The sequence below is a fragment of the Artemia sp. Qi Xiang Cuo genome, chromosome 12, assembly GCF_049724085.1.
Source record: "Artemia sp. Qi Xiang Cuo chromosome 12, ASM4972408v1, whole genome shotgun sequence".
NCBI classification, from domain to species: domain Eukaryota; kingdom Metazoa; phylum Arthropoda; class Branchiopoda; order Anostraca; family Artemiidae; genus Artemia; species Artemia sp. Qi Xiang Cuo.
The window spans coordinates 34,310,478-34,382,566 of record NC_142805.1 but is presented as its reverse complement, the minus strand read 5'-3'; the positions used below and the strand labels follow the sequence as shown (position 1 = coordinate 34,382,566).

The 72,089-nt window shown below is 37.7% G+C and overlaps 1 long non-coding RNA gene across 1 annotated transcript; it reads right to left on the bottom strand.

Moving 5' to 3' along the window:
* Window positions 1-13,653: 13,653 nt before the first annotated feature.
* Window positions 13,654-70,777, bottom strand: LOC148946052 (uncharacterized). Its single transcript, XR_016142595.1, has 3 exons — window positions 70,702-70,777; window positions 30,525-30,583; window positions 13,654-13,853 (listed from the first exon to the last, which is right to left on the bottom strand). It is a non-coding gene; the product is annotated as an uncharacterized LOC148946052 (long non-coding RNA).
* Between the last annotated feature and the right edge of the window lie 1,312 nt (window positions 70,778-72,089).

Sequence of the window (72,089 nt, the reverse complement as noted above, 5' to 3'; positions counted from 1 at the left end):
TTTAGTGTTCAACATGTTAATTCGACTTGGGTTGTTTGTAATTTCAAGCTTCTTTTTTTCTTTTCCTTATCAAGAAAGCTCCCCTTCTATATCCGTCAATTATTTGAAAAAAACTACGTTTTCTAAAGAGTTAAAGAGGCTGAGTTACAAGGTCGAACCTTAAAACGTACAGGGATTAGGAGGCACAGTTGGGGGGCTGCCGTCCCCCAAACCCCCCGCTTTCGCAGCCTTTAAATAAATAAAAAAAAAATTTAAACTGAAAGTAAGGAGCGACATTAAATCTTAAAACGAACAGAAATTATTCCGTATATGAAAGAGGCTGTGCCCTCCTCAACGCCTCGCTCTTTACGCTAAAGTTTGACTTTCTCACAACTCTTTTTTTAAACAATAAAAACTTTAGCGTAAAGAGCGAGGCGTTGAGGAGGGCACAGCCTCTTTCATATACGGAATAATTTCTGTTCGTTTTAAGATTTAATGTCGCTCCTTACTTTCAGTTTAATTTTTTTTTTTTATTTAAAGGCTGCGAAAGCGGGGTTTGGGGGCGGCAGCCCCCAACTGTGCCTCCTAATCCCTGTACGTTTTAAGGTTCGACCTTGTAACTCAGCCTCTTTAACTCTTTAGAAAACGTAGTTTTTTTCAAATAATTTCTGCACGTTTTTGTACAGTTTATTACTTATTATTGCTTGACTAACTGTTAGCTGATCGTGTCAGGAGTTAAAGTTGGGGGCTGCCGCCCCCCAAACCCCCGCTCTTGAACATTCTTGTGTTAAGGCTTTTAATTCCTGAATACTCAAATCACGTCGTACAGGGTGCCTCCTAATCCCTGTACGTTTTAAGGTTCGAACTTGTGACTCAGCCTCTTTAACAGCCCCCCCAACTGTGCCTCCTAATCCCTGTACGTTTTAAGGGTTGACCTTGTAACTCAGCCTCTTTAACTCTTTAGAAAACGTAGTTTTTTTCAAATAATTTAGGCATGAAGAGAAGACTTCCAAAATGTGGTGCACAATCAGTTTCAAGTGCAACCCGCAAGATGTCCCTTATGTGGGTGTGTCTTACCAATCGGTAAAACTAGGAAAGGAATGTGGAAACAGTGATGTTAGCCGGCTTGCATTTACGATTATATTTAGCGTAATTGCAACCCGTTGCCACTTCCCCGCCACGTTGAGGCGCCACTGTTTGTACTCTGTTGTGTGTTTGGACCGTTTTTTGGCTTACTGCTCTTTCTGGGTTGAGTCTGTTTTTTAAATATGGAAGATATGACCGACGACAGACAACAGAATACGGGGAAGAAATGGTAGTCTCCCTGCCTAACCGCGGCAGATCATGGACGATTGTTTTTGTTGTCTTTAGAGAAACAAATGTGGGCAATTGTTTTCAGAAAAACAGATTGTTTTACAAGTTTGTTGCTTTTAGAAACCATTAGAGCCTGAAACGAGACTAAAAGTGTTGTTAATTACTGAACTATAATTTTTTGAGTACCATGAATGATATACCTGAAAAGTCTATTTCTGAAGCATTTTTGATGACTCGAACTTCAGAGTCGTTTCAATTTAACCAATCGCCTTACTGGGTTATGCGGTACACATAGTAGTGGCCTTGATTTCCAAAGCTGGAGCCGGTATGAATAGCAACGGCGATTGCACGATAATGTATTGACGACATTGTACCGAGGTTGTAGATGTTGTCATGCGTGAGGTCCACGTCTTCTGTTCGATGCAGAATAATTTTTCCGGATCAAAGTCAACAACGCGGCGCGTGATCTTGTGTCTGAGTGTTCGCCTGTCCAAATTTAGAGCTAAAAATTCGGGAGTTTCAGTGACAAATGTTCTCAGTTTGGTGACGTGATCGTTGGGACATGTTTTACCAGGCTATTTCGGGATTAGAACCGAATCGAAAGATATATCGCTGTTGTCAATAACTTCGTTGATTGCGGGCTCGTTTGGATTGAGCACACCTGGGATTGGGAAGGGACAGTTGGGAGTGCCTTCGAGATGTACTGAGGTTCTTGACCAGTGACATGTGCTACATACACTGAATCGATGGATTTTGTATTGGTAGAGAGATCGTAAGGCACTCACGTCATTGGCTCAATTTTCTGCGTCGAGCTGTTGGAATAGGTGAAACCAAAATTCGCACAATGATTGCTGATCTCTGCTTTGGTACTTGTACTGCGGCGGTAGGAGTTTACGAACAGCGTCCATTGTTTCGTACGTTTTCAGTGAACTGGTTGCCAAGCGTTTCATTTCTTCTGCAAGGGGACCATGCATTAAAGAGAGTACGTCAAAAAGATTGCGTTGCATGGCAAAAAGGCACTGCATTACTGCATTTGCATAAAACACTGAGCCGTCTGTGTTTCTGAGGCCTCGTCGACCTGGGCCTATGCCACTGCGATATTCTTGATTGACAGCTGTTTCAATACGCGTTTTTGGGGGGGGGGGGGTATCAAGCTTTTGACTTTTTCAGTGTTTATTCTCTTGGTGTTGGCTTTTTTCTTACTGTCAGCGTTTGTGGGTTCCGCTTTCACACAATAAGCTGAGCCAGACCTTCGATTATCTTTGAGTGCAGATGATTTGGACTTTTTAGGTGGTTTATCTGTGCCAATAGTTGTGGTCGTATCCCGTTTTAATGGATGCTTTTTCGCCTAGGGAACTTTGGAAACTTTGAAGGGCTTAACGATTGTGAATTGAGGAAGATGGGAACGGTATTTTTGTCGAAGTCTATTGTACTCGACTAGAGCTTCTGTGTCTGCACAAATTTTGGTTTTGTCAAGATCGATCAGTTGAAGACCTTCGCTCCCTAACCGCGGCAGATCATGGACGATTGTTTTTGTTGTCTTTAGAAAAACAAATGTGGGCAATTGTTTTCAGAAAAACAGATTGTTTTACAAGTTTGTTGCTTTTGGAGACCATTAGAGCCTGAAACGAGTTCGGACAACGTTAAAGGGGGGCTGTGGTGGGAGGGTCCAAACTTTCAGCCCAGTTTACCCCATGAAGATAAAGTCGGAGGAAGATGAAATTTCGCAAGTTTCTTAGTTTGAGCTTGGGCTACAAAATGCGATTACCGCCGTCTCTCTGCGACCTCTAGGACCTGAAATCGTTTAACATTGTGGTAGGTCGCCTCTTTATAGAGGCACAAGTGTGCCTCCTTGATTATTGCTTGACTAACTGTTAGCTGATCGTGTCAGGAGTTGAAGTTGGGGGGCTGCCGCCCCCCAAACCCCCGCTCTTGAACATTCTTGTGTTAGGGCTTTTAATTCCTGAATACTCAAATCACGTCGTACAGGGTGCCTCCTAATCCCTGTACGTTTTAAGGTTCGAACTTGTGACTCAGCCTCTTTAACAGCCCCCCAACTGTGCCTCCTAATCCCTGTACGTTTTAAGGGTTGACCTTGTAACTCAGCCTCTTTAACTCTTTAGAAAACGTAGTTTTTTTTCAAATAATACACATAAACAGGTTAGACATGCTTTGTTATGAAAATTGACGCGCAGATATTTTCATAACAAAGCATGTCTAACCTGTTTATGTGTATTATTTGAAAAAAAACTAAGGTTTCTCGTAAATGTAAATTCGGGGGATAATTTTTTCGGTCTGAAAATATCAAAAGGCCCTAACAGGTCGAATTCTGCTTCGAATGAGTCCTCATTCAACCGGATCCGTTGCCAACTGTGGCCTGTAGGCGTGGCTAAGAAAAAAAAAGAAATGATGAATTTTAAGTGGCTATATTTGGTTTTTTGAAAACAGGGAAAGAGTGATCGGATTGAGCTGAAATTTCGAGGATAAGCTCCCGGGCCCTAGGAAAGCTTAACCTCTAAATTTCACATCAATCGGACAACGTTAAAGGGGGGCTGTGGTGGGAGGGTCCAAACTTCCGGCCCAGTTTACCCCATGAAGATAGTCGGAGGAGGATGAAATTTTGCAAGTTTCTTAGTTTGAGCTTGGGCTACAAAATGCGATTACCGCCGTCTCTCTGCGACCTCTAGGACCTAAAATCGCTTAACATTGTGATGGGTTGCCTCTTTATAGAGGCACAAGTGTGCCTCCTTGATTACTTATTATTGCTTGACTAACTGTTAGATGATTGTATATTATTCTTTTCTTTCTCGACAGGGTGTTTTAAGGGTCGACCTTGTAACTCAGCCTCTTTAACTCTTTAGAAAACATAATTTTTTCAAATAATTTAAAAAAGAAACTGAATTTTTTTTTTTAATTTAAATTCAGTATATAAAAAATTTGATCTAACGGTGAATCGAACTCGGGTTTACCGCCTGACTGCCAGAAGTCTCACCGCTCGCTAAAGAGACATAATTTAAATTGTTTTTTAGTGAGGTGATGAATCTTTTTGACGCAAGCAAAACTTGATATTTGGTTTTTGGAAAACAGATTGAGCTGAAATGAGTGATCAGATTGAGCTGAAATTTCGAGGATAAGCTCCCAGGCCCCAGGAAAGCTTATCCTCTAAATTTCAGCCCGATCAGACAACGTTAAAGGGGGGTTGTGGTGGGAAAAATTAACATGGGCTAATATAGGAAAACAAGGTTTTTCGTAAATGTAAATTCGGGGGATAATTTTTTCGGTCTGAAAATATCAAAAGGCCGTTACAGGTCGAATTCTGCTTCAACTGAGTCCTCATTCAACCGGATCCGTTGCCAACTGTGGCCTGTAGGCGTGGCTAAGAAAAAAAAAGACATGATGAATTTTAAGTGGCTATATTTGGTTTTTTGAAAACAGGGAAGAAGTGATCGGATTGAGCTGAAATTTCGAGGATAAGCTTCCAGACCCTAGGAAAGCTCAACCTCTAAATTTCAGCCCAATCGGACCACGTGAAAGGGGGGCTGTGGTGGGAGGGTCCAAACTTCCGGCCCAGTTTACCCCATGAAGATAAAGTCGGAGGAGGATGAAATTTTGCAAGTTTCTTAGTTTGAGCTTGGGCTACAAAATGCGATTACCGCCGTCTCTCTGCGACCTCTAGGACCTGAAATCGCTTAACATTGTGGTGGGTCGCCTCTTTATAGAGGCACAAGTGTGCCTCCTTGATGAAGTTAAGGTAATGTCTTCATTCAGTTTTGTGGTAATTACCTATTTTGCTCAGCAATTTTTCTTTCTTTTCCGATGTATCTAAATTAAGCTTTGGATTTGTTTGGACAAAAGGGAATATTTCAGAATTACGACCATGCTCGTACGCCAAATTTTAGCTTGGATGATGTAAACGTTTAGGAGCAAGATAAAACTTAAAAAACATACAACCAATAACGAGGAAAATATTGAATATGGCGGTCGGCATTTTCGCATCTGATAAAATTCGTCCCCAGATAATTCCCCCGATGAAAAATTCCCCCTCACATAAAATTGAGCAGTCACAGAGAAAGTGTAAAATAGGTACATCAAGAGGCTGATTGGTTTCCAATCACTTTCAACTTATAAAAAGGGACTAGAACTTAAACTTCCGATCAAATGAGCATCCTCCCTTTCTATGACCACGAAGGGGATGTTGGGGATAAGGAAGGGGCAGCCCCCTCCTATATGGAATAAATCAATATATTAGTATCAATATAAATTTTTACCTCCATACACACATCCCACCTCGCCCCTTCCTTAGAATTAGAACTAATAAAACTCATATTTTTTAAAATTCACATAAAATTCCAATTCTTTTGATGTATCTATTGGTATCGAAATCCCGTTTTTTAGAGTTTCGGTTACTGTCAAGCCGGGTCGCTCCTTATTAACAGTTCGTTACCACAATCTGTTTGATAAAAAAAAAAGAAATTGCACGTGGAAGTCGGAGGTTATTTTTAATGAGACGGAAAGCGCCCAAAAAAAGAAGAAAAAGTTAGTTTGTATGTTTGAAGGAAATGAGTAAATAAAACACTTGCAAATTTCAATTGCCCCCAGAAATCCACCTGAAAAATCCTTCCCCGCGGAAAATTCCAATCAGCGGGAAATTCCCAATCGTGGAAAACTCTCCCCCCCCCCTATGGAAAATTCCCTCTTATGCACAATTCAGCAGCCATAGAGAAAGTACAAAATATTCACCTCAGAACTTCGATCAGATGTCCTTAAGGGCAACAAAAGGATGAGATATCAAAAACAGTTCTAGGACAGGGTATGGTTCAGTTTTCAACACTTTTACTTGAAAAAAGGTCTAAAACTCTCAATTTGCGGTCAAATCAGCATCCTCTAAAGTTTCTACGACCATGACGGGGGGGAGGGGGGGGGTTGACAATCAGGAAGGGACAGCCCCCCTCCTATGCGGAATAAATTCTGCTAGTTTTGGGATTTAATGTTACTCTTGACTTTCATAATAAGAGCACAGACACGAGAAATATTTCCGGAAATAATGAAGGGTTAAATATCAATTTCCGACTCCCCCCCCCCTTTCCTTCCTTAGAACTAATTCTGTATTTATCTTAAGGCTCAATGAAAGTTAGGATTTGAAACTCAGAGAGGAGAGAAAGTAACAAAAATGAAAAATAAAATCAAAAAGGGTGAAAAAACGAGGATTTTGTCAGCCAGCGAACCATGAAGATGACAAAATATAGGCAAATATTTCGACAAGGACCTCCGCCAAGTCGTCCTCATTTTGAAAGTAACATTTTTCATTTTTGTTACTTTCTCTCCTCTCTGAGTTTCATTTGTCATGTATAGCCAGTGTGGTCTAAGATTGTATTTGAAGTTAGGATTTGTGGCATTAAAATGCACCCTTTGAGGCATCTGCCCCGCTCTTTAACTAAAAAACAATCAGAGAACCCTACAGTAGAGGTTCCAAGCTCCCATCTACAAACATTTGGAATTGTGTATTTTTGGCCAAATAATGATTATGGATAAAAACAAGTACAACAACAGAGAATTTACCTAAGACATGGCTAAGACAATTGTTTGCTAGGATTTTCACGTGGAAAATGTGGATTATGTCCACAAGGATGCTATAGGATGACACCTCCCTTCTTATTGCACACAAATGTTTTTGGGGTATATTTTAAAGCTTTATTTAACTGAAGTGATTTGCTGCATAATACAGTGATGTATTATTAAGGCAGAGCGGTTGGTCTTTGTTTATATAGGGGGGGGGAGTTCTGGTGCGGGGAGGGGTTCAGCAGTAGTGTCCTAGTAGTGATCAAGTTGATTCAGGTTATGTTTCCCAATGATAACACCTGTATGTTAAGAATGGACAAACTACATAATTTACAATCCGTACCCCGCGGCTGGGGGGGGGGGCATGGAATACCTGAGGGCATAGCTTTTAGACCTTTTTACTAGTTTGAACAAAACTGCAATCACAAAATTTTTACCGCTGTTAAGATTAGAGGCAAGGAGGAGGGGGGTGGTTGCCCTCCAATTTCTCTTCAACTCCCTCTCAACTCAACACGTATTGAAAGCTTCAACCTAATACCATGAGCTGCTCCTTAGATATTACTGATATTCCCTTTTCACAAGCAGCAGAGACTACGTGTATTTTGATGATAAATGGCACCCCTCTCAACATTTCCTTAAGGTTTTACAATTGTTAAGGTGAGGGGGCACATAAAAAGGACAATGGGGGCTGTTTTACCCTCCAATCTCTGTTTAACTCCCTCTCAACATACATAGAAAGTTTCGATCTAATACCTTGAGAAATTGCTTATGTTCCCTTTTCACAACCAGCAAGGACAAAGAATGTTTTTATTGTGTTCGGCATCCCTCTCAATCTTCCCTTAATGTTTCATCTTAATACTCTAAGGTTTTTAGGATATCCAGGATTCAACAAGCCCTCTTTCCTTAGTAATAAAAAACTTGTATGTCAACAATTAGCAATATGTATAACTTACAGCTCTTACACCGGAGACTAGTCCAGGAAGGTAACGGTTTGACCGGGAACAAATTGCAGGAGAAATTATTTTTTGACTACCGGGCTCAGAAAAATGTGCTGATTCCAAATATACAAAGCTTGCTCATCTAGCTGTTTCAAAAATATATTTTTTTTAGGTTGAGGTTGATTTTTGAGGTGGTAAATTCCGTGTTTCCATATATATAGGCGTACAAACACAAAATTGATGTTGTACGCCTACGTTCAAACCTTCATTTGAACGTAAAACTAAAAATTATGTTTTTTGAGGTTGAGGTTGATTTTGAGGAGGTGAAATTCGTTTCTTCATATAAAGGCATGGCAACAACAATATTGATGTCTAGAATAGGGTACTAGATCACGGTGATTATGAAAATCACCTTCGCTTGAACGTAAAACTAAACCTTCATTTAAATATTCCATCACTTTTAAACCACGCTTAATCTGAAAGTAACCACTCTTAAAATGCAGAATGACAACTATCATCCAATTCGATGTTTTAACTAACAATTAAAATTCGGACTTTTTCAGTTATATAATATACAAATATGATAAAAAATCGAAATATCAACATTCATAGATCTTCGTTATCTTCCATATCATCAACTCCGAGAATTTCAGTTGTAACACAGTAAGCACAACTTGTTCCCTTGCAAGGTCCACAGGCCCAGATAAATTTCATGCCATTTCTTTTGCATGTGTATCACATATTTGAGCAGTCAGTTTTGCAGTTACAGTAAAAAAAAAACTGCAACGAGAGAGTTGGGGCAGCAGGGAGTTCACCAAAAATAGGGCAATATAGTCCATTCTGAACTACCCAACCAAACTGGGTAGGGTCGAGATTACATCCCAGGGTTTGTCATGATCTAAATTGCAAATAAACTCGAAATGATTGGAAGCTGCAAACATCAATGGTAGGAGGGAGAACTTTAGACTCAACATACAAAGCAGACGCTGCAACTTTCCCGATAAATTTGAGATGATGCACCTGATTCAGGGTTGAAATTGATCCGGGACACCCATGTAAAAGCAACAATGCTTCCTCCCCAGCTGCTGAAATGTCGTGCTTGGTAGATAGTGGGTCCAAAAAAACTTTAGCAGATTCATAAAACTCATCGTTTTTATTAGAAGTTTCTATCCCGCAGACTTCCCAATGCCATAGACACGAGAAATACAATTACACCCAAGGAAGGCATGGACATATAGGAGTGTGCTGCATATACGAGATACAAGTTAGAGTTTCGTTGTATTTGTATCCCAAATTCTATTCTTTGAGATTGCAACTTGAGGCTCAGAGTAAAAGTCGGTCGCTTGGCTACCTGTCTGTGCGTGATAACACAGGAGTGTGAGCAGATCTGTGTCGTCTCCAACCAGAACAGAAGGCATAACAGAAGCAGATCGAACAGCAATTAGAACAATGAGAAGATCAACGCCACCTTCTACCTGGTATACCTGACACCCACCTTTGGTCAGGTACTAACTGGTCATGGCTATGATTGCTTGCTTATTCTTGAAGTTGCTTAGGAACACTTCTTTCTTTGTAGAAAAAGACCATATTCCTGTTAAAGTTGATCAGTGGGTACGATCGTGTCTCTTTCTGTCTCAAATGGGTGATGTCGTCGATTGAAGGGGCTTAGTTGTATCCGCCAAAAACCACCAACTTTCTTTGCAACCCATATTTCCGTGCAACGTAGTCAACGTACTTCTGGCAGATACTATCATAAGTTGAGTTTTTTCCCAAGGGATTCGCAGAAGCAGTGCCTCACCGTCGAGAACTATGTGCTTGTCACTGAAATCTTTGACGAAGTCTTCAGTTTTTGGCTGCGGCTCTGCAACTAGACGCCACATTGCATCGGTGAGGGCAGGCTTATCGGCTAATCGTGGAGTCCGTTTGCTTCAAGAAGTGACAGAGGCGGTGAACACAATTCATACTTAAAGTATGACTCCAAATTATCGTCGCTATTTCAAGTAATTGTCACCAGCCGCTGAAACACCAATGCTGGATCAACGGTAAATGACTGTTAATTAATAACTGGTGCAGCTTTATCAGCAAGCGTTACGGCCATCGAATTTTTCTTGAGTGTGTACGTGCTGACTTTTTCTCCTGTCATGCTATCCGCGATTTCTTGTCTGAAGGATCGAGCAGTGTCGACGTTGACTTTTTCATCTGCCGTAACTCCAGATCTAATGTTTCGCAAGCACGGGTCTTCGGCGAAACGGGTAATTTCAAAGAAGCTTGAGTCATGCTAGTGTCATGGTTGTCGCGTTCAATTCTCGACTCTGTAACTTCTTTGTGCTGTTCGCTTGTCTCGTATTGGACTTTAGCAAAATTTTGCACCGACGAAATGGTTGCACTACAAGTCGGTGCTGAAAGTAACCAGGTCAGCCTCTGCAACTCATTCATGCCGCTTCTTCTTGTAAGACCACCGTTAGTTTTCAAAGAGCGCATGAGGATCTGCTCAATGACTAGATAGGATATGATTTTTTTTTATCTCTATCCCGTTTTCAAAGTAAGTGTAATCATCCATGGTTACCAATTTGTTCACAATAGTTGGTTTGTATTAATGCAATGTATGTAAGGAGTTTTTTATTTTTATTTTTTTGTGATATATTTGGATTTGATTGTGTTAGTTTTTTTTCTCTCTCTCAATCTTTTTGTTACTTTAGTGATTACTCCATCTATGTACCTTTTTTTGACGGGCAATAAATGAATAACAATAATAATAATATGACGACAGACCCGCCCAAAATGTTTCGGATTTGAGGTTAACATATCTCCCGTTCTGAAAATTGTCAAACACGTCGGGATTGGTATTTTCCAACTGTTTCATATAATGCAGGTACATCCTGGTAGACTTCACATATAGGAAATGGTTGGACGCTGCGAAATAAGGCAGCATAGCTTCAAATGGCTCAAGATTAAGATCTCAGTCCCCAATTTACGTAATTTAACTAACGAGAAAAATTTTCATTTTGTGTTTGGTTGTATTCTCGTCATTAATAAAATCTCATGACCTTTTTATAGACATTGTAGAATTAAAGAACCAGAGTTTAGTCTCTATATTTGTAAGTTTTATTGATATAAGCCCGTAGTAAAATTCGTCATAAGTTTTCCCTTTGAACAGAAATTGATTCCCATAATTTGAAATCATATGAAATGGTAATTTCTTATTTTGGCTGTTTTGGTTTTTCCTATAATTTCAATACCTCTGCTACCTTATTTTGGATACAACATAATCATATGACATACTTTTGTGTTTTCAATTGCTTTTTACAATTCAGTATCAGAAATACTTTCTGTTATGAGATAATATCCGACTACATAAACCAATAAATAGTATAGAAACGCTTGCATTGCATTTGCAAAAAACTTTAAAATCTTAGTAAGCATTTGAACTGCAGTTCAAAATAAAAACTAACCCTGCAGCGCTGCTTGCAGTCACTGTCTTGGTTAGGGAAACTAGTGAAAAGTCCACCCTGATGCCACTATGAGGCCACGCAAGCAAGTGATTTCTCTGTCAGGGATAGGGACGGAGAAAGGAACTTATGACGAAGCGGGGACCCCAAACAATCTCACACCAACGGATCCGCACCAACCCTTTATACTCAGCCTATCCTCACCCAAAGTGCGATTTTTTCTTTTCAAAAAATCTTAAATTCACGATTACAGACAATCAATTTTTGTTTTAATGGCTATTGTAATGGGTAGACTGATTACTCCCTTCTCCTCGAAACAAACTACTGTTACAGTCAATCCCTTTTTCGCACCTTTGTAACAGCAGAACAAACTGCTGTTACAGTCAATACAGTCAAACTGCTGTGAGCAATCACTTTTTTCGCACCTTTTTACAGTCAATCCTTATAAAAAAAAAAAAATCATAAATAGCTGCTATATATAGTTTTTTGGGGGGTATGACAATCCCTATACATAGTTTTTTAATTTCATCTATTTGCTTACTTAGGGAGGAAGTGATAAGCCGGGAAACAGGCTAGAGTGAAAAATATTTTCCCTTGAACGTCGTAATTATGATTAGAAAAGATCCTATACATTTAGTTTTCTTTTAATCCACCTTAGTCTGGTGCGTTTTTTCACCATGGCCTACAGCATATATAATATTAAATAAGTAAACAAATCGCTTAAGAATTCGACACTGAATATTACGTATCTTATAATAGTCAAACCCTCAAAACTTTTAAATACCAAATTGTAAGAAATAAAACAACATTTATAAAACAAGTGTTTCTAATGTTTTGGACTTCAATGTGGTCAAAGTCTTGCTAGAAAGACAAAAAAAAAACGCTTATGGTTACATTTGTGTCTTAATTTGCGGCAATAAGGGACCTAAATTTAAGAATTGTAATCTTTGGTGTTGAGGTTAATTCAAACAGGACATCTTTTTCTGAGAAACAAACTTAGAACATGTAAAGGAACGTTAAACACAATAACAAATAACAAAACCATTAATGCTAAACTGACCGTTGGTTATTATTTGGGAAATGGTTATAATAAAAAAAATCCACTATTTTGTCTTAATATTTCAATTGTTAAGCGAAATAGAAATACTAAATAAAGTGTTAGCCTCGATTATTCGTAATTAGATTCAAATTTCCAACAAGTTTTTTTTCTGAATTAAAAATTTTTTACTAGGCGAATATTGCAAAACAGAAATCCAATTAAAGTACGGTAATGTTCCAAAAATGCTGCTTCATTTATTTAGATTTTCTTAAAGATGGGATTTTAAGAGTTTTTGAACTTACTAACTATAAATAAGAGGAAATATATGAATAAAAATCAGTGGTGAGGGTGACGGGATGTCAAATGCAGAATTCTGAGAAAAACCAAATTTAGCTTCCATATTGAACTTAAAAGTATTTTCAGATACCTATAGAGATTGAAAACAGATTTTATCAGTAAAAACTGTCAATGAAGTTGACTTACCCAAGTCTTTTCCCCTAATATCTTGCTATAGAAAATAGAACTAATCTTGTAAGTAAAATCCATTTCATTTATTAAAATCTAAATTATAGCGTTCAGTGTAGCACGGTACCTTTGTTGATTGTTTGGAATATCCAACAGGTAAAAGGTCTCTTCAATCCAGACCTTTTATCTCAGAAAAAGAAACACTGCTTAAGTCACTTAAAGTCTGAAATATCAATGTACTTGGCCACTGTTACAGCAGAACTCTCAAGCAAACTTAATTGCTAGCTCAACCAGGTTTAAACATTATTACAGTAAAGCCAAGTAAATCAGCAAACAACAGGAGGACAGTTTGAATTAAGACCATGAGTAGCTACACAAGTATACTCGCATTTGAGCTACTCTGCAGATCACTCATAAAATACTTTTTCTTGGGGTATCTTGAGCAAACCTAGCAACAACTGTAACACATGTGTGATAGGTTACACTTGCTATGTTTTAAGCTATAAATTACAATAATTCAACCTAGATATTGCAACATTCAAAACTATAAACTGAAATATTTGAATTCTACGTTCGGGGTAGTTGTATTATCTACTTTGGGGCAGTTATAGTACCTACATCTATTGCCACCAAATTTAGAAGTTTAGAGTGGAAACACTGGTACAATATACAGTGTGGTAAAGTACGCCATGGAAAAGAAGGCCTAATTCCCATGTTAATGAGAAATTTTTTTTTTTTAAGTTTCTCAATGTTATCTGTTCAGCAGAAAATTCGCAAACAGATAACTATAGAATTAGATATTTGTGAAATTAATTTAAATAGAAGAAAAAAACAGAGATTGAATGTAACATTTTATACACAAAAAACTATTGCGGAAAGAAATAATTTAGCTTAATTGTAAGCCCTTAAAAAAAAAAAAAAAACCTATTTTACCTAAATGGTTATCCATCTGGCAGAGTAGTTTAGGTATATTTTCATCTGATTAACATTTGGAGCTTATTATTGGCTGCACGTTCCATATGGCAACCCGGCCACTGTCTTCACCTTTTCCACCAGTGGCAAATTTCTTTCCCTTTGGATGGAAATCAATCGCAGAAATTGGGTTTTTTGCTGAAAACGACAAAAATACAGTGCAAGAAAACCGAAACTGAAATAGAAACGCATATAAACCATCAGTGATGTTTTTGTTTTATTTTTTTCTCTTTACTGTCATTGGTTTACTGCTTTAAAAGCAAAACTCTTATACAGTCCTCATTTTCTGTTCTTTAATCTTTTTGTTGCTTTCTAAATGTCTCTTTTATGTACATTGTTCTGCTGCTTCGTTGACATTGAAAGCAAGAATCTTTATTTTTTTCATTTGAAGTGGAGACGGAAACGGAAGAAAATTATATCAAATTCCCTGGAAAACCATTGAAATATTTTGATAGACCCATGGGGTCTATCAAAATATCCCCCCATTGGGACTCGATCATTGTCGTGGGTATTTTACAATTTCTCATAGACTACTGGCCTAATTTGGCTTTTGTGTGTGCTCCCTTTTTATTAGATTCTTTGGATCTCATTAAATGCCACGGCGAATCTATGACTCAGTTTTCCAATAATTTGATATATATCTGCATAATTTCGACATTTTTATTGTTGTCATTGTACCCCTTTACTCATACCTCAATTTTTTTTTCAAGGAACACTAAGCTCTTTAACGTCATTTCGCGTGTTTGTTTGAACCATATAGTGACCTAGTTAATTATTAAGTAAATTATTTTTTTTATGTAAAGCTGAGCCGGTATCCTATCACGGTGGTATCCAGGGGGGGGGGAGTAGGGAGGTATTACATTTAAATGATAAGCAGGGATGCCAAAAAGTTATTTTTTTTAAATTTAAAGCAGAGACGGTATCCTAATATCCTATAATAGTGCTGTCCAGACGGGGGGGGGGGGAGCTATCATAATTAAATGTTAATATCTTGATTTTTTTATTGAAAGCAGGGATGCCAAAAAGTTAGTTATTTAACCGCCGACATCTTACCGTCGGCGCGCAACCGACATCTTACCTGCGGCGCTATCGGCGCGCCACCGCTGCTTTTTGGCCCCCACCGCCGCCGGTCTTCTCTCATCGGCGCGGCGCCGAGGTCTAACCATGACAGCAGTAATTTTCTCATAAGAACATAAGATTTTTATACTAAATACATAAAGATATAAGTCTAGGTTAGGGTTAATATGCAAAGAGGTGCATTTTTAAAGCTTAAATGATTTTTTCTGGAGATTTTTGGAACAATTTAAAGGAGATAAATTTTGTCTCAATACCTTTTCTAGATATGGGTAGGCCTTGTATTCAACCTGTTGCATTTGAAATTAGTTAAATTTTTAATATAGTTCATAAGGAATCGTTAATGTTTGAGTGTGACTTTCATATAGATAGATTTCTTGATGACAGTAATAGTAGTAACCAAATACGCAATCCAAGGGGTGATTGCATAATGCCACCAAACACGCTATATTTGAAGCTATAAAGCGACGAAACACGCTATATTTGGAACTATAATACGACCAAACATGCTATATTATGGAACTATAATGCGACGAAGCGACCAGAAAGGTTTTCTGAGTCATCACCCATTTTCCGAACCAATGAGAGACAATGGATACAGAGGGTACTCCATATACGGTAACTCGATTAGCATAGCTATGATGCTCTAGCAGTCATTCTATAGCAATCAGATTCAATATAAGGAGCGATTTTCATTGTAGTTCATATTAGTAAGAGAATTGAATTCAGAGAGAGATAACAGTTTATTTTTTGTACTCTATTATTTGACAAGATATTAGCAAAGAAAATGAGTGCTATGTTTGCAATGATGGAGCTTGATGATAGAGCAGAAAATACCATTGATAAAAAGATGAGAGTATCAAACATGGCTGTGCAAGTTACAGGAGGATCTAGACCAAGCTTTGAATGGCATAACATATATGTCACATATGTACTATTATTGAGCAAATTTAAATTGGAGGAGCATTATGCTTCGCAGCGAAAATAAAATTAGTGCATATAAAAAGACTTCACGCTGATTTAGATAAACTGGTGAAATACATCGAGGAAAATAAATTGTATCAGTGATTATTATTGTTGTAATTATATTTAATAAAATTATTTTTAAATCGAAAATATTTTTTTTATTGGTTAGCGTATATTATTAAAATAGAAAAAGAATCCTGGTTAGTCTGAAGTTGGTTGTGAGAGTGTTAGGAGTGTAAAAAAATGGATAGATTTGAGAATGAGAAAATTATAGGGAATCTTGTGTTTATTCAAAAACTTTGATTCTAGATGATAATTTTCTGGAGTTATCTCTTCAAAGGAAGATATTTTCTCAGGGAATGTCTTGTCGATGTAACGAAAACTGATTCTACATCATTAGAATATTGCATGAAGCTATTACGTCGTGGTCCAAATGTATTTACACAATTTATTGACATATTAATCACGAAACGACAAAATGATATTGTGGATTTGCTTTTGAACACACTACCTTAGAAATTTAAGACTATGATTTTTTTTCACGAGAAAGATGTTGTTCAAAGAGGATTTGCTCCTCTCTATATCTCTATCCCACTCCATTTATTGATTGTAGCTCAGTTTTATTTTGGCGGTGAGAGTGTCAACACATCAAAAATGTTCTATACATGTCCACTATACATGTATACACTGGGCAGTAGGTCATCATGTGAGAATTGTACAATGATTAACGAGTATGACGAAGAGTGTAGATTATGCAACCCGTGTAAATTGCATAGAGGATATGTCGTACTAATTAGAGGTTGGAATTCTTGTCTTGACGAGATGTGTGACTCTCACCCTAGAGGACACCTATGCTCTAATTGTAACTATGATAAATGTAATCAGTGGGAGAATACATATCCTGGTATCATTGGAAAGAATCCTAAACGTGATTTTAGTTTATGGCTAAAAGACTGGTATCGTCGTGGCTTTAAGTTGTTTTGGGAAGAGGAACTAGGTCTACGATTCAACTGTTGGAATAACAAAAGAATTTGTTTTCTACGTCATCGTTATGAAGACAATGGCTACTATGATTATAAGCCTACTGATTTTTATTTGGCTGTTACAGAATGTTATTCACCACTTGAGGACACTGTTTGTGACATTGCTTCAAATAAGCAAATTGAAACACGCGAATTTTACAATATGAATGAAAATAGTATCATTAACTATAAAAAGAGACATGATAGGAGTGAAGTTACATTATACTGTAGAAAATGACATTGACCCTGACATTGCAGCACATCAGGATCAGTATACAGTGAATTCAGATGATCTACCCGCATTAGTTCTCGATAAATACATAGTAAAAGAAGAAATCTACAGAGTCGTTTAAAAAAATCGAAGAAAAGTCGTTTTTACTATGTGTATACATTATTTTTTATAATAAACAATTTCACAAACATTATTAGAACATTTTATTCGTAGGATATTAAATCAATATTAAACACGCTTGAAAGTATATTTTGCACTAGGAAGTCGTTCAAACGAGGAAAGTCAACGTAAATACAGAGAAACTGCTTGTAGGTATAGCTCCGACATCCGACTATGAAAAAGAGTAGTGCATGAAAGCCACATGTTTTAGTCGTTAAATCCTGTACTCTCCTCTGATTTTGAATATGGAGTGTAGAATTTATATGATAAACCAAGAGGATCAAAAAATTTGATATTATTCGCTGTTTGAAAGATGCATAGCAAATGACCTGTCTTCAAACTCGATGGACTGCTATTAACAATGATAAGGGTATTATTAACACTTGGAATTTTTCAATGAAGTCCAATGGTATACAATAGCACTCATATTGGGACATCTATAAATCCATATTAAATATGCTGATTATTTGGTTTGTGTTCATGGTGCAAGGTCTAGTAGAACACTTCCGTCGGGCGTGATTTCCCAATAGGTTTCAAATTGACTCAGTGATATTAATGTGATACTTTCAGTCAAAGCATCGGCAAAAGTGCACTGCTCTAAACGTACATTCCCCGTTCGTACTATGCTCATACCTTGAGTAAAAGAACCAGACAAGTCCAAAAGAATTACACCATGATTTTTGGAAAAGACTGAATCGGTTATTCCATTTTCAAATAGTTGTGAGTCATCCTCTAGGGATTGCATGGTCAACACATAAAGAGTTCTGTAGGAATTTTTATCAAATGATACAGTGTACAGTGGATTTCCATTCACTTTGAACACAAGGCTAGATAGACCAAGAAACTGAAATCATGGGGGGGGGTGCATTCCAGGATCTACCGGCACTACGTAGCACTCTTCACAAAGGCCAAAGCTAGTTTTGATCGGCTCTCAATTGATAAATGTTGAATCGGTATAACTGCGAAAGCCAGTGGCAATGTGACACTGATTGGTGATCGTATAGGGGACAAGAAGCTTAATATTTTTACCATTGGCTCTTAGCTTTTCCACTGCCGATGCAACAGAGCTCATAACCTGTTGTTTTCGAACATGAAGAATTGCTGAAGTGATAATGACATTTACATCAGGTACAGCAGCAAGTTTTTTTCTCAAAATATAATTTGATTTGGTTAGGCGTAACTTTACGTCAGATTTAACATCAGAAGGCAACCATTGGGATAAATTAAATCTTTCTCGAATTAATATTCCAACTACGCGATACTACTGGGTCAATGCAGCTGTTCTTTTACCGCGACTGTCTAAAACTAATCGATGTTCATAGCCCTATGCCCCTCCTCTCAGGTCCTGATATGCCTGTGGTGTCGTGATCATAAATTGTATGTAGCTTGCATAGTTTGATAAATTATATCTAGCGCTCACCAATGTTCCATTAATGAATACATTAAGTTGTTTGAAAAAGTTGTGTAGGATACAGTTTTCATAGGACAGACCATCGACAGCACTGGGTGTTGTATTGTCTGACTTTTTCTTCACCCCAACACTTAAATCAATAAATTTTGACGATAAATCAATGAAATAATCTTCATTGGAAAATATCTGAAAGTGTATATTTTCCGAGAGGGGCTGTTGAGGATGAAATGGTTCATCGTAGCCATACTTGAAATTGACATCAACATTTTCAGCATTGAATACTCAATGAGGAGCTGATTGATGGATGCGATTTTTTGCAGGGGAGACAGGTCATCTTAAGAGATGAAATCTTTCTTTGATCTAACAATCTTTTTTCTTATTAGTCTTCTTCCTTTTATTCCTCAAAGTCTTTGTTGACGTCTTTCGCTTCCCACCTGGGTAGAGACTGATGAGAGAATGATGTCCACGTACCCTTTTTAATCTCTTCCCATTTTGCTGAGATTTTAATTGTTCGCCAACGGCTCTTGCTGAAGATCTAATATTTTTTTTAAGACTCTCGTTGAAATTTTTACCCGATCCCCAGTCCTCTACCCTGCAGGTACAAGATATTTTCTGTCAAGGGGTAGTGCAGAATGAAATAGCTTGGCAAAACAACTACCAAGACCATAACCAGACATTGTAGTGCGCCCCTTGTAATAGTCCAACCCATGACTTATTTGACGAGGACCCAGAGCAATAACATAGCAGTAAATATCAGGAAAGACAAATAAAATTCTTCTATTATTCAACTCAGGAAGCGACGATGGGTCAAAAATAACATGTAATCACAACTAAACCTTTTGTTAATGCTAGAGGATCACCCAATTCACTTCTTAGTTTTAGCTGACAGAGTTCCAAATACGAAGTGTTTACAGGAACATACTGAAGATGCTTTATATAATAGTGATGAACATGCTCATGGGTTGTTTTTCGTTCAAGAACACGTAGGAGAGGGACATTTCAATTGCAAACTCTGGATGTTTTAACAAATGAAGCATAGAGATATATAAAAGTGTCCGAAAAGAAGGCAGGTGGGTAGTCAGCGAAAATAACATTAGTGCTTCCAGCACTTTTACCACTGATTATATTTAGTTTAAAGCCAAGAATATCTTTTAGATTATCATTGAGAATGACATTTTCATTGGCAATGGGTGAGCTAATGCAGGGCTTGCCCTCTTCTTTTGAATAGTTGAGATGAAAGGCTCCTTTTTTACAAGCGGAAATTCTTTTATTGACAGAACGACACAAATCATTCATACAACTGAGTTCCTCGTATGGTAATTCAAGATATGAAAAATCGAACTAATTGATCTTTTGAAGTTTATGTTGTTCGGTAACGGCTGGTGGCAAATGATAGGGTCTAATTTTTATATCATATGTGCGATCTTTTCTCAGGCTTTCATAAATATTTTGAGAATACAGTCGACAAGAGCCACTTCATACGCACCATCGAATTTTATGGTGGGAGAGTTTCGTCCGAAAATCACTTGTTTTATTCAAATCATTGTAGAGAGGGTCGGAGACTTTGGACATAAATGTTACATAAAAATCATTGGGCATTGGTAATGTCTTCAACACCTATCCAAGAATCAGAATCAGTTATATCCTAGCCAACGAACAAGCAACTGTTTCTTGAATCTATGAGTACGGCTCTTCAATGTCTTTTGAATTTGATAGATTTCACTATTATTTTAACTTTTGTAATTCATAGTTATAAAAGCCGCCGAGAGTCTCTTCATCTTTGGTGTCTCGTAGACGATAAGTTATGGGTTTAGTGTCTACAATTTTTGCCACTTTAAAAAGGTCAGTGGACTACAAGTAATTGCCCTTTTCAAAAATATTGGTTGTCTTATTAATTCGAACAGTATCACCAACATTGAATTTTTTCTTGTCATTTCATTGGAGTATTGTTTAAGTGACATTGGAATATTGTTCCAATTTCATCGGAATAATAATTGTCAAATGTATTATGATCAGAATGATGAATTTCCGTCGGGGTTGAGTTGAACAATGATCGACGAGGTCGTTGATTATAAATAAACATGATTTTATCTAAATAATGAATAAAAGCAAGCCGTATTTTCCGACGTACAATATCTTGAAATTAAAAGTCGAATAGCTCTTATCAATAGTTCGGCCAATGCAGCCTTTATAGGACTGTGACTTTGAAAGAGCATTGTATTATATTTCATTAGTAATTTTTCGACATGTGGATTAAAAAATTCACTACCCCAATCCGTTTGAATTTTTTTTACAAATCTTGTTCAAGAATACTTTCTATAGCCTGAGCAATTTCAACACCTCTCTCTGTCCGCAATGGAATGGCATACGCATAGCGACTAAAAACACTGATTGCAAGTAGAATGTACTTGTATGGTGTATTGTGGCGCCTTTGAATCCCATCTAGAGTTAATAGATCTGCTTGCATTATATGCAGTGGGAAAAAGGCTTTAGTTTTTCGATAGTGATTAGCACGAAGCCTATGATTTCGAGTGTAACTTGATTCGTTTTGTAGAGTCTTGTACACTTTTAGTGTCAACACCAGTGACTTTGGAAAGAGTGGCGTGGGAACTTAAATTTCCCGCTTCACCAATATTTTCATAAACACGTTTCAAAACTTCAACCATTTTGAACATAAACACGTAGTGTAACGTCCACTACCCTTTTGTATACTAGTGGGTGATGATGATGACATTGGGTTGATATCAATACGTATTCGCTTTGGTCTAGCTATCAGCGGTCTCATCCCCATCGTCAAATCAATGTTTCCATTAGGTGTGCTAGTATTTTTCAAGATTGATTTAAAATCTTCACCTTCTTCTTCTTCCTCTTCTTGTTTCATTTTTGATGATGATGGACTATGTTCATTTAATTTTTTTAGAATTTGCCCATTGCTAATAAGACTTTTGGGGAAGTTTAATGTATTTAGAAGGTTGAATAGATGAGTGTCAAATGATAAAAGTTCTTTACGATTTGTAACCATATCATAGATTAAATCAAGACAATTATAGCTCTTCCCTTGAATTATAATTCCTTTCCAATTCCTATCAACTTGAATATGATCTTGACCACTTTCCATGAGATATGTTATGAGTCGTTTACTTTGTTCACAATATTAGTGTTGCATTAGATTTCCAAAGATCGACACTATTGAATCCAATTCCTCCTCCTCCTTCTTTAATTGTGTTCCAGCAGCATCAGAATCTTGAAGAGATGTATCTTTTTTTATTAATGACACTCAAATTGACTGGTCTTGAAGGATAGGGCTTATGTTTTTCCACTCGACGAAGTGCGCCTTGAAGCAAAAGTAGCTGTTTCTTCTCGCCAATAGTCTCAGTATCAATAACTTTACTCAGCTTGTCTTCAAAGTGTTCCACTGCTGAAATAGCGAGTTCTATTGGGGTCAATTTATAGGGGTTAGCCATCTAGAGAAAACTGTTTACACGACCTGCAATTATTGGCAGTAAAAGTGTAAAAAAGCTACCACCTGCCTGAAGAAGACGCTTCCTTCTAACATTTTTTCCTTTCTTTTTACAAGCCAAGACAAGTATAATGGAACGATGTTGTCTTGCCTGTTGCTTAACAACTTCCGGCAGTTGAACATTGCCCTCGGTTGAATTCAAACAAAACTCGTATATTGGATTAATGAAATCATTGTCAATATCATGTTTCAGTATGGCTTTCCTAAGTGGGGCTTTTGAAGTGCTTAGAAAAGAAAATAAATGTATATTTTCATGTAGTTTCTTCAGTGTCATGACGGCAACTAATAGCCTTTTTTACTGTTCACGGGAAGATAAACTGTAATTTCATTGTCAAAATTGTCTGTGACTTCACGTAAATCCTCGGGTGTATTTTGATTAAGATCCAATAGAATGTAGCCATAGGGTTTATTGCCTTTTTGTACGCTGAAAGTAGAAATTTATTTCAGTAGTAGATTTTTTTCAGCTTTTCCATAAACATTTTATCACGATTTTTAATTATTTTAGTTAAGAGTGCCGTTTTGCCTGACATTGATGAACCACAAAAAAATAATGTTAATGGTGTTTTATAAATTGATAAATATTGATGATCACTTCAAAAGCTCACCTAAACTAATTGTAAACTATAGATGTCTAATAATTAAATAATTTACCTATTACTACTACTCCGTTCAAAAAACAAAACCAATAAAGAATCATATTTTCTTTTATTTTTAACATAAAAGCACCATTTTTACAAATAATAATAAAACAATTAGAAAAAAAGCATTTTATATTTAATAAATACACCTAATTGCGATTTTTTATTTATTTATTTACAACAAAAACAACATTTATTTGAAATATGGACTGGGAAAAAAACACTTTTTTATTAAACAATAAATATACTCAAAATAATAGCACAGTTTTTTATTTTATTTACAAACAACAAAAACATTTATTTGAAATAGGCACTAGGAAAAAGACACTTTTTTATTAAACAATAAATACACTTAAAATGATTTCACATTTTTTTATTTTATTGACGAAAAAATACAACAAATTTAATAAACAACAACATTTTAATTTGAAATTGGGTCCCCCCCACTCCCCGCGGGCGGTCGCTGCGGCGGCAGAAGACCGAACCGGAAAGCGCTGGTGGCCCTTTGCGGCGGACAGGGCACGGGGGGCCCGCTGCGGTTGCCCAGGCCGGGAACATTAAATTATGAAGAAATAACTCTGCCTTGCACAAGCACACATAAATTGAAAATTTATAAATTTTGATAAGAAAAAGAAAATTCCCCCACCATGTACTATGAATGAATTTAAGTTAATTTATCCAGACCGAGTCGTTTTCTATACTCTATACTTTAAACTCGATCTGCAATCATATAGTGTCCGTGTGGAAGTACCTTCACACCATCCTCAAGCAGAAAAACTTTGTCTGATATGGCTGACATGGCATTTTTCTCAACTCTAACTGCATAGTTCTTATAATGTAAAGAGCCAATCGCCATGCCTTTCGATCTTGGGACTAAACTACGTTCTACACAGTTTCTATAAACACTCATATTGAAATTATTTTTTACAAAGTATGTATGCATCCCCTTACAAACTTGTTTGATATGCTTGTTGTGCGTTTCCACACAGTATACATTCGGCCCAGGAAAAAAACCACTGGATATCAGATCACTTCCCGTTTCAGATTTTAGCATTAAAAATTGATTTGGGGCCTGGCGTTTCACTAGCTCTGGATAGAAGGATTCATTCCAGCTTATGTAGTCCATCCTAGAGCTAATTTACCCTCCATTTTCCAAATCATTCAACAAATTTTCAGTTTTAGCTTATAACAGGAGTGAATCACTGTCTCCATAGTACACTTGAACTTGTCCCTCAATCGGCCATTGTACCTTGCAATGACAACATAAGTTTTTTTTGAAATTTCCGTTATTTCACTGCCCTTGCAATATTTTTATTCAAAATTACGTTTCTTTTTTTTGCGATGTAGAAGCAGCATATTAGAGTCTATGATTGTGAATGATGTGAAGTTCAGGTCGGCGATGAATCGAGCGCAATCTTTGGGATTGTTTACAATGGCACATCGACTACTGTTTCGTATGCTTCCGCACATTTTATCGAAGGCTGAGTTCAAAATGAGTTTATAGATCTCTTTTTCAACCTTCGTTTTCGTTTGTGAACGTTAACTGAAAAAGGTGTCAATAAACGTTTTCATGTAAGGCTATTGATCAAATTGAAGGGCTCTATGTATCTTTGTGACTTGGAAACCACTGGACACCATCCATTACAATAGCACATGATGAACAATGATATTCTGTTTCGGGTTAAGCTCAGCAATAATTTTTTGCTTTAAAAGCACCCAGGGCATACTCCCATCCTCTACCAAAGACAAATTGTAGGGATTCAGAGAGTCCTTACCCAATGGTCTATTTATGCACGAGAAAACAAAGTCTTTTACCAAGGCATGGATTTCCATGGGTATTTCACCGTCAATTTCAAAAAACCATCCCTGCGCCCCATTCTCCTCAAAGATAGCAATGTTTGGAAATTTTTAAGCACAAGGATCGTTAAACCATTTGTAATTGCCACACGGCAAACAGTAGCGAGACATCGCCAACGGATAAAGGGAATTCATATCCAAAAAACTGCATCTGACTTTTCATTAGTGTGCTGTCTGGTCGAATCAGTTTTCATGATACGATCCCCGTGAAAACATACCCTCCGCTCATTAATCTCTCTACAAATAGATGTTGATCATCGTCGGTGATCAGACCTATTTCTTCTTTGCTGATTTTAAGAATCAAGTCCATCACCAGACAAGGACGGGAAAAATTATACCCTAACTCCAATCCGAATTCCCCATAGATTTTATGCATGATCTTGCACACAATGTACAGAAGTCAATACATCACTATCCAAGTACAGTGTACAGTAATCCCACCCAATTTTACATCCTCCCTTTACCTAAACCTTCTTGGCAAATTCATAGTCGCCAGTGGTGCATTGACTATCCGTAAGGGAATTGTAAAATGTTTCGATAGGCAGTAATGACATCTCATCTAGTCTCGAGGTAGAGTTGTAGTAATCATATGTGTATATGTTCTTACACGTTAACAAATCAGTCATTTAATCATCGGGGAAGCGCTGGTTAAGGAGGGGGAGACTCAAAATTGTTGCTTTTCTGTACCTGAATCAATTGAATTAAAGACTTGGAGAAGAAACTAAAAGTTCTCAAAACGGATTTTATTCAGGCAGGTATTACTCATGTCTACTATTTTCCACTGGAATTCTAGCAACAGCAGCTTCTCCGATGATGTAGGTATGATATCATAGGAAATAGAACCATCTACCCATGCGTCATCTACATCTCCCCCCTTGGCCATGCGGGCCAACACCGGTAAAATAAACTTTAAATCGTAATTATAATTGTGCATAAAAACCGGTACGAAATATTGCTGACTAACGTTTATATTGCACAATTGATGTGCAACCCCTCTAAAGTTACTCCCTCCCAATGAAATTTCCTGCCATAAATGATCATGATCGATCACCTTCCTCTTTCCCCCATTCCCCGTACCATCATCAAATTCTCCCTTACAAACCCAAAATATTTTACGATCTTTAATAGCCAATCTGTCAACTGGTGATACAATCATAGGATAGTACGTATACCGCAGGCGTGAAATTGTGCCATTTACTGTTTTAATGAGACTGGTCAATGCCGTGATCATGCAGTTCTCCCTACCCAACGACTCAACTACATCTAACACTTTCATGGTATTACTAGAGTCTCTTTGGGCGTGAGCGTAAGAGACCCTTATGGCTTCATTTATTTTAATACGATTTGGATTTGACGAATCGTACACGTCTGTGAATTTAGCTTCGCAGTCCAAAGCAATATTGTTGCTCTGTAGGAGCGAGTTTTGAAAATTCTTAAATCGCAAGATCGCTCTATCTCCGCTAACCGTTTCCACAGCCTGGTATCCATGACGTTTACAGTGTTTCATGTCATGCTTTAGCTTTAAATCACTACAACATCTGGACAGGCATGTTGGACAATAGTAGCATACACCCCCATTCCACTTTTTACCCTCACATAAAACCCTACTAATATCCGTAATTGGATTAAAATGTCCAATTGAATCAGGCTCTGAAGGAGACTGTGTATAGAAGCCAGATCCAATGCTTCACTGATTCAGTAGACGGAGTTCTGACTGGAAATAATACATCCTTTTTATCAGAGAGCTGACCCTCCTCAAATTCTGTTTCATACTGTAACACCGTAACACCAATTTTTAAATTTTTAGTAGCCCGCTCAAAAATATCTATCCCTTTTAGTGTTACGGGAAATTGACCATTTAAAAAATTGAAATCTACTTTAGGAAACTTTGACCCATCCCCATTAGCTGCCAATTTGTCCAACTTTTTCTTAGAAGCATTTTCACACAGGGATCGAAAGGCCACAATCAAAAAAGCATACTTGAACCACTGTAGGCTTGCACTGAAACAGATTCGTTGTATTCCTTAACAACCCTCTAATTCGGAATGATATTTTAATTCAATATTCCCACTCCCACCTGTTAAAATAAAATCTTTTTTGAATCTGCAAATATTAACGTTTAAATTTTCTATGAATAAAACAACCCACCCACTACCCCCTCATTATAATTTTCCAGTTTAGTTATGATACTGTTGACCCAATCTTAAAAAACTCATAATTTGCCAAAAGCGGGCGAATGGCTAGCATCTCTGTATGTAAATATATTGAATGAAGTTCGCTCGCATTTTCATTTAAATAATATATCTTTAGTGCTATTGACGCTTTTAAACTGTCCTTCCCTCTCCACACCCACATCTATTCTTCAAGATGGGCTCGAATCTTGTCAAAGTAGGAATGTGTAATAGCCAGGGGGTATGTTACTATACCCCCTGACATTAAAGAATTAAAGGAGTCACCGAAAGTGGCGGAGTAGACAATAGTATGGTGCAAGGCAAAGCTGGACAATAAAACATCTGGTGGTGTAATTGTAGGTGGCACTAATGTTTCACTATCACCACTACTACTCTGGTCAACATCAATAGGGGGGGGGGGGGGAAAGGTGGCATAAAATCTCCCGGTTCAATAGCACCACCACCAGTCTATTCAATTGCAAAAATGGGGGTGAGGCGCGGAATGAAATCTCCCGATTCAACAGCACCACCACCAGTCTATTCAATTGCAATAGTGGGGGTGGGGCGCGGTGTGAAATCCCCCAATTCACTAAGGATACGTTCCAGCGTGTTTGGGGTATAGCTGATCAAGCCACCCAGCATTGTCTTGTGACACAATTTGATTTTTATTATGACTAATAGCATCATCAATAGAAGTAGCACGCGAACCCGGTTTAGATGCACTTGGGGGGATATCACCTAAATAATCATTCATATACCTATTTGTCCATTCTGGGTCCTCACTCATGTCTATGTCACAAGTTAAATCCTCTAAATTAACTATACCCCCAAAACAATCATTTAAGAAGCTCCTTTGCCATTCTAAATCATTATCGGTTACGACACTATCCTGAAAATCCACTGGTGGTGTTAATAATAGTGTAAACTCATTGACAATAAATGTTCCTTGAGCTGGTGGAAAAGGCGATAGCTCCTGAATTTTAATCTATAAACACAGTATCTATTTTCCCTGTGGAATATCCACTATTTTATAAAGTCAAAAAATAAATTATTAGTAAGCTCTATGGTCATTTATGTAAAATGGAAAAGGATTTTTTGTCCTCTTCCATCCCTCTTCTTCAACAATTAGCCTATGGATTAATACACACACAACTAGCTGATTTAAAATTATTAAGATTAAAAATAAGAATATACGAATTCTATAACATAAAATGTAACAAGAAGTATCAAACCCTTTAGATTGTCGCTAATTTACCATTCGTGATCTATGTTTCTTGTAAAATTGTAAGTGCATTATAAACTTGAATAAAAAATAGAGATTATTAACGATTTTCATTTATGTAGAATAGAAATGGGTTTTTTTCTGCTCCCACAATCCCTCCACGTCTCTTTTTTCTACAACTAGACCATGACTTAATATACACAAGTAGCTGATTTAAAATTACTAAAAGTAAAAATAAGAAAAGACGAGTGCTATAACATAAAATGTAACATGAAGTATCTAACCCCTTAGGTTGTCGCTAATTTAGTATTCGTCATCTATTTTCCTTGTGAAGTTGTAAGTGCATTATAAACTTGGAAAAAATAGGAGTTATCAACCATTTTCATTTATGTAGAATAGAAATAGGTTTTTTGTGCCCTCTCCACTCCTCCTCTTTTCCCCCGCAATTACTCCATAACCTAATATACGTAACTAGTTGATAAAGGCACTTACGTCAAGAATTGACATCATTTGAAAGACAACTGTTGGTAACCCTTCAGGTATGTCCTGGTTAGCACATGGTGGTGTATACGTGATCACAGACCTAATGCACATGTTAATTGATGTAATTAACTCCACTTCATCCATGCTAGGACCAGATATTGCATCAACCTTTGCTCGTTTCTGGTCGGGAGGACATTCACCATCAATTTCCTTGAAAAATAAAATTTTCAGTTTTTCGCCAGGTAAGTTACGGAGAGAGGGTTAGATAATCTCTTTTTCATCATGCAGGATAAAAGAAAAAAAATGTATATTTTTTCAACTAGGAAAAAACACAATTAAAACTTATGGGGATAAATTATGTCGTTCATAATTTCAAATCTACTTAGACTCGCAAAAAAGAAACATGAGTCCCTAAGACGAAGAAGAAGAAAAAGTCTAACCTGTTAGTTAATAAAACAAATAGGATTAACATAAAAAATATATAACACCATTTGTGAGATAATCTCTCACGAAACAGGATAAAAGAAATAAAAATGTATGCTTTTTTCAATTATGAAAGACACGATTTAAAACTTATGGGGTTAAATTCTATTTGCTCAAGCTCGTAAATTATACAAAAGAAAGAATTTTGCTAGTCTAAGATGTACCCTAACCTATATTTTAAATACGATGTGCGTAAAAAATAACACAATTTTGGGTATTAGTACCGTCAGATTTTTATACAGAATATTAATAATCCTCACCCCCACCCCTCCTCAATACCAAAGCCCCCCCCCCCCACACACACATTAAAAATATTCTGCATATTTTAAAGACACATATTGTTCGTTTCTTAAACCAATTTTAAATCTCAATTATACGATATTTTTGTAAGCCACTTATGAATCGTTTATCCCAAAATGCCATTTAACTACCTGAAAGGGTATTTAGCAACGGGAACGTGGGAATTATCCGATATCTATCTACGCCAGTCGGCTGTCTATCAGAAACCTAAATGACAGATAATTAAAGGTACCTATAGGAAAAAAGTCTCTTTTTCATTATAAATCAAGAAAAAAAAACTTACATACCAAAATTATCTTGGAGCTCTCCATTTCAGTAAGAATAATTTATCAAGAAAGGCAGGTAACATACTTGTTGAGATAGCTTTTTCAAACTGATGAGAAAGAGTTTCTTCACCTACATTTCATACAAAAAAACATGATTATATCCGCCTTCGGCCGAAAACTAGTTATTTTTTACACGAAGTCCATTCACTTGTGAACATATTATACCAAAGAAATCTCCTTAGTTTTGGGTAATGGCCACAAAAAAACCTTTCTGCTTGATTGGTTGCATTATGGTTCCAAAATATAGCGTGTTTGGTCGCTTTATAGTTCCAAATATAGCGTGATTGGTGGCATTTTGCTACCACCCCTAGGATTGCGTATATGGTTACTACTAGTAATAGCTATTGTGTGGCTTTCATCAATTTAAACAAAGAAACTACACATATAAAAAGTTGCATAAAATAGCAGTGCAGGAAAGTAGAGCAAACATCCAAAAACAAAAGAATGGTCCTAATGAACCCTCCCTAAAAACTGTAGCTAAAACATACACTTTTTTGTATCTTTGACCCCCTACCTAGAGAAGAATCATCTTATCCCAATTCTCATGCTCAAACCTGTTTGCATTTATGAGTGTGCTGACATGGCATCAAAAGTAGCAAAAAGTTATGATAAAAATCAGTAATTCAAAAACTTTTGCGAATATAACTGTTCGCTCAATTAACTACAAAGTGTTTTGTCTTTATGGTAAAAAAAACTAAATACGGTAGTTTTAATAAAGATTCCTCAAACCAAGCAAGACCAAATAAGCCCTATTGCTTCAATCAGGTTACATGATAATGGCTGTCTCTAGCTATAATTTCTTTTTACCATTGCAGGAATAAGAAGATGAAAATCCTGTAATTTAGAAACTCATGGTGGAACAATAAAATATTTCTTTCAATTACACAACAACAAATAAAACACACACAAAAATTTAATCCAAAATGCAATTTATTTTGTACTTACTAGCATTTTTAGAAGAGCTTTTGCCATGATTCACCCAGGGTGGCTTCAGCAGCTTCATTCTAACATGAAACGAAAAAATAGTATTATTAAAAAATTGTTACACTGATAGAATGAAAAACATATTTTCTTGAAAAGATTTAAAAAAAAGATTAAACAATACCACCATACATAAAATATTATATCCAATATTTTCGTCTTAAGAGAAGATAAAAAGTTTCAATTCTACTGTGAAAACACTGTAGGCATAAACATTAAAGGGCATTTATATAAATAAAATCGAACGTACTTACCAAGAATATACTTGATCAAAGAAAAAATGCATGATTACAATTAATTATGTATTTTTAATTAAATTGTAATGGATTTTTCAAGATAGAAAATAATCATAATTTTTTCGTAACTATCTACTAACCTCTCAAATGTGCCCAGACAAAAACAATTAACCAAAAGATGTGACAGAACGATATTGTTACTTGAGGTTACCTTGTTATTACCTTATTGTATATTACCTGTTGAGGTTACCTTATTGTTACCTTGTTATTGAGGAAGAAGACACTGAGATCGATGACCCAATAAGGCCTAGCTGGTTTGATCACACATAGCAAATTGACATAGGGAATGCATTCAGAGCTGATGTCATTATTTCAGTCGTGGCCATGGTTTTGTCAGCTCTGTTAGAAGCTGTCAGAGAGCTTTCAATAAACTGCACCATCATGGTTTCAACCCAGCAAAATTAAAATGAACCCTTCACCTACACCTCTCCCACTTCTGAATCCTAACTTTTTAGCAGAACTGTTGGCCTGCTATATCTTTTTGAAATGGGGTCATTCAAATGTTTTCAATCTGTATGATCTATTAGTGAAAGTGGGCTTATGCCCTCTCTGATGTCCCTACCCCTTTCACTTTCAACTTTTTATAGAAAGGTAGGCCTCTTGCACATTGTTTCAATTGAAAAAGTTCAAAGATTTTTTATCTATGTTTTGAGGTGTGACATGGGTGTACACCCCTTGTAGCTCCTTTCTCTCTCTTGGCCTGATTTAGCAGAAAATTTTGGATATTGCTAGGAGCACCAATGCATCCCTCCTACATTTTGAAGAATACTTTTTTATATATATAGCACTTCCTTTGAAAATAAAATTACAAAACAACAAAATTGTTACCCACCTAAACCTTGATTTTTTTTGTATTTTCCATAAAAATGAAGATGCACTAAAAATGCCCGTGCATGTTGCACCTTGTTCGAATTTGAATCACAGATGAATGTTCAATACCTATGATTCGAAGAAAAGATAGACTAATAACGTCTCTTGCACTCCTCCCACCACCCAATCTTCAGCAGAATAGCTGGCATGTTTTTTAAGCAACTGGCTTGAAATTTATAGGGCAGGCACCATGGACAGATGGACAATAGTATGATGATTTTCAGCAGTGAACCCACTTCTAAGGCCATTGCATGATATTGCTCAAATCTCCTTGAAAATCATGGACCAAAGAAATAAAGTAAGGATTTTTAGAGGTTTACAACCCTTCTGGGGTCTACCCATTTTCTCCACTAGTGTTTAGATTCGCTTGAATTTTGGTAAGTAAGTAACTAACGCCAAGGAGATAATATAAAAAACATCACACAATTGACGTGTACTGCTCAGGCACAAGCAGGCTTCAAAGTTTTATTGTTTAGGATTTCTCCTCTGTCATGGAGAGTGACTTCTAAACAAAAATTGTAATGAATATTCATCTCCAGAGACAAGGGGGGTTACAAACTTAGGCCATGATAGTACATGTTGACTTATTTCCAATACATTTTAAGGTGGGGAAAATTTATCAATGGTTATAAGAACAATTATAAATTATAGTGCAACACAGTGAAATACTTTCAATGCCTTGCAAATAAATGGTATGAATTATGTTAAAGGGCAAAGCAATCCAGCCCTGACATGCACATGCTGTATTTTTTAGAAGTAACAACATAAATAGATTAGGTAGCTTTATTCTTTGGGGCAAAGTAATACAGCATCAGCATGTTAACATGGAACAGCTTGAGTTTATCTTTGAGGATTGTGTCACCATCTAAGTAAAAATTTAACTTGAAAAACAGAATTTTTAAGTTTTGAGGGGCTGACAGCTTAAGCATTTAATTCATGGCGAAGAAGCAAAATCAAAGCATTGCTCCTGCAAAACTTTTTTATAGGGAAACAGACTTATTAAAGCACCAGAAAATAACATATAATACATAAGACATTCCAAAAGAACAAAAATCACTCTGTCCCTAGAGACTTAAATGAGGTCTGCATGTTTTGTTTCTCTGAATTTTATTGATGAATTTTCACTTAGGATATATAGCTGGATTTGGATAAGGGCAGAAACTAAGTTTGGACAAGGGTAGTAAAAGCTACAGAAGAATAAAAAACAAACGTTTGAATAGCCGATGCAAATGAACTTAACAAATTTGAAAGGATCTAAATGCACAAAGAAAATTCAAACTTGACTTAATAATTTCTATCATGATTCTAGATCATTGGGTCTTTACTATCTTGGAAAGCGATTTGTCAAATTAAATTTTCGAGAATGGATACAAAACCTAAATAATCGTCTAGCAATATGTTTTCAAATATCTATGTCCCCTCCTTCCTCATCTAAAGGGCACTGACATCAGAGGACCTCAGAAAATCTTTATATTATACAAGTATAACTTTTAGAAATACATCTACAGCATACATGAGTCCCAAGGAAAGTGTTTTGAATCTCAAACCTTTGCTACATCTTGATTGAAGAGTTTTACACGATTTGTAAAAATTAGCTTGCATTTGAAAACAAATTCTGAGTAGCAAAGAAAAGTATGCTCAAATGAGAATTAAAGAAACAATTTTTACGATAAGTCAAGACAGGTAAGAACACAGTCTAACATACTTGTTGTCTATGCAATCTTCAAAACCTCGAAAATGGGAAAGGAGTAGAGATAAAAGGTAGGACATACTTATCTGGGAATACAGTAATTTTGTCTCTGAACCTACTCCTGAAAGTTTTGTTTCCCTAGCTCAACTATTTTCCAATGTTTCTAATCAATTGAAATTGCTGATTTGACACCTCAGTACTGAAAACTAAAGAATAACAGAATAGTTATGCTAAAGTATGATTTGTAGTGGCTGCAATGCAGTTGTCATGGCAGTAGTTATGCTTGGAAAAGGTATCCAATGCGATTTCTGTTTTGGTGTTTTTTTATGGCTAGTTTAGTTGGGTTTCTCACCAGACAAGTTGTCTTCTACCTGGTTACGATTACCAGATTACCATCAAAATAAGCCTTGGATCAAACTAACCTCGTGTCATCAACTTTGGCAAGAAACTATGCGGCTTAGGGTGACCCTTTCAAACAATTATGTGATTTTTTAAGCCTATAGATAACCCTCCAACCTGCCAGATTACTAGCTACCTTGATTACATTTAGGACAAGTATGCTAATTTGTCCATCATCTTCCATTGATGTTTTAATATCTTTCATAAGAAATACATTTGTAGCAAAATTATTGATAAGGAGGGGTCAGACCAGTATGATCTTTCTTTTTCATATGGGCTTGAACAACTTGTTGACTTCAATATCTACCATGGCCAAAAGTATACTCTTTGAAAAATTACGAATGATTGCTTCTATGCTTATATTGTTTCTGTGCTTATGCTTCTAGTGCTTGCATATGCTTGCAGTTAGTTATTATGCTTATTGTTCTAGATGCCTGGGTTTTGGCAAACTAATTTTCTGCTAGAACGCTACATGGTGTCAAGAGATGGAAACGAAGCCACCAAGTATTGATTGGGATTCAACTTCCCTCAGTGATGACTGGAAACGCTTTGAACAACACGCAAAAATGTTTCTGGGATCCCCTACCTGGAAAGGCTAAGGAAAGCAAATGTGCCTATCTTCCCATCTGGGCAGGAGAAAAAGGGCACCAGATATTCAACACTTTTCCACCCATTGCTAAAGAAACAAACAACATAGATACTTACCTGCAAAAATTCCGTGAATATGCTGCACCAGTCACCAACAGTGTGTTTGCCTGGTACATATTCCAAAAACGAGACCAATTTGAAGAAGTGAGTATAAAAAAAACCATCACAGAGCTGAAAATCTTGGTGAAAGCTTGCAACTATACTAGTGCTGATGAAATGGTTTGAGACAAAATAGCAAGTGGTATCAGAGACCTGATGTTGAGAGGAAGACTTTTTCTGGGAGGTCACACCCTAACTTTGGTCTTAGCTGTTAACAATGTCGTTCTTACCAAACAACCCAGGCACAAATAAGAACATTTGAAGAACAATGGGCCACCTCAAATAAAGAAAAAGATTGATGCTATCCAGAAATACAACAACAACCAGTCAGGAAATACGGAGATGCACCTGCATTGTCCAATGAAACTAAGGAGTGCTACTTCTGTTGAGGTATATACTCACCTAGCCACATTTGTCGTGCAAAGGGCAAAACCTGCGCAAAGTGCAAAAAGCTAAATCACTTTGCTTGTGTGCGCAAAAGCAACATATCAGTTACGATTGAATACAAGGAGAGCCCAGCTGACAACAGTGATTAAGATGACAATATCTTCCTATATGTCATAGAAGACAAAGCAATAAGGACAGGGATGAGATTCTTATTGCATTGGAAGTGAGCCACTCCCTACCTGTGAAATTCAAAGTTGACACAGGTGCAAAAGCAAATTTTTGACATGCCAAATATTTTGATACCTTACTGAATCCACCATCACTAAAACAAAGTACTCAGAAACTCACTAGCTACTGTGGATCCAAAATTCCTGTCAGAGGCATATGCCAGCTGAGCTGCAAGCCCAAATCAAGCGAAGCTGAAACCTTACCATTCTTTGTTGTTGAAACTGGCTCACTATCTATTCTAGGATTCCAGTCAAGAATTGGCTGAATATTGACAGATTACGTCCAGAGAACTCACCCATATTCTGGAGTAGTAATGCTAGGAGATGCTAATGAGCTCGATAGCAAATCGCTGGCCAGGTCACTTAACCTTAAAACTCTAGTCGATTTCCCAACAATTAAGGGGAGTACTTCTATGGATGTAATCCTGACAAATCTTTCAGAATATAACCAGAATTCAAGTAAACTAGCACCACTTGGTGGAAGTTATTATTATATACTACAGTGGAACCCCTTGGAAAAAGTAAAAACTAAATATTCAGTAACCAAAGTTACTTCAAGGCCGATCACTGACCATGGTCTGCTGCATTTCGGTGACTGGATAACGGGAGAAAACTGGGTTGCTGTCTCTTCAGATAAGGACTTGAATTCCCAAGTAGAAGAATTCCATAATAAAGTAAGTTCAAAATTTCTCGAGTGCTTTCTCGAACGTAAGACTAAATTCTGTTCTAGTGATAAATCATACGTAAATTCAAAAATAAAGCGACTGATAAAATATAAATTGCATCTAATACGAAAAGGTCAAGAGAACCAAGCACAACAGTTGGCAAACCAAATAGAATGGAAAATCAAAGAGACACAAGCAAATTACTATGAAAATGAAGTTGACCATCTTTTGGAGTCCAAGCCTTTGCAGTTCTTCAGTAAAGTAAAAAGTTTGACTGGTAAAAGTTCTCAACCAGTTGACTTCATGAAGGAGGAGCGTCTAAAGAAAACTGCGAATGATTTAAATGCCCATTGTGCTTCAATTGTGCAGTCTTACCCCCCTCTTCCACCTGACCATCCTCTAGTAAATTTAACTACTCCTTCAGATGATACTTTAATTGCTGATATTTCATCGGCAATTATAATCCGTAAACTCTCTTCGTTAAAAAGAACTTCCGTTGTCCCATTTGACATTCCAGTTTCTTCCATTAAAGCATTTGCTAAAGAATTATCATTTCCCATCAGACAATTTTGAATAATATAACAAAAACAGGATATTTTCCAAAGAAATGGAAGAAAGGGTTTATTACCCCCATTCCAAAGAAAGGAGCAGCTAATGATTTATCTGGTGTCCGGCCGATCACAGTTACGTCAGTTTTTAGCCGAATATACGAAAGCTATGTTGCCGCATGGCTGAAAAAATGTCTTTTGAAAGTAACTGATTGAAAGCAATTTGGTAACATCCTGAAGTGTTCGACAGTTCATTACCACGTTAATTTAATTGATTTTATTTTAAAACACCCCATGGTCGTGAATAAAGACAAATTCTCGGTCATAAAATGACCGAGAATCTAATAAGTCATAAAATAACTTTACTTGGTGTGGTGATTTCTTCTGACCTCTCATGGCGGGAGAATATAAAGTCAATTGTAAAAAAAGCTAACGGCGCAATCCAAATGCTAAAAACACTGAAAAAAAAAATCAAGTTCCTAAGGACAAGCTGAAACTAATATTTTTCACTTTTATCCCCCCCCCCATAGTTGAAAATGCTTTTCCGCCTTGGCACTTTGCCCTTACCCAGGATGAAACTGGTAAAATAGAACGAGTTCAGAACAGATTACTGCAAATCATTTATGGCGGTTCCCCTCTACCTTACCTCTTTTTACCTGAAAGAATTTAAACTTGAATCCCTTTCTCTCCGCTGAGACAAATTACATCAGAGATTTGGCTTCTCCCTCTTCCGACATCCCATCTACCAATCAGTCCTTCCTCAACTTGGTGTCCCTGTAGGATCTCGTCCCCCCAGCGAAGTGGCAGAGTAGGTTCTGAAACTGACCCCAATCCACTGTAACATCATGGGCTACAGTAAAAGTTTGTGCCAAGTTTTGTGAAATATTGCAATGATCTGTAGTGTTTTTATTCTTTAGTTTATTTTATCCTGACGAAGTTTTATCAAGCAATTTTATTCTCAATCTTGAGTGTTTTTATCCTTTAGTTTATTTATCCTGACGAAGTTTTATCAGACAACTTTATTTTGCTATTTATGACTAAAAGGCAACATATTTGGGCTTTGCCCACGAGATCTATGTCTTGTTTTTGAGTTAAATGAATTTGAATTCGATCTGAACATAATGAAATTTGTCTTGAATGTCAGTAAAGTTGAGGAAAACACTTGCAACAACACGCATGCATTTGATACGACAAAAGTGGATGACGTAGTCAGTAACTACAAAGACGTTGTCCAAGGAATAGGAAAGCTAGATGGAGAGCGCCATGTGCACTTGAAGAACAAAGCAGTCCCAATAGCATACCCAGCAAAAAGAATACCATCATCGCTTCGAGGAAAAATTAGAAGCAGAGCTTAATCGCATGGAAGAACAAGGTGTAATTGAAAAAAATCTCCAAACCAACTGACTTGGTTAATTCGATGGTTGCTGTAGAAAAAAGGATGGCAGTCTAAAAATATGCATTGACATTGTTGATTTAAACAAATCAATCCAAAGACCATTCTACCTTATTCCCTTCCTGGAAGATGTAACATCCAAACTCCATGGAGCAAAGTGTTTGAGCGAGTTGGATGCAAGATCAGGGTACTGGTCGCTAGTCTCAGATGATGACCCTGCGGATCTAGCCACATTTAATGCCATCTTTGGCAGATACTGTTTCAAACGGATGCCCTTTGGTATCATATCTACCCAGAATGAGTTCCAAAGAAGAATTGCAGAGGTTTTTAAGGGACTAGACAGTTTTCATGTCATCATTGACGAGCTTCTAGTTTTTGGTTCAACTCTTGAGGAACATAGTAAGCGATTGACAGCTATACTCAAGAGAGTCAGAGAAAAGGGCATCAGATACAACAAAGAGAGATGTCTCTTTTGTGTGATTAATTAAAAAAACTTTTTCCACAAGATAAGTTTTTCAAAAAAAAAGTGAAGAACCCCATTATACCAAAAATGAACAAAAAAAGAATCAAAAAGTCTATCAAGCATATAACTACTACAAATCAGTATAAATAAATAAAAGAAACCCAAAACGAATAAAATTAAAATAAATAACAGAGTCAAACTCAAAACGAGCAGAAACTGAAAAACTTGTACTATACTGAAAAAAATTCAAATGAATTTACTGAAAAAAATGTGCATGTTCAGTTTAATATACACATGTGACATTTATACCTTAAAATCTTAATTAATTTTTGATTTCTTAAAGTTATAAAAGTGAAAACATTTAAAAGAAATTTTTTCAGTAAAATACAAACAATATTCTGGCTTTAAGAAAGCATCGGGGTTTTGAACCCTACTCATAGTAATTTCTTCTCGTTTTATTCTCGCTATAAACACCTTATATGCCCCTAAGGCATAAATTACAACCCTTAGCCTAAGGGCTGTTAGGGTGGTTTTAATCCTCTAAGACATAATTTCTTGAACTTTAAACTGCGTGGAACAAAATGGCTATCTCAAAATCTTGATTAGATGTGTTTGGGGAAATGGTGGGAAAGAGAGGGGCGTTATTTGCTCTCCAATCATTTCAACTATTAAAAATGGCACTAGCCCTCTCAATTTCCAATCAAATGAGCCCTTTTGAGGTTTCTACGACAAAACATTCAATACAAACCTTATATACCCCCAGGCCATACCTTACAACCCCTGCCATGAGGGCTGGGGAAGGGGGTTGTCATTCTCAAAGACCCAATTCCCAGAACTTTCTACTACATTGAACAAAATGACAATCTGAAAATTTTGATTGGATGTTTTTGGAGGAATGGTGGGTGTGAGAGGGGGGTTAGTTACCCTCCACTCACTTTTGATTATTAAAAAAGGTACTAGCCCTCTCAATTTCCAATTGAATGAGCCCCTTGTGAAGTTTTACGACAACTCTATCTACAAAAACATTATATGCCCCCAGCGCATAGCTTACAACCTATGCACTGGGGGCTCTGGGGGGTTTATTATCCTTAAATAACTAGGCTAATTTCCCGAACTTTCAACTACGTTGAACAAAATGGCTATCTCTAAACTTCGATTGGATGTATTTGGTGAAACGGTGGGCGTGAGAGGGGGGTTAATTACTCTCCACTCACTTTTGACTATTAAAAGGGTTATTTCAATTTCCAATCAAATGAGCCCTTTTTCAAATTTCTAAAACAACTTTCTATATAAATCTTACATGCCCCCAAAGCATAAATTACAACCCTTCTACTGAGGGCTCTGAGGGGGTTATCATCCTAGAAGATCTAATTTCAAGAACTTTCAACTACGTTGAACAAAATAGATATCTCAAAATTTTGATTGGATGTGTTTGGGAAAATGGTGGGCGTGAGAGGGGCGTTAGTCACTCTCCAATCACTTTCAACTATTGAAAAAGGCACTACCCCTTTCAATTGAATGAGCCCTTTTGAAGTTTCTACGACAGAACTTTAAAAAAACCTTATACATACAACCTTTGCCCTGGGGGTTCTGGGGGGTTTGACATCCTTAAATACATAGGCTAATTTCCAGAACTTTCAACTACGTTGAACAAAATGGCTATGTCTAAACTTTGATTGAATTTATTTGGGGAAACGGTGGGCGTGAGAGGGGGATTAATAACTCTCCACTCATTTTCGACTATTAAAAAGGGTTATTTCAATTTTCAATCCAATGAGCCCTTTTTGAAATTTCTAAAACAATTTTCTATATAAATTTTATATGCTCCCAGGGCATAACTTACAACCCTTCCACTGAGGGCTCTGAGGGGGTTATCATCCTAGAAGACCTAATTTCCAGAACTTTCAACTACGTTGAACAAAATAGATACCTCAAAATTTTGATTGGATGTGTTTGGGAAAATGGTAGGCGTGAGAGGGGCTTTAGTCACTCTCCTATCACTTTCAACTATCAAAAAAGGCACTACCCCCTTCAATTTTCAATTGAATGAGCCCTTTTGAAGTTTCTACGACACAGCTTTAAAAAAAAACCTCATATATACAACAGTTGCCCTGCAGGCTGAGGGGGGAGGGGGAGGGGTTGTCATCCTTAAAGACCTAATTTCCAAAACTTACAACTACGTTGAATAACATATCTAAAAATTTTGATTGGATGTGTTTGGAGAAAAGGTGAACATGAGAGGGGGGTTAGTTGCCCTCAAATCACTTAAAGCCCTTTGGATTTCCAATCAAATGAGCCTTTTTTCCAGTTTCTACGAACAAGGATTTCAATAAAAACCTTATATGCCCCCAGGACATAACTTACAACCCTTGCCCTGAAGACTGTGGGGGAGTGTAAAACTCCCCTGTATTTCAGTAAAATACAAACAATATTCTGGCTTTAAGAAAGCACCGGGGTTTTGAACCCTACTCATAGTAATTTCTTCTCGTTTTATTCTCGTTATAAACACCTTATATGCCCCTAGGGCATAAATTACAACTCTTACCCTAAGGGCTGTTAGGGTGGGTGTCATCCTCTAAGGCCTAATTTCCAGAAATTTCAACTACGTTAAACAAAATGGCTATCTCAAAATTTTGAGTGGATGTGTTTGGGGAAATGGTGGTCTTGGAACGGGTGTTAGTTGAATTCCAATCACTTTCGACAATTAAAAAGGGCACTAGCCATTTCAATTTTCAATCGAATGAGCCCTTTCTGAAGTTTCTACGACAATGGGTTCTATAAAAAACTTATATGCCCCTAGGGCACAACATACAACCCTTGCCCTAAGGGCAGTGGGGGGTTGTGATCCTCAAAAACCTAATTTCCAGAACTTAAAACTACGGTGAATAAAATGGCTATCTCAAAATTTTTATTGGATGTGTTTCGGGAAAAGGTGGGCGTGAGAGGGGGGCTAGTTGCCTTTAGCTTGGGTTCAACAATTAGAAATGGCACTAGCCCTTTGAATTTCCAATCGAATGAGCCTTTTTTGAAGTTTCTACGATAACACCGAGTACAGAAACTTAAAATGCCCCCAGGATACAACATAAAGCCAATGCCCTGGGAGCTGTGGGGGAGTGACTTTTTCAAAAACAAATATTTTCTATTTGGATATCAACTACGCTGAACAAAATGGCTATCTCAAAACTTTGATTGGATCTGTTTGGAGGAATGAAGGGCGTAGGGGGGGGCTAGTTGCCCTCCAATCACTTTCGACTATTAAAAAGGGCACTAGCCACTCCAATTTCCAATTGAATCTTCAAAGGGGCACCATAAGTTCCAATTTAAAATCAAATGAGACCCATCTAAATTTAATGTAGCCACCCACTCCATAAAAACTTTATATGTCCCCAGGGCATAACTCAAAGCCCTTACCCCAAGGCTCGGGGGGGGGGGGCTTGCGCCAATCCTGGAAGCATTGTTATATGTTATTTGGTCTATTTTAAACAAAATTGCCATCGCACAATTTCAATCAGATACATTTTGTGAAAAGAGGGTTAGTTGGGTGGGGTGCTACGATGAATAAAATGGTTATCTCGAAAGCAACTACGCTGAACAAAATGACTATCTTAAAATTAAGATAGGATGTGTTTGAGGAAATGATGGGCGTAGGCGGGGGGGGGCTAGTTGCCCTGCAATACGGAGTGCCCTGGTACGGAAAAAGAAAAAAAAATAGTACATTGTGCCGACATCGTTCTTTACTTAGGCAGCGCTATTGCCCTGCCTATGATAGTCTTTTTCAGGGAAAAAGAATATAATAGATTGAATCTTTCCGGGTTTATTTTAAGAATTTATAGTTAAGCCTGCTAATTATATGCTTGAGAAACTTTTTCAGCAATTTTTGAAAACATAAACTCTTTTGAAAATCATGACATAAATAGTAGTGCTTAATTTAGTCAAATACATCCTCTAGTTGACCTTATAAATAAAAGTTAATACTATTCCCGAAAAATTATATCTATGTTCTTTCACAGCCTGGATACAACTACACTCTTTTGATTTAGTACAATTTTAAGAGAAGAAGTAGTAATAGAGGTAGCCGGAAAAATTTGAAATTAATACACTCAGTTGTTCGCGGTATATTGATGATATGTCTTATTGGCACCAGCATACAAACAGTGTGTTTTGATTTAATTTTAAAGCAACATTTAGTTTTCAAGCATAATGGGCGAATTACAATACTGTGTGGGCTTAACCTACCCAATAGCCCTAGAGATATAGTTACTAGACCATTCAGCTATGCTGAACAAAATAGCTGTCTCAAAATTTTGATTGGAAGTGTCTGGAAAATTATGAGCTAAAGAGGACACTGATTGCATTCCAATCATCTTTGACTCTTAAGAGGGCACAAGAACTTTAAATTTTCAATACAATTAGCTCCTTTAAAATATCAATGATATTACTAGGTACGATAGAGCATCGCTGCCTATGTCCTTATATGCCCTATAGTGCTTATATACCCTTTTAATACCTGCATGCATATAGGTTTTCCTTTTAATTGAAACTCCTCCTAAATGTTCCCTAAAAGTTTCAATCTAATGCCATTAGTGCCGTCAGCTGAAGTAACCGTAAAAGAAGCACTAAATGAATACACACAGTGTCATTTGGCTAGCTCAAAATCCACAACCTTTGAAGTTATAATGGTGAAATTTTCAAAGAATATTCCTGTTGTACGGATGACAGCCTGCCATCCGTATACAGGTTGTCAAAACAGTATATCAGGAATATCTTAGGAACAGTTTCGTGTGTGAAATTAAAACTTACAACGCTTGTTGTTAGGGGTATTGAACTAACCAAAAGCAATATTTGCATCATAATACGAATGCTTTTACTCCTATGACAACTGCTACTGTTACGATTACTGCTACTACTACAACTGCTACTAAAGCTAAGACTACTACTATTAATTGTGCTCCTACTGCTACTACTACAACTAATAAACCTAAGGATATTAAGGCGAAAATTTGGGGCAATATTGTAACTGTATTGAAATAAATCGAAACACACTATGCCCATATAGGTTGTCAAGAAGACGCATCAGCCATGCTTCAGGTAAAGTTGATGGTATTAAGTTAAGAATTTCATCGTGTGTGGGATGTTGAAAAAAGGTGCTATTTGCATACTGCTAATAATGCTACTACTGCTACTACAACTATTGCTACGCATAATTACTGAGGCTTTCAACAATGCTGAAAAACTGATGTCTCAAAACTTTGTTGGTATATTTGTTATGGGAAATGATGGGCGTAAGGGGGGAGGTTTCTCTCAAATCACTTAGACTCTTCAAAAGGGCACCATAAGTTCTAATTTAAAATCAAATGAGACGCATCTAAATTTAATGCGACCACCCATTCCATAAAAACTTAATATGTCCCCAGGGCATAACTCAAAGCCCTTGCCCCAGGGCTCGGGGGGGGGGGGGGGGGGGGCGCCAATCCGGGAAGCATTGTTATATGTTATTTGGTCTATTTTAAACAAAATTGCCATCGCACAATTTCAATCAAATACATTTGGTGAAAAGAGGGTTAGTTGGGTGGGGTGCTATGATGAATAAAATGGCTATCTGGAAAGCAACTACGCTGAACAAAATAACTATGTCAAAATTTTGATAGGAGGTGTTTGAGGAAATGAAGGGCGTAGGGGGGGGGCTAGTTGCCCTCCAATCACTTTCGACTATTAAAAAGGGCACTAGCCCTTTGAATTTCCGATCGAATTAGCCTTCTTTGAGGTTTCTACGACAACAACTTATATAAAAACCTCTTATACCCTACGGGCGTAACTTAAAACCCTTGCCCCGAGGGTTTTGGGGGAGTGTCCTCGTCAAAAAGATATTTTTTATCTGGAAATCAACTACGCTGAACCAAATGGCTATATCAAAATTTTGATTGGTTGGGTTTGGGGAAATGATGGGTGTGGGGGGGGGGCTGGTTGCCCTCCAATCACTTTCGACTATTAAAAAGGGCACTAGCCCTTTAATTTCCAATCGAATGAACCTTTTTTGAAGTTTCTACGACAACACCTTCTATAAAAACCTTATATGCCCCCAGGGTATAACTTAAAACCCTTGCCCTGAGGGTTGTGGGGGAGTGTCCTCCTCGAAAACATATTTTCTATTTGGAAATCAACTACGCCGAACAAAATGGCTATCTCAAAATTTTGATTGGATATGTTTGCGGGAATAATGGGCGTGGGGGGGGGGCTAGTTGCCCTCCAATCACTTTCGACTATTAAAAAGGGTACTAGCCCTTCGAATTCCCAATCGAATGAGCCTGTTTTGAATTTCCTAAGACAACGCATTCTATAAAAACCTTATATACCCCCAGGGCATAACTGAAAACCCTTGCCCTGAGGGTTGTGGAGGAGTATCCTCCTCAAAAATATATTTTTTATCTGGAAATCAACTACGCTGAACAAAATGGCTATCTCAAAAGTTTGATTGGATGTGTTTGGGGGAATGATGGGCGTGGGGGGGGAGAGCTAGTTGCCCTCCAATCACTTTTGACTATTAAAAAGGGCACTACAACTCTCAATTTCCAACCGAATGAGCACCTTATGAAGTTTCTACGACGACCCCTTCCATATGAAGTGCCCTGCTCTAAAGGAAAAAAATAATAAATAGTACATTTTGCCAACATCGTTCTTATATGCCCTCAGGGCATAACTTAAAACCCTTGCCCCGAGGGTTGTGGTCGAATTTCCTCCTCAAAATTATATTTTCTATCGGAAAATCAACTACGCTGAACAAAATGGCTATCAAAATTTTGATTGGATGTGTTTGGGGGAATGATGGGCGTGGGGAGGGGGGCTAGTTGCCCTCTAATTACTTTCGACAATTAAAAAGGGCACTAGCAACTCCAATTTCCAATCGAATGAGCTCTTTTCGAAGTTTCTACGACAACTCCTACCATAGGAATTGCCCGGGTGGAGAAAAAAACACATTGTCCCCACATCGTTCTTTACTTAGGCAGCGCTAGCGCGCTGCCTAGGATTAAGATACTAGAGGATAAAGCTTACAAAGAAGGTTGAAATACAGTTAGTTATTAATTACATATATTATGTGTTAAATTTTCATTAGTTTTTCCCCCCGCCATAGGATATAAATTTTGTCAATTTGAACAGCCTTTATTTATTTCCATATCATTATTTCTTAAACTTGAAAGGGGTACCTAGTAGGGGTCCAATATACATATCAAACGAATTGTCTTTTAATACTGATTTTAAATATCTTTAATATATTTCGTTTAACTTAATCCATCAAATTTATGGGGAAATTAAGAATTAGTCGGTTAAGAATAGTTTCTATAACACATTTCTTTCTATCTGCCTTCGGAGAGAAAATTATTTATAGGCTAATTGGAATGCAAATAAAATGTCTTGCACTAGTCTTGATGCCAGGAGTTCACAGACTAATCCCATGTCAATCATTTTTGCTATAGATTTTGATAATGAGAAATAGTTAGCCCTTTTTAAAAGGAGTAAATCTGTAAAATAATTGTTGTCAGAATATAATACTTTAATAACAAAATTATGGAAAGTACAAAAAGGAATCATGAAAAGCAGGAGGTCCAGAACGCATTACATTAAATACCTAACTTAACCAGCTCTATGTAACATGTTTCCCCAACCCCTCAGCTTTATTGGCGGGTGGTCTGGGTGGTGTCCAATTGTCTCCCATATATGGGTGTTCGCTTGAAATGTCAATGGTCCCCACTACTTCTACTAAGCATACAACTACCACAAATCAGGATCAACAAATAAATGAAACCCAAAACGAACAGAAATTAACGTGAGTAGGGTTCAAAAACCCCTATGCTTCCTAAACGCCAGAATAAAAATTGCACTTTACTGAAAAAATTCAAATGAACATACATTGTCAGTTTAATATACGTATGCTGATATTATTCCTAAAATTGTTAAATCATTTTTGATTTCTTAGTCAGAATATAATACTTTAGTAACAAAATTATGGAAAGTACAAAAAAAATTATGAAAAGCAGGTAATCCAGAATGCATTATATTAAATACCTAATTTAACTTAACCAACTCTGTGTAACATGTTTCTTCAACCCCTCAGCTTTATTTGTTAAGAAGATATTAGAGGTACTGTTTCACATGGCGGTGTTGCATTATACTCATCTCTATAAAGTAGGTCAAATTCTTTTAACCCTTTTCTCTCTTCGGAAATTTAAATAATTATTCTCATTTTATGTTCAATCGCTATCTCATACTTTCAATCAGATGCTTTTTGTGAAAGGAGGGATTGTACAAGAGGGGGGGTGCTAAATGCCGTCCATCATTTTTGATGCTTAAAAAGGAACTTGAACTTCCAATTTTCAACAAAATGAGCCTTTTCTAAAATTAAACTACCATTCCTTCCATAAAACCTTAAATAACCCCTGAGCATAACTTACAACCCTTACCCCTAATCTCTGGGGTTTGCTTCAACCCAAAAAGCCTGGTTATATGACATTTAAACTATTTTGAATAGAATGGCTATAAAAAAAATCAATAAGATACATTTCGGGACGACTTGTGCGTGTTTGTGTGTGTGTGTGGGGGGGGGGGGGGGTATCTGCCCTCCGATCACTTTGACTCTTAAAAAGATCACTAAAGCGTCTGATTACCAATCCAATGAGCCCCCTTCGAAGTTAATATGACCACGTTTTCTATAAAAAAAAACTTATATACCCCCAGGGCATAGCTTTCAACGCTTACCCTGAGGGATGGAGGGATTTTTTTTATCCTCAAATATATTACCAAACTTATTCAAATACGTTGAACAAATGGTTCTCAAAATTTTAACAGGGAAGTGTCTGGGGAAATGATGGGCGTAGGGGGGGGTCATTTGCCGTCTGATCACTTTCGACTAATAAAAAAGGTACTAGTCCTCGCAATTTCCAATCGAATGAGCCCTTTTTGAAGTTTATATGACAAAGCTTTCTAAAAAAAAAAACTTATATGCCCCCAGGGCATAACTTACAACCTTAACCCTGATGGCTATGAGGGGGGGGGGGTTTGTCATACTCAAAGACATGATTTCCGGACCCTTCAACTACGTTTAACAAAACGGCTATATCAAAATGTTGCTCGGAAGTATTTGGGAAAATGATGGGTCTGGGGAGCCGCATTCACCCTCCAATTGCTTTTGACTACTAATAAGGGCACTAGCCCTCTCAATTCCTAATTCAATGAACCCTTTTTTAAGTTTCCTTAAGTTTAACACTTTCTACAAAAACCTTATATGCCCCTCATAGATAAGATAAGATTTATTCATAATCAATTAATCATACAAGAGAATACATTGTGCAAATCCCCCAAAGGCTCCTAGGCCTGTAATAGAGGGGAAATACATACCGTTTAAATCAAACACTAAATCAATAGAAAAACACTAAAATAGGCCTACATTGAATAATCCAATCAATACATACAATCTGACCACAACACTCCTAATCCCCCTCGAAAGGCTCCATGGCCAGGGATACAAGGGGGAATGAGAAAAAAAAAGAAAATACAATATATCCAAACAACCATAAAAAAGAAATCAATCGCCAAACAACATATAAAATGAAAAAGAGACCAGACCTGAGGCCTGGGAGTCATATAGTAGAGAAGACCATCGTATATCAAAACTAAAAACTCAGGGGACATCAACTCCACAAAAAAAAAAAACTATTCTGTTTGTTTATTAAATAAATTGTCATTGATAAACCTATTTAAATTCCCAAACGAGTGGTATTTCTGTACTTAATAAGGCAGGGTGTTCCAAACCTGATGACAAGCGATGAGGGGATTGAAATCTGACCGCACAGTGGGAGTAGGAGGAATGCAGATATTATGTGACGAACGAAGGTTATATGGAGCTGAATCAGAAATAAACTGAGGAGTTTTTTGAAGAGATTTTGGAACATTGCCATGAAGCTGATGAAAAACAAAAGAAACACAAGAAAGAATGTAGATAGACTGTAGATTTAGAAGCGGTCTTAGTGAAGAACGGTTAGTGTCCATAACCAGACGCGGTTTTTTATCATAATTGACACAAAGCGACCGCAGTGTAGAAGGAAAAGTAGACATCCATACTATGGGGCAATAAGAGACATATGACTGGACAAGGCAGAAAAAAAGAAGCTTCAGAATAGATCCAGGAAAGGTGTGTTTGAGTTTTCGAATGACACCCAAACTCCATGAGACCTCAACTCTAATCAGGGCTATACGGTATCTAAACGAATGGTTTTTATCAAGCAAGATACCCAGAAACCAAACCAACAAATTCTTTGATCTGCACAAGGAGCCTTGTGACGCCTGAAGTTGTTTCTGCTCAGGAAAATAAATACCAATTCGATACAAAATAAGAAAATATGAATTGGCAACATTCAACGCCAAGTAATTTGCCTCAAACCATGAAACTACTTTCTCAAATATTGCCACCAGATTAGACCTGATATTACGTTCCGTCCTCCCTAAATTCCCAAAAGTGTTGTTGTCAGCAAAAGCAACGAAGCAATCTTCATTAGAAGTAGCATTAGGACACGAAGGAGCATCCGGATGACACAGATTGCAACATACTAGAGGACTGGTGTTCTTGACTGCTGAAATCAGATCATTGACGTAAATCAGAAATAAAACGGGGCCAAGAACAGATCCCTGGGGGACACCATATTCCACTCCTGAAGGGCTCCGGAAAAGCGGATCAATTGAAATAAGTCTACCAGAAAGATATGATTCAAACCAATAGAAAGCATTTGATTTTATACCAATATGCGATAGTTTCCAAAGAAGAATCTGATGAGTCAAAGAATCAAAAGCTTTACGAACATCCAAAAATAAAGCTGCCGGAATAAGACCAAAATCTATTGCCAAATGAATGAAATTCAATAGAGATGCGCAAGCATGCTCTGTAGAGTGATTCGCTCGGAATCCGAACTGGAAATCATGGAAAAATTTTTTTACATCCAGAAAATTAAGAAGCCTGGATAGCATAGCCTTCTCAAAAATTTTGCTGAAAACAGATAGAAGAGAAATTGGCCTATAATTAGCAGGATCTCTCCGGGACCCACCTTTATACAGCACTATAACCTTAGCTCGCTTGAGTGATTGAGGGAAAATTCCTTTCTCAAAAGACAGATTGACAAGCTTAGTCAATGGTGACAGAATAGCAGGAAGAACGGCAGGGATAACCCTTGTAGGAATTCTTTCTGGCCCTGAAGACGATGAACCTTTGAGTGCATTTACGATCCGAGCTACCTGAAACTCAGAAACAGGGTTCAAAACCATTGACTTTAAACATGGGGGTCCCAGATAGGCTCTGAATTCGCAACGAGGAGTTGTAGAGCTCACAGAGGAATAAGTCGTCTTTCTTATATTAGCAAAATAAGGCGTAAACTCTAGCTGAACATTTTCTTCTCCTTGGACGATTTTACCATCAACTATCAGCGTTGTTGGAACTGAAGGCGGAGGGGGAGCAGCTTTAAGTACAGAATTAATAATTTTCCATGTCTTCCCAACATCCTTTCCACACTCAGAAAATTTCCTGTGATAATACTGAGACTTGGCCTTCCGACACAGAGAATTAAATATGCTCCTATAGGCCTTGAACCACTGATGATGAGAAGCAGTTGACGAAGCCTTGTATAGCTTCCACAGATAATTTTTCCTTTTCCAGCTTTTATGGAGACCTGGAGTCATCCACAGATTCAGCAGTACTATCCTTTTCGAGGTATGAGGCGTTGGATTCTGGTGGCAAACTTCTATGATACCTTCTTTTACTGAATCATAAAAGAAATCAAAAGAGCGGTTAAAATCCGATTCAGAATCCAATCTATCCCATGGCTGATCAGTCAAACGAGATTTAAGTAGACTGATCTCACTGAGACCAAAACGGAAAAATGGGAGATTAGATGGCGAAGCTCCACGCTGCGATCGATTAGCAGTCCTATAACGTGAAATAGAAGGGAAATGATCAGAAATATCACTAACCATCACCGAATTATCTAAGACATCTAGTGACGAACAAATATTATCAATAAGTGATACATGCATCTCAGTAACTCGGGTTGGTATACAAACTGAAGGTAGAGTTCCCGCAGAAAGCATCATTGACAAAAAATCTAAAGCCGAAGCAGAATTTTGATCCAGCAGGTTAAGGTTGAAATCCCCCATAAGGATTAGTTCGCAAGGATGCTTTTGGACTAAGTCCAAAACCTCTTCCAGAATTTTCATAAACGAAGGAATAGATCCACTAGGGGATCTGTAAACGAAACCGACAACTAAATCCTTACAACCTGACTTAATCTCAATAAAAAGGGATTCAAAGATTCCTTCCTCATTTCTACTTAGATCACTTCGGAAATTATATACAAGATGATCGGCAATATACAGGGCAAGGCCATCTTTCGCCATCTGTTTCCGGTTCAACCTCTCCATCTTAAATCTTTGGATATCTAGAAGCATATCCTTTTTTGGATCCAGGAAAGTTTCACATAATCCAATAACATCCGGAGTTCCACCACTAACGATCCGTTTCAGCTCATCAAAAGAGGAGCAAAGTCCCTGAATGTTTAGGTGAAGCACAGAGAAAATACCATCTTGTTTAGAAGAGGCAGAACCATTTAATTGCGAAACATATTTACTTTCAATAACCGATTTAGGATCATTGTTATTCCTATTTCTACTTCCAACTGAATTATTAATTATACTTTCTGTATCTAAAGGATTATTTTGTAACTCAACAAAACGTTCCCCCAAAGAGTTGACATCACCCTGGTCACCAAAAGAATTAATCATTTTACTTACGGTGGATGGCAGATCCGCTCCGCGACCAAACTCACCAGACCAAGGTTAACGACATCACAGCAGAGCTATGGCAATCTATGCAGAAGAAAAATATTAACATCGAAAAATGACACAACCGAAGTAATAAAAAGAGAAAAAATACCGAAAAGTGCACCCAAAAATATATAGAAACAAACCATATTTTTGAGAGAAAAAAAAACAGAGAAGGAAAAAATGAACCAAAAACTAGTGAATTGGTAGAGAGAAAAAAAAGAAAGAAAAGGGACAATAAACAAACAATCCATGAGAAAGTAAAACAAACAGACAGAAAAAAAAACAACTAGATACAGTCAGCAAGAGACCTTATTTTTTTTGTTGGAGTCCCGTCACTAGGCTTTGCCAAAATTTGACCCCGATCAGACCAAGCATTCCGCTGACCGAATCTGTCTTTCGCCGCATTCAGAATATCTCGTCTCTGCTTGGTCAGAGACTCAACAACAAAAATACCACTAGAGGCCCACTTGGATTTGGCCTTGAACACTTTACAAGCAAAGCTTTTGCTCGAAAACTTCACTATTATCGGAGCGACCCTTGGAGCAGATGGAACCGCCTGAGTTGAATCAGCTGTAGCAGCATTATTCAGTCTAAGTCTATACACGTTCACGACCTCAGTTGTACTGATTTCAGGCAAAGACATCTTCTGATAAATAGTTAGCAACACAGCAGAACGAGTGTCAACACCAGTTTTCTGCCTAACACCGTGAAAAACCAGGCTGTCTTGTAGTGAATCTTGTTCATAACTATCCAACTTATTCTCAAGCCTGTTCAGTCTGTCCTCTAAATTTTCAAGTTCAATACTCAGTCACTTTAGCGACTTTTCAATTCTCTGAAACTTGGGGTTAAATTCAATCACGAGAGCATCATAAATTTGACTAGCAATAAGCTCAGTCGATTCCTTAAGAGAGTCTGAGCTAGCCAGCTTTTCCGAAACTTTTTTAGTTATACTGTCCGTCAGGTCATTTTTGGTTTTATCCAGTTCAGCTTGGGTAGCTACAAGTTTCTGTTGCATCGGGCTAATACTACTGGATAATGCTAATGCTGGGCCATTTGCTCTGCTCTTATCATTACCTCTCAGCGCAAGGTATGTTTTTGATAGTCTCATGTAAATATCAGGCGTAGTAGCAAGCTCTTCAAAAGCTTTTTTTGAAGCAGGAGCGGGAAAATTAACAATGGTAGAATCATAAACTTGGAGATTTGCATCCACGAGGCGAAATTCATCATGCGATCCATAGCAAAATGCCGTATAAACTGGCTTGCCTCGTGTATCTTTACCAGCTTTGAAATTCTTACTGGCCAGAGGGGATAATCCTTGAACTTCGCAAGAGCAAGATCAAACTGTTTAAAAACCATGATTATCAGTAGCAAGATAAAAAAAAGAAGCAAAAGACTTATCTTTACGTGAGGCCAAACAAATTATTCGAAATAAATATTCAAAAAGCCCATCGCCAGCCAGCTAATGTAAACACCAACACAGGTATTCACTCGATTTTACTTCACCACGGAGGCAGGGGGGGGGGGTTAAACACCAGCCACCATTCACAATTGGGTGTTGGATGTAAGAATTATCCAAAATCTAAATGAATATCCTGAATCAGGGTCACTTTAACCCACAGCAAAATGTTACGAAATAACAGTCACTGAATTAGCTACGGACTCTAATTGATTCCGAATATAATCATTTTTCAACACTTGTTCAAAACTGGAATTTTATCCTTTTGAAAGAACAAGTTGGTCTTAACAGGTCAGAGACTGAATAGCAACTTACAACTTAGAAAACTTACAACCTTTGCCCTGGGGGCTGTGAGGGGGGAGGGGTCTGCACTTTACACCAGCTTTGAACAGAATGCCTATCTCAAAATTTTGTTTGGATGAGTTCGGGTAAATGGTGGGCGCGAGAGGGGTTAGTTGACCTCCAATCACTTTCGAAAACTAAAAAAGGCACTAGTCCTTTCAATTTCTTTGAACAAAATGGCTATCTCAAAATTTTGATTGGATGTGTTTGGAGAAATGGTGGGCGTGAGAAAGGGGTTATTTGCCCTCCAAACATTATCGACTATTAAAAACCGCACTAGCCCTTTCAATTTCCAATCAAATGCACCCTTTCTGAAGTTTCTACGACACCGCTTTCGTGTATGTGAGTGAGGGGGGGTATCAGCCCTTCGGTAACTTTGACTCTTAAAAAGAGCACTAAAGCGTCTGACTACCAGTCCAATAAGCCCCCTTCGAAGTTAATGTGACCACGTTTTCTATAAAAAACCTTATATACCCCCAGGGCATAACTTTCAACGCTTGCCCTTAGGGACGGAGGGATTTTTTATCCTCAAATACATTACCAGACTTTTTCAAATACGTTGAACAAATGGTTATCTCAAAATTTTAATTGGAAGAGTTTCGGGAAATGATGGGCATAGGGGGGGGGGGTGGTTCATTTACCGTCTGATCTCTTTCGACTAATAAAAAAGGCACTAGTCCTCGCAATTTCCAATCGAATGAGCCCTTTTTGATGTTTATATGACAACGCTTTCTAAAAAAACCTTATATGCCCCCAGGGCATAACTTACAACCTTAACCCTGATGGCTATGGGGGGGGGGGGGTTAGTTGCCCTCCAATCACTTTCGACAACTAAAAAAGGCACTAGTCCTTTGAATTTCTTTGAACAAAATGACTATCTCAAAATTTTGATTGGATGTTTTTGGAGAAATGGTGGGCGTGAGAGAGGGGTTATTTGCCCTCCAAACACTTTCGACTATTAAAAACAGCACTAGCCCTTTCAATTTCCAATCAAATAAGCCCTTTCTGAAGTTTCTACAACACCACTTTCTATAAAATCCTTAGGCCTATATGTCCCCAGGGTATAACTTACAACCCTTGCTCTGAGGATTATGGGGGGGGGGGCGGTGTCGTACTTGGAGAAATAATCTCCAGACCCTTCCACTACGTTCAAAATAAATGGCTATATCTAAGAATGGATTGGAAGTGTTTAGGGAAATGATGGGTGTGGGGGGGGGCATTCACCCTCCGATCGCTTTTAACTACGAATAACGACACTAGCCCTCTAAATTCCCTATTGAATGAGCCCTTTTTAAGTTTCTACATAGAAATATAGAAACTTTCGACTTTTTCAGTTTCTACACTTTTAACAAGAACCTTATACACCCCCAAGGCATAACTTACAGCCTTTGCCCTGTTGGCTGCTACAGCCTCCGCCCTTTGCCCTGTTATCATCCTCAAAGACGTAATTTCCAGAAATTTCAACCAAGTTGAACAATATGGCTATCTCAAAATTTTGATTGGATGTGTTTGGGGAATGGTGGGCGTGAGAGGGGGTTTAGTCGCACTCCAATCACTTTCGACTATCAAAACGGGCATTAGCCCTTTCAATTTCCAATCGAATGAGCCCTTTTTGAAGTTTCTACGACAACACTTTCTATAAAATTCTTATATGCCCCCAGGGTATAACTTAAAACCCTTAAGTCTGACGGTTGTGGGGGGAGTGTCATGCTCAAAGACATAATTTCAGAAACTTTCAACTACTTTGAAAAAAATGGCTTCCTCAAAATTTTGATTGGATGTGTCTGGGGAAATTGTAGACGTGAGAGTGGGGTTAGTTGCCCTCCAATCACTTTCGACTATAAAAAGGGCAGTAGCCCTTTCAATTTCCAATCGAATGAGCCCTTTTTGAAGTTTTAAGACAAAACTTTCAATAAAAACCTTACAAGCCCCCAGGGCATAACTTAAAACCCTTGCGCAGGGGGATATGCGGGGGGGGGGGGGGGGTAATCCTCAAAGACTTAATTTTCAGAACTTTCAACAACGTTGAACAAAATGGCGATCTCAAAATTTTGATTGGAAGTGTTTTGGGAAAAAAAAACTTTATGCCCCTGGGTATAACTTATAACCCTTGCTTTGAGGGCTGTGAGGGGTTGTCATCCTCAAAGGCCGAATTTCCAGAATTTTCAACTAGGTTGAACCAAATGGCTATCTCAAAATTTTGATTGGATGTGTTTGGGGAAATGGTAGACGTGTGACGAGGGGTTACTTCCCTCCAAACACTTTTGACTATTAAAAGGACGCCAGCCCGTTCAATTTCCAATCGAATGAGTCCTTTTAGAAGTTTCTACGACAACACTTTCGTTAAATCAAGATCTTTTATTGACAAAAACACATAGCAAATAAATTTCTAAATTGATCGACGGAGAGCAGGGCTCGATGTGTCGGCCATAAACAAATATAAGAAAATGCCGAAATAAAAAATACAGGATATATATAAAAAAAAAAACATACAAGGTAGGAGATAACAGAGGAGGCCACCCCAGCGCGATAACACCACATCAAAAATCATACTAAAATCTATTATTCATCAATCCCAAAATCCAGACAAAGAACCATTTTTGAAATATGTTTTTTCAAAGAAAATCTGCTCTTGAAACTTGGGAACATTTCTACTAAATTAAGTTTATTTACAATATGAGGAATCTGATATCTGATTTAAAATCCTTATATTTCCCGAGGGTATAACTTACAACTGTTGCCCTGAGGGGCATCGGGGGAATTTTCATCCTCAAAGACATAGTTTCCAGAAATTTCAACTACGCTGAACAAAATGGCTATCTCAAAATGTTGATCGGAAATGTTCGGGGAAATGATGGACTTGGGGGTGATTCTCCCTCCGATTACTTTCGACTATTATAAAGGGCAATATCCCTTTTAATTTCCGCTTGAATGAGCCTTTTTCAAAGTTTATATGACAACGCATTCTATAAACCCCTTATATGTCCCCAGGGTATAACTTATAACCTTAGCCCTGAGGGTTGTACGTTATCATAGTCTACTTGAAGACACAATTTCCGGAACCTTCAACTACGTTCAAAAATGGCTATATCAAAATGTTGATTGAAAGTGTTTTGGCAAATGATTAGTGTGGGGGGGATTCACCCTCCGACCGTTTCTGACTATTAATAAAGGCACTGGCCCTCTCAATTCACAATTGAATGAGCCCTTTTATAAGTTTCTATGAAAACACTTTTTACAAAAACCTTAAATGCCCACAGGGCTTATCTGAAAACCTTTGCCCTAAGGGCTGTGAGGGGGGTGTCTTCCTCAAAGACATAATTTCCGCACCTATTAACTACGTTGAACAGAATGGCTATCTAAAGATTTTTATTGGAAGTGCTCGGGGAAATGGTGGGTGCGAGAGGGGTGAGTTGCCCTCCAATCACTTTAGACTATTAAAAAGGGCACTAGCCCTGTCAATTTCCAATCGAATGAGCCCTTATTGAAGTTTCTACGACAACACTTTCAATAAATACCTTATACGAACCCAGAGCATAACTTACAACCCTTGCCTTGAGGACTATGAGGGATTGTCATCCTCAAAGACATAATTTCCAGAACTTCCAACAACGTTGAACAGAATGGTCATCTAAAAAATTTTGATTGGATGTGTTTGGGGAAATGGTGAGCGTGAGAGGTGGGTTAGTTGCACTCCAATAACTTTCAACTATTAAAAAGGACACTAGTCCTTTCAATTTCCAATTGAGTGAGCTCTTTTTGAAGTTTCTACGGCAACACTTTCTATAAAATCCTTATATGCCCCCGGGGTATAAATTACAACCCTTGCTCTGAGGGTTCTGGGGGAGTGCCATCCTCAAAGAACTAATTTCTAAACCTTTCAAATACGTTGAAAAAAATGGCTATCTCAAAATTTTGATTGGATGTGTTTCGGGGAACGGTGGGAGTGAGAGTTGGATAAGTTGACCTCCAATCACTTACGACTATTAAAATGGGTATTAGCCTTTTCCGTTTCCAACCGAATGAGCCCTTTTTGAAGTTTCTTAAACAACACTTTCTATAAAAAAAAAAACTTGTATGCCCCCAGTGCAAAAACTTACAACCCTTCCCCTGAGGGGTTTGGGGGGTGGTCATACTCAAAGACTCAATTTCCAGAACTTTTTACTAAGTTGAACAAAATGGCTATCTAAAAATTTAGATTGGAAGTGTATGGGGAAACGGCGGGCGTGAGAGTGGGGTTAGTTGCTTTCCAATCACTTTCGACTGTTAAAAAGGGCACTGGCCCTCTCAATTCCCAATCAAATGAGCCTTTTTTCAAGTTTCTACAACACCGCTTTCAGTAAAAACCTTATATTCCCCCAGGGCATAACTTACAACCCTTGCCCTCAGGGGTGTGGGGGGATGTCATCCTCAAAGACTTAAATTCCAGAACTTTCAACTACGTTGAACAAAATGGCTATCTAAAAATTTTGATTGAATGTGTTTGGGGAAATCGCAGGGGTGGGAGGGGGTTAGTTGCCCTCCAATCACTTTCGACTATTAAAAAGGATTCTAAGCCCTTCCAATTTCCAATTGAATGAGCTCTTTTTGAAGTTTCTACGGCGACGCTTTCTATAAAATCCTTATATACCCCCAGTGTAACTTACAACCCTTTCTATGAGGGTTGTGGGGGGAGTGTCATCCTCAAAGAAATAATTTCGGAACCTTTTAACTATGTTAAACAAAATGGATATCTCAAAATTTTGATTATATGTGTTTGGGGAAATTGTGGGCTTGAGAGTGGGGTTAGTTGCCCTCAAACTTTCCACTATTAAAAAGAGCACTAGCTCTTTCAATTTCAAATCGAATGAGCCCTTTTTGAAGTTTCTATGACAACACTTTCTATAAAAACTCTATATGCCCTTGAGGTTTATAACCCTTGCCCTGAGGGCTGTGGGGGTGTCATCCTAAAAGGCCTAATTTCAAGAACTTTCAACTACGTTGAACCAAATGGCTATCTCAAAATTTTGATTGGATGTGTTTGGAAAACGGTGGGGGTGAAAGGGGGGTTAGTTACCCTCCAATCACTTTTGACTATGAAAAAGGACACTAGCCCTTTCAATTTCCAATCGAATGAGTTCTTTTTGAAGTTTCAACGGCTACACTTTCTATAAAATTCTTATACTCCCCCAGGGTAACTTACAACCCTTGCTTTGAGGGTTGTGGGGGCAGTGTCATTCTCAAAGACACAATTTCCGAACCTTTAAACTACGTTGAACAAAAATGGCTATCTCAAAATTTTGATTAGATGTGTTTTGAAAAACAGTGGGCTTGAGAATGGGGTTAGTTGCCCTCCAATGACTTTTGAGTATTAAAAAGGGCACTAACCCTTTCAATTTCCTATTGAATGAGCCCTTTTTGACGTTTCGACCCCCCCCCCTCCCCCCGAAAAAAACTACTGTAACTTACAACCCAAGTGTAACTTACAACCCTTGCTTTGAGGGTTGTGGGGGGAGTGTCATCCTCAAAAAATAATTTCTGGACCTTTCAACTATGTCAAACAAAATGGCAATCTCAAATTTTGATGGGATGTGTTTGAGGAAATTGTGGGTGTGAGCGGGGTGTTAGGTTTCTTCCGATCACTTTCGACTAGTTTTTCCCAATCAAATTAGCACTTTTCAAAGTTTTTTTGACAACTCCTTCAATATGAATTGCCCTGGTCTAAAAAAAAAATATATATATATAAAAAATAATAAATTGTGCCAACATTGTTCTTTATTTAGGCAGCGCTATTGAGCTGCCCATGACAAGTGTGACCTATTTTGGACATGTCATTAGTGAACAAGGAATGCAGCCACATCCTGACAAAACTCAAAGCCATCAACAACATGTCTACACCATCAAACCAAGAAGAACTAGGAATCCTGTTGGGAATGCTAAACTACCTTGCAAAATACATCCCAAACCTATCAACATACAAAAACATCTTGCATAACCTCAGGAAATCCACAGAATTCACATGAGCCAAGGAACATGATGAAGCCTTGAAAAACAACAACGATTCAACAGTTTTGAGCTTAGCATACTTTGACCACTCATGTAAGTCCATTGATCTCATTGTGGATGCTTCATTGCATGGTCTAGGAGCATACATTTCGTCAGATCAATCATCAATCAATCATTTTATTAATACTAAACAGTATTACAAACGTAAAGAAAAATTATTTGGCCCAAGAAGCTTGGCTTGTTGTGGGCCTTACAACACAATAATAAAGTACTAAAACAACCATAAATATTACTCTAAATCAAACAATATATATGAAATAAGGATTAAAGAGAATAAACAATACCATACAGTCAAAAAAAAAAAAAAAAAAAAAAAAAAAAAAAAAAAAAAAACGATGTATAAGGGAAAAACACAAAAGGAGAAACACTAGGAAAAGAGAAAACAGGGAAAATAAACGAAAGAGAGAGAAATTACTAAACTGGAAATACACAACGAATAACTGCCTTTGCAGACAGAAATAACGGGACATCCAGTGAGATTGAATTCCATAATTGAATTGATTTATAAACAGGAGACCTCTGGGCTGCTGTAGATGAACGTTTGGGCAAAATAAATCTACGAGAAGAACTACGTAAAAAAGTAGAGTACCTACCTGAGCCTGTCCGTGAAAAAAATTGCTGTAGAGGCGGTGGAAGTGTACCTAGAAAAGCAGAATGCGCTAAATAAAGATTACTTTTACTCACAATGCGATCCAGCGGAGCTATTCCAGTATCATTATAAAGATCAGAGGATGGGTAAAGCCGAAGGAGAAGAAAAGTAGCCTTCACTGCCCTATTTTGGGTTCTTTGAAGTGAGCAGAGAAGAGATTTATTAGTATTACCCCAGACAGAGCAGTAATAAGAAAGGTAAGGAAAAACAAAAGCATAATAAAGAGAAAGCATAACATCTGGGGGAAGAAATGAGTTAACCCGGTGCAACATTGAAGACTGGCGGAAGATGAGGGAACGGGTGTGAATTATATGAGGCTTAAAAGAGAGAAAACAGTCAAGATACACACCAAGAAATTTCACCATAGCAGCTTGCGGTATAACATCATTCCCATAAGTCAGGATGATTACATCTCTCATACAATAAGGGGTCCTGAAGTGTACAATGGCACTCTTTTGGCTGTTGAGAGTCATACCATTTGACCAGCACCAATCTTTTACTTTATCAAGAAGACCTTGAGCTAGGGAAGTGGCAGATGGCAGGTCTACTGCAGCAATGAAAAAGTTACTGTCATCAGCAAAAAGAATAGGGTGCACAAGGGGATGAAGACCATCAACGAGATCATTAATGTAAATTAAAAAAAAAAGTGGTCCAAGCACAGAGCCCTGTGGGACACCCTTCAATATAGGCAAAGTAGTGGAAGAATTACCATTAACTGAAACATACTGAGACCTTCCCGACAGATAAGACCTTAACCATTCTAGTGGAACTCCCTGTACTCAAGAAATAAAAGTCAAGAAATAAACCAAAAACACACAAGCCCTTGTCCAGATTAACACGCACAAACTCTGTTGTATCTGAGAGTGCATACGAGGCAGAGAAAGTGGGACGAAAACCATACTGATGGTTAGTTATGAGAGAATTTCCTGCAGTTGTATTAGTACTAAAAACAAATGAAGAGAGTCTACAATACACTACTCTTTCAACAACCTTAGAGATGACAGGAAGAAGAGAAATGGATCTATAATTTGAAATTAGAGATGAATCACCTTTTTTATGCAAAGGTAAAACATTAGCAACTTTAAATAAATGAGGGAAAAAACACCAGAAGAAAGAGAGAGGTTAGTTGTGTGTGAGATGGGGTTAGAAACAAACTGACCAATTTTTTTAAGAACATTATTGCTAAAACCAAAACCGTCAGCTGAACAGCTACTTGGAAGCTGGGAGATAATACTATAAATCTCAATATCACTGCATGGGGAAAGGAAAAATTACTTTTCTGCTATGGGAAAACTACTTACTCTATTCTTGGGTTGAATGGGAACTGAAGGAAGAGTGGTGAAATACGAATTGAAGGCGTTTCCTGAAGAATTTTTATCCACAATAGATCCATCAGCATTCCTGTAATGACATGGGGGGGGGACTGTTTGAGTTTCTTACGAGAAATAGCTTCATTAACTACATTCCAAACCTTTCGCAAGTTCCCCTTACACTCATCAATTCGACGCAAAAAATAGAGCTTTTTGGCTGCACGTACTGAAGTCGTAAGTACATTTTTGTAATGTTTATACTTCAAAAGATCATCCTGTGTTTTACTTTTACATGCAACCTTGAACAGAGACGCCTTCATATGTGTAGCATTAATCAGACCTATGGACATCCATGGGCATTTGGGTGTAGAATTCCTTGCTCTCTTCCTAAGAGGAAAACGCTTATCCAACAGAGTTCCCATACGACACACAAATAAACTTGTTGCACATTCAACATCATTAGCTTCAAGAACACTAGACCAATCATTACTCTGAAGACTAAGAATTAAATTAGAAATTTCTTTATCTGTAAAAGTTCTAAAAGAAGATTCACCTTGCTTATTCACAGCAATCTCAGTATTAGGTACAAAAAGTGATGATAATGTCATTGCATATGCATCATGCTCACTCAGGAAAGTTTAACAGATGTACTCACAACTGAAGAAAAAGCTATACGCAATAGTTTTCCATTGCAAGCACTTCCACAATTTCACAAATGACAGGCATGTTACAGCAACAACAGACCGCCATCCACTGGAATCCACTTCAACAAGCACCTGCCAGAGCTCAGCAAATAATGCTCCAGATTCAACCCTATGATCTGGTGTTTGTCCACACACAAGGAACAGAAATTGCAGTTGCAGACCCACCATCAAGTCTACACCTTTCTGTCGTTAACGAGAAACCCATAGAGAAATTGAAGTATATATCCACCAAATTGCCCTCTTTCTTCCTGTTAGTGATGGAAGACTCAAGGAAATACAACTCCATACCAAGGAAGACAAACACCTGATTGGTCTCAAGGAAGCTATCCAAGGCAGGTGGGCCAGTGCTAGATAGCAATGTGCAACATATTTCCTTGCATACTGGAACCTTTAGCAGAAATTATCATACATGAATTGCATCATATTTAAGGGCAAAAGAATCATTATTCCCCTGAAGATACAACCCAACATCCTCAAGCAGCTCCACATCTCCCACCTTGGTATGGAAAAGACAAAACAATGTTCCAGGCTACTCCTTTACTGTCAAACGATGAACAGTGACACTGAAACACTAATGACAAACTGTCCAGCCTGCCAGAAACATAGCCAAAACAATCAGAAAGAACCTCTCATAAAGTCTAAGATTGCATTAGTACCATGGCAGCAGGTAGCCTCAGACATTTTTGATTGGAACAAAGGAGAATATCTCATAACAGTTGACTATTACAGTTGCTCCATTGAAGTCGAAGTGCTGAGGAACTTAACATCCATGGGAGTCATCAGCACACCCAAAGAACATTTTGCCCAACATGGCATTTCCCATACCATCATGTCAGACAATGGAACACAATATACAGCCTTCAAGTTTAAACAGATTCTAAATAACTGGAGTATAAAGCACAAGATGTCCAGCCCTATCTACCCCCAGTCCAACAGGTTGGTAAAAAAAGATGTTTACACATGCAAGAACATCTTCACCAAGGCAACTGAAGACAGAGATGACCCATACATGGGTTTGCTAGAATACAGGAGTGCACCAACAGACAGCTATGCTGCTCCTGCACAGCTGCTGACGAGCCACCAACTATGCACCCCCTTACCTTGTACAGAACAATACCTGTAGAAGCAGGTGGTTCCAACCAACAAATACCTGCTGAAGAGGAAATATCAGGAGATATGGAGGAAATATCAAAAATATGAAGAGAAAATGTCATTGTAAAATGAAGAAAGAAATTGCAGTATGACAAACATGTTATGTCTTAGTCCACACTCCACTCAGGCGACACTATAGCTTACCAGAAACAAACAGATGATGAGTGGAGCACTGCTACCATCATAATGCCAGCAGCTTGCCCCAGACCATTCCATATCACAACAAAGCTGAAACCATCCTACAGAGGAATTTGAAGCACACATCAAATTGCTTGCCATCATCACCAGGACAAAGCAGACAGTACAGTGGACAGGATACTGTTACTCCACCGGCAAGCAATCCAACATCTGATATACATTGTGAAGATGAGACATGAACTTCCCCTTCATCCAAAATCACCTCACCTAAAAGAACAACCCTGCTCCATACCACCAGTACCTCAAGGTCCATCAAAGATAGCACACCAGCAGAGGAATCACTGACTCAAACTATATATGGAAGGCAAATCAAGCCACCAATCAAACTAAACTTGTTACCTTACGCAGCTCTCAAAAGAAGAGAAGTGGAAATATGCATATAGTGTAGGCTATGTATTGTCTGGTGAGCAGTGAGACAAGCACCTTCTCCTGGATCTGTGTGCTAGCAGCCCCATGTGCTTATTCCTTTAGTGTCCTTGTCTATGTTGTAGACAACAATGAGAAGTAAGCCTAGTACCTTCTCTGGTGGACATTAATAACAGTACCAACAGTTCATCCTCCACTGGCTCAAAATGATGTTAATCTACTCTCATAGAAGGAGGACGTAATATCATAAATGATTGCTTTGGTGCTTATGCTTCTAGTGCTTGTACATGTTTGCAGTTGCTTATTATGCTTTTTGTTCTAGATGCCTGGGTTTTAATAAACTAATAATCTGGTAGTGTGCTACACTCTTGTTTTGATCACTTTCTTATGAAAGCAATCAGATTAATGATCCTTCTTGACTTCTAAGGTCCCTGTATTGGCCCTGTAGTGTGTTGCTAAAGGTGGGTTTGATCCCCAGGTCCCATATTACCAAGCTAAGGTCAAGCCCACAGCACCACCACAGGACCTTCTCCTTATGGATCACCTAGCTTCCTATTAGACTGAAACTTACCTTCACAGATGACCACATTACAGTCATTCCACATAAAAATCTTGGTTTTCCTCTCCCAATAAACCATGAGCAAAATAGCTAGCATAGTTAAAAAGAAGATTGAGACAGCTTAAGAAACAGATATGACTCTCAGCAATGGAGTCTGCTCCTTGAAGGGCAAAGAAAGCTCCAGACAAATACCAGCAGAAAATAGTTAAATGTATCACAAGCTACATCTGATCAAAGCAACAATTTTGGTTTAATGTCTAAAGGGACAAACCTTGGTTTAATGACCACAGCAAAAAGGTTATCTGAGCCAAACAAAAGCCACACAGGCAATGGTTACTCTCAAAGAGCAAAAAGAACAGACTTGATTCCATAAAAGGACATAATGACACATCCTGCATGATTTGGCATCCTGGGTTCAGTATAGAGAGAAATTTGTAACCAAGCTTTAGAACTCTTCTGCAATGAGCTGCCACAACTCTTTTCTTCATTTCTTTTCCTAGGGGAACTTCAATTCTTTTCTTAAAAATCAACAATAGGACTACCATACTAGATCCACAGACAATGACCAAAGCTCTTGCAAAGGCATTTGCCAAATTTTCAAGCCTAGAAATTGAAAGTGACTCTTTACTGTCATTTTGAATGTCCCTGATTAAACCAATACTGTCTTTGATAGTATGAACTATGCTGCAGCATCTTTATGTGACCAATCCGCAGGCCCTGACAGCACACTTACAATTGTCTTGAAGTTTTGCAGTTTCAAGTTAGCTGGACGTCTGGCATTACTTTTACAGCTGTGTTTCCACTCTGATACCTTTCTGCACACATGGAAACCCACCCATGCCAGTTTTATACCTACACTAGATTGCAAGCCAATGAAACTAGGCTCATATAGGCTTATTAGCCTCCTCTCCTACAATGGGAAAGCTTATGCAACCATTTTAGTCATACACTTTACCAGAGCCTGGAGTTGAACAACCTTTTAGGTGATCAACAATATGGATTCAGCTGGAAATATTCAATTGTTGACTGGCTAATGGCCAAACACCAAAAGTGGATTGATCCTCTAGTAAAAGGATACAATGCCAGGCTATTTTCATTGCTAAAGCTTATAGCAGCAGCAAAGAAGCTGAAAAATGGGAAGTTGCCTGGCGAAGACAGGATATCCGCGGAAATGATCAAAGCAACTGTTATGACCTGCATCAAGTTCTGGACAGCGTTGTTCACAGTAATCTGGACGACCGCCAAAGTACCTTTGGATTGGAAACGCAGCACGCTTGTGAGGATCTTTAAGAAAGGTGATACGTCCTTCCAAGGCAACTGGCAAGGAATCTGCATGCTTTCCATACCTAGCAAATTGCTGACGCACATTTTACTGCAGAGAATCAGCTCGCAGCTTGACAGACACCTTCGCGACAAGCAACATGGATTCAGACCGAACCGTTCATGTGCAGACTTGATATTCACCCTACGGTTACTGACGGAAGAAAGCAGAGAATGGCACTCCAAAATCTATATGATATTCATCAATTTTGAGAAGGCATTTGACTCAGTAGACCGCCAAAGTCTGTGGAAGATCCTACTGCATTACGGAATCCCTGAAAGATAGTTTCACTGATTGTTGCGTTCTATGAAGATAGCGAGTGCTGTGTAAAGACACCAGATGGCCAAACCCGTTTCTTCCGCATTATGTCAGGAGTTAAGCAAGGTTGCGTCTTGTCACCGCTACTTTTCGTAATTGTCATTGATTACATACTGCAAAGTACAAGCACAGACGGTATCCAGCTAAATCCAGAAACACACCTCAGTGATGTAGACTTCAATGACAACATCGCCATCCTAGAATCATGCAAGCAAAGACTCCAAGAACTCCTTGACAAAGTGAGAAAGAGAGGCGGCCATGTCGGCCTAAAAATAAATAATGAGAAAACAAAATGCATGGCTACCACAGATTCACCCCTGAGCATCACTTGCAGAGACCAACACATAGAGCAAGTTGTCCATTTCAAATACTTGGGAAGCATAATAGAAAGTACAGGATTGACCACAAAAGAAGTGCTCACAAGAATCAGCCAAGCTAATGGGGCCTTCAATAGATTACAGAAAGTGTGGCGGTCCCAAAGCTTCTCTATACAGCTAAAGCTACAACTCTTCAATAGCAATGTTATGCCAGTGCTGCTTTACGCTGCCAAAACCTGGCACCTGAACCAGGAACAAGAGCTAAGAATACTTGCTTTCGAAAACACATGTCTTAGAAGAATTCTCAACATCTGTTGGCAGCAGAGAATAACAAACCAATTCATCCGTGACAAGACTGGCCAGCCTCTTGTGACACATATTATAAGAGTCCGCCGATGGAGATACCTTGGCCATCTACTATGTATGGACAATCTCCGACTACCTAATGCAGCGCTCCATTGGCAGCCATCGGGTCCACGCCGCAGGGGCAGACCCAGAAACACCCTGCATCAAACGTACCAGACAGATCTCCATAACCTGCACACATCAATCCAACCTCAGTGGGAGGACATACTTGCAGCAGCAAACCGGCGGGAAGATTGGCAGCTCCTTCTTGATGCCCTGGGTGCCTCTGGAGGCACAGGTGGATCTAAGGTCTAAGATAAGGTAAAGCTTTCAATGGAGTATTGCATTATTGTCTACTAAAATTACTTTATGCACATGGTGTCCATGGATGCTTGTTAAAAGTGATGAGAGCTTTCTTTCTGATCATTCACTGTGAATTGTTCTTGACAGGTTCATTTCATGCAAATATTCAATAAAGGCAGCTTCAAACTTTTCATTATTTACACAAAACGACATGGGATACAATCTTGCCAGCCCTATTCATCATTTTGCTGACAACAATACATGTAGCCATCCCAAAACACAAGACTAGGCATAAATCAGATATTTAAATGCATCTGGCACCACAAATTTAAGGGGGGGGGGAGATCAGTAAAAAGCCTAGATGATGTATTTTTTGCTATCCTAGAAAGTACTCTAGCTAGATTAGTGAAACTTTAGAAATGAATCCAGACCTAACCTGTGACATGAGAAAATCTTTTGAAATATTTAACTTAACTCCTTCCCATCTGAAAGGCAAAGATCTTTAATGAACTGCCTTAAATATTATGTTACAGAAAGCAAAATTTTTAGAAATAGATTTGAAGCCCAAATGAGGTTTAGACATAGTGTTTTGAGCACCATATCTTTGCTAAGTCCTGATTTATAATATTTTAAATGCTGAAAAAAAATTCTTAAACAAAAAGCATTCAAATGTGGCTTATAATTCTACTCAAATCATATGAATTACATTTTTAAAACCTAAAGTTGAAGAAAAGTAGACTAAAACCAAAATTATTAGAGGTTGTTTTTCTAAAGATAAGACAAGTATAAACCTATTTGTAAGTATATTGATATTTAAGTAGCTTTCCTAGCTAAAACACAAACATAAAGTTTAATTCAACTTTTAAGGCTTTTTCTAAATATGCTGATCAATACCTTTCAAAATGTACCTTAAGCCCCTAATGGGGCCAAATACAGCCCTGGTCTATATAGAAAACAGTGATGACTGATTTTTTCAGATTAAAGTTATGAACTGCAGATGAGAAATAAGAATTAAATATAATGAAAACCAACAGAATCAGTAAAATACTGTAGCCTATATAGTTAAGGGCTATATCTGGCTTCATTACAAGGGGCTATGGCAAATTTAGAAGGGAAGGAGGCAGCCTACTTATGCACTATAGCTCCAACATCTAAGTAGAACTTGTTTTCCATCTGTCTGTATTAAGATAAAATTAACTTATGCTTAATATAATACAAGTGGTGGGTGACAGAATACATTATACTTATATAATTGCACCTTAGGCAGGGGGGGTAAAGTATTTAGACAGCATGAAGTTAGAAAACAATTCTAGCTTCATAATATGCAAAATAATTGTAGCTAACACCTGCCACACAATGCCCACCAGCCACTCCAGTACTGTCTTCCTGAGACTTTACAAGGCTATTGTTAGGCTGTTCTTGGACCTTGGAACATGTCTGACCTTACCTTCCTACAAGCATGACACCAGAATAACTGAAGGAGTTCAAAGACATGCCACCAAATGCATCACAGGTCTGCAAAATATGCCATATGATAAAAGAAGTGAGCACCTAAAACTACCAACACTGGTCTTCAGACATCACAGATGTGATATAATGCTGACCTACAAACATAATAGTCAACCAAACAACACCCTCCACATGAAACATACAGGTCAACACAAAACTAGAGGACACTTGCAGAAGTTAGCAAAGCAGAGTGAAGACCAGAATGAACCAAAACTTTTTTACCGAGTGTAGGCTATTTCCAACAACTAGAACAACTTTCAAGACTAGATGTTTTCCAGAGAAATTGCTTAAGGATTGTTCTGGGTACCCGGCTGACTGACCATATTTCAAACAATAGGCTATACAAAAAATGTGGTTCAATACAGCTTTCTAGGTCTATAATGAAAGAAAGGTTGAGGTGGTTAGGGCATGTTGTGCGGATGAAGGATGACAGATTGCCAAAGATTGTTCTTTTCGGCCAACCATCTAGGTCTAAACGGAAAGCAGGTCGTCCCCGTCTGGAGTGGGAGGACGTCATAAAGAAAGATTTAAAAGAAATGGGAACTTTGTGGGCGGGTGTAAAAAGGGAGGCTTTGAATAGATTGGGGTGGAGGAGGAGCGTGTGTAGCTGTGTTGGCCTCAGGCGGCTTGGTGCTGCAATGAGTTGTTAGTAGTAGTAGTAATACATTGTGCATGCAGACCTGCTATGTGCAAATATATAACCCAAATTTATCTCTAATGTATTACATTTTCATCATGTTTTGGGCATTTTTTATTAGGATTAACCTAGCTTAACTTCTTCAGTGTCAGTACTATAATACATAAGTACCAGGAAGGAGCTAGTATATTTGGAGCCAGCATTCATAAGAGTATTGAATGGTATGTTCATCTTTAAGCTAGCAAAGTTACCTAAATTGATAAATTTACTAACCAGTCTTCTAAACCTCCTATATAAGGGGTAGAGGAATATACTTGGAAAAATGTGCATGAGGAATAATTTAGTCTCTGAATTCATTCCTGAAAGCTTCCTTCTTCAAATAGAAAACTGGGGTGAGGTTTATATTAACAAAATATTCAGGGAGCTAAGAAATAAACTTACCTCTATAGTCAGAATTGCATCCTGAATCCACATTTGCATCAGAAATGAACTTTACCCCTACCCCCATAATGTGCAAATATATATTCAGGGTATATAGGCTATTTGCAGATTAGGGGGGTGAGGATGAAGTTAAATTTACCTCTGTATTCAGAATTGAATCCTGGATCTAAATTTAAAATTCATTTGCATCAAAAATAAACTTTACCCCCTACCCATAATATGCAAATATATATCCTGAATTAGTAGGCCTATGCACAGGGGTGGGAGTAAACTTCATTTCCAATGCAATGCCTGTTAAATTTGGACAAAGGATATTCAATGTCCTTTTTAAAAAAGATAATAGTCATACATGCTGCCACCCATCACTCTTGTTTTTCATATTATGTTCAAACCTATTGATCTAGTTATGCCTACTCAAAAGGAAGCATTATCCTATAAAATCAAAGGTAAATATTTACCAAATCATGTTATTGAGTTACAAATGAAATGAATATACCACTTGATGCCTTGTTTTATGCTCTTTGTGAATATAATGATCATTTTTGTCAGAAATGAATTTTGGCCCCCACACCCATATATACCTACTCAGGGTATATATTTGCACATTAGGGGGGTGGGGGCAAATTTTGGAGGTAACTTTACCCCCACCCCCCTAATGTGCAAATATATACACTGAATGGGTATATAGGGGTGGGGGCTAGAATTCATTTCTGACAAAAATGATTATCTTATTTGTAGAGCATAAAAAAAACATTAAGCCATGTATTCACTTTACTTGTAACATAATTATATGATTTGGCAAATATTTACCAAATCAATTCAATTTGAACAAGAGTGACACATGGCAAAATTTATTGAACCTAAATAATATGGGCTTTACAGTTGCACATTAGTGTGGGGGTGTTGCCAGAGTGAAGTGCCATTAGGAATGATACGAGATACCACTAGGTGGCAAATTTGACAGTGTATATATATATATACAAATCTTTAAATTAGCCAGCCTGCCAACCACTATTTTAAGCCTAGGAGTCCAGCTGGACATAAGAAAACATTTTGTACTCCATAATATGCAGAATAATCCTAGTTAACACATTGTGCAGGGGGAGAGCCTTTATCTTCACTTCATTCATATATTTTTTCATTCAGCATATATTTCTACAACCTAACCTAACCCTGAATTGGCATATATAGGGGGAAGGGCTGAGATTCATTTTCAATAGAAATGATTATTATATTAGTTATCAGCAAAAAAAAAACGCATCGAATGGTGCATTCACTTTATTCCTAACTCAATAATATGATTTGTTAGAAATTTACCAAATGTCTTAGGACATGTTTATTCACAGAATATATACCCCACCCCCCTAATGTGCAAATATATACCTATAATTGCATCCTAAATCTAAATCTCACATCCATTTGCATCACAAATGAACTTTACTCCCATATTAGCCATATAGTGGATGTCCAAATGATACAACTATGGGTTTTAGGAGTTGTTAAAGTTAGTTTTCAGAATATTAAGGCATTTTCTTATGAGTATAGCCTAGCTGTAGACTAATGCCAAAAAGAGATTCCATCTGAAATAGTGTCATTTTGCTTAAGACACTTCTACAACCTTTTTACCTCCTCAATATTGCGTTAGGTCAAGAAATAGAAGACTTTCCAATGAGTTGAGAAGTTGCCAAATGGTTTTTCAGTGCACTGTTGCCGCTTAGCCGATAGTAAAAAGTGATGCAATTTAAATCAATTCCATAAATATTTTAGTCTGAGCCAATTAAAGAATTCCAAACCTAAAGCTCCTTTTGGTCCGAGTAGCACCCCAGCCAGTCAGGAAAAAGTTTTTGGTCAGTTTTTTTATGTACTACCGCCTTTATGTACAACAACCTACGATTATGGTGTCATCAATCAATATTGTACATAAAAAATGACGTTTTTCGTAAAAAATTGATTATATTTACATTTTTTAAAAATAAAAAATGGCACTGGATCTAGAAATTTTCTTTAAAATGAGCCATTGAAGAACTCTCCACGATATTCAAGTGTCAAGCTATCTCTGGAAAAGAAAAAAAAGGGAGTTAAATAATACCGTTTAGGCAGAATGCTGTAGTAGCTGCCACTTTTCTTGATTTTCAAGCCAATATATTTCCCTTGCTGTTTAAGCTAAGGCACAGGAAGTTTCCAAAATAAGGGTTTCAGACATGGCGGCTCTTATGTTTTACTTTTTTTTTATCTCATTTTAGGAGTTATGGGATATTTTGTTTTTAAGCATTTGACCCGATTGTCTCTTACTAAGTTGCTAGCTACCACTGTAACCTGGATTAAAAATTACGCTTTCTATTACAGTGTTATAGTAAAAGGAAGTTTTTCGTAAAAAACTGATTTTTGTAATTATATATCTCTTATATTATTATCTTGTTGAAAGATAGGCGTGTATAGGCATATTGCATTCAATTATTGCGTCACTTATGTTTATAGCTTGTACAATTATAACGTCATTCATCAAGCTTGTACACGAAAATACAGTTTTTTTTTGTCAAAACTGATTCTATTCTAAAAACTATGTTATTTTGAATTACAAACTGCACTAGATGTAGCAATTTACTTTAAAATGAGCCATTAAACAGCTTTCTATGATTTTCCAGTGCCCAGCTAGTTGAGGAGGAAGAAAACGAAAAAAAAGATGCTGTTTATGCAGAATATCGTAGTAGCTGCCACTTTTCTTGATTTTCAAGCCAATATATTTCCCTTGTTGTTCAAGCCAAGCGATGGTAGGTTTCCTATATAGAGGTTTTGGACAAAGTGGTTCTAATGGTGTACTTTCTGTTTTGATCTGACTATATTATTAGGAGTTACGGTTTATTATGTTTCTTAACATTGGACGTGATCGTCTTTTACTAGATTGCTAGCCACCACTGCAACCCGGATAATGTAAACTCTTTGAGCGCATGGGTTCAAATCTAACCACTGGTATACGATTATAATTTATGTACAAAAATCAAATATCTTTGAAA